The sequence below is a fragment of the Mauremys mutica genome, chromosome 3, assembly GCF_020497125.1.
Source record: "Mauremys mutica isolate MM-2020 ecotype Southern chromosome 3, ASM2049712v1, whole genome shotgun sequence".
In the NCBI taxonomy this organism is placed as follows: domain Eukaryota; kingdom Metazoa; phylum Chordata; order Testudines; family Geoemydidae; genus Mauremys; species Mauremys mutica.
This window is the reverse complement of record NC_059074.1, coordinates 203,108,510-203,167,860: the sequence shown is the minus strand read 5'-3', so window position 1 is coordinate 203,167,860 and position 59,351 is coordinate 203,108,510. Positions and strand designations below refer to the sequence as shown.

Here is a 59,351-nt window from a genome sequence, read left to right as displayed (position 1 = left end):
ACGGTAGGATATCGTCTGTCTGTGGCTTCAGCTGTTTTGTACCTGCCCTCGTTAGTTGATTTAATTACCACTTAAAGTGGGATTAGCCAAAGCACTCCTTATGGGAGTTAGACCAGTGCTTAGAGTTTATGAAACTCCATCCTCAAATGCTACTTTTCTTTGGACTTCCCTCATCTCCAGATATCCTAGAGAGAGGGAGATGCACGCTCTTCGCCTTGAGCCAGGAGGTACTGCTGGAGCATTTGCTACTGGTGGATTGGTATTTATGGGCAATGTATCTTCATGAGAAAATGGACTAATCACGTCACACTCTTAAAAGGCTGCCCCACTAAACTCTGAGCCAAACTCTGCCCTCACTCAGTCAGCCCCACTGATTTCACCCCAGGAGTTAAACCAGGCAGCCTTTGGAGAGTTGGGAAAACAGCACGGTAACTAACAGGGCCATTCAGTTCAACCGGGACGGAAAACACCACTAATCTTGCCCTTTACGGGCCTGATCCTGAAAAGTGCTGAGCACTCGCAACTCCTGCCAATGTCAGTGGGTGTTGCCAGGTGCTCAGCACCTTACCTGGGCCCAATTCGGAAAGACACTGAGCATGTTCTATAAGGTGCTGAATCAGACTCTGCCTTTTATTCTTCCTCAGTATCCTCCCCAGCCGTTGTCTGCATTTTGGATGGTCATCTCTCCAGGGAACAGACTGTGCCTTGCCACAGGTTAGTACAGTGCCTAGTGCAATGGAGACCTGATCTGACCAGTAATAAATAGCTATAGTCATACTGATGATGGCCCTATGGGTAGATTGTGTTGCCATCATCCTATTTTGAATCAAACATACATTGCAATCTGCTGTAAACTAGGGTGACCAGATGTCCCAATTTTATACGGACAGTCCCGATTTTTGAGTCTTTTTCTTATATAGGCTCCTATTACCTCCCACCCCCTGTCCTGATTTTTCACACTTGCTGTCTGGTCACCCTACTGTAAACAGGCTGTAAGCTCCGCTGTGTGTCAGTTTCATCCACTTACTTTCACACATCACCAGCCTCCGCTGTTTCTTTAACTTATTTATTTTCTCCTATCTCCAACTCTAGCAAGGCTTCTAGTGACAAGGCAAAGGGAATAGCCAGGATCTCAGTTTGGACATGTGTTTTGATCAGGCCATTTTGCACAGACTGTGTATGTGGTGGGGTTTTGAAATCTAAAACAGAACCCACCTCTGTCTCTCCCTTGATCTGAGTCAAAGCCTCTGATGGTCTGAGCTGGAATGTTAAGGATGAGGCCTGCATTCCTTAATGACACAGTGAGATAAGCAGAAGCTAGCAGGGAGCAATAGAAAGAGGAGATGGTACCAGGTTGTAAAGGCTCCGGAGATGAGTGTTTTCCCCACTAGGAAGGCAAAGAATTTTTAAAATGAGTCTAACAATGGAAGTATGCAAAAAAACCAGAGAATTTCATCAAAAGCCAATAAAAGAAGAAACATTTTCGGATAGGCTAATCAAACCCCAGAGTGAGCACAAGTTAATTCTTCTCCTACAAGGAATATAAAGGCAAGAACATGGTTATTTAGCCTGTGGTCTAAACAAGCCAGGAGTGTTTATGGTCTAAACAAGCCTATGGTCTGTGCACTGCATGCTATTTGCTGTACACATGTATTATAGGCCAGGGCTCCATTTGCAAATCAGTGATAAATCTCTTTCGTGGAATTCCTTGGAAGTTGGAGCAGGCCCCAGCTATGCAAGACATGTGTAATGTTTTACCCTGATCTGATTTTGCTTTGTGACATACAGAATAGGGTGGCAACAATGGACTATTATTTAGAGCCAGTGTATTAATTTCATAATGAATTTTGTTTTCATCTAGACAATACATCTGTCTCCATTCTGTCTCTGAACGCAAAATCTTATTTCCCTGGAGTTTCTCTTTAAATTCAGGGTAGAGACTTTGTAGGCACTTTTGGTGCTATGTAAATAACTCATCTAGCTAGATGGGTTTGATCCTGCAGCCATTACTCACTTGAGTAAACCAGCTGGTATCTGCAAGCAAAGGCTGACTTCAGTGGGGGGTTCTGCATGAGAAAGGCAAGCAGGCTGTGGCACACAGTAACTGAAATGCCAAGTCACACACAGGGCTGGTTCCTGGGATCTAGCAAAGCAGCAGGTGGCAATGCACAAGGTGGCTTTGAGCTGCAGTTAGCCCGATCCTGGGGCTGCTGATGAGGTGTGAGTTAAAGCAGGCCAAACTCATGCTAGCGGCCAATAGCTGTTACAACAGCTTAGAATACTTGGTCATGATCAGGGCACTGGAATGGGGGGCCAAGGGGCCATGCCCCCCAGTTTTTACTGGCCATAAGGATGAGTGACAGGGGGAGGGGTGGAGAGGAGCGAGCGGGGAGGCAGGGAAGAGGCAGAATGGGAGCAGGGCCTCCGGGGAAGGGGCAGTGAGAGGGTTGAGGATCAGGGAGAAGTAGTAGTTTGAGGATGGGGCTTCTGGGGAATGGGCGTCATGAGGGCGGGGGCTTGGGGAGAAGGGGCAGGGCCTTGGGGACAGCACCACAGTTCAGGTAACTGTGGGCCCCCCCCCACTTTTAGGGCACTTCCGCCACTCCTAGTCATGCTCCCTCGTGCTGCTTATGTGACAGATGCTCTATTTGACCCATGCACCTGGGACTGAACCAGGGCTAAAAGCATTAGCTTGAGCTGTAGCAGCTAAAGAGCCAAAACACTCCAGCAGGGGCTGGTCACAGCAGGGACCTTTAGCACACACAAACTTGCAGGAAGTAGAACTGAGGGGATTTTCACCTGGCTTTAGGGCAGATTTTTTCTGGCAAAGCGAATCTGTCCCTAGTGCACCTGAGAATCTCATACCCCGGGGAAAGCTCTGAGTGAGACACTGGAAACTTGTGAAGAACCTCTCCTGCCGTTTAATTTGCTTTTGATGCAAGGTGTCCCACAAGACAACATTGCAAGAGGGGAACAGAGAAGCAAGGAACCTTTTTGATGAAGACATGAAAGCACAAGCGTCACAGCTGTACATGCCAGCAGGGCAGCAATACGCTATTTCATGTTACGCGAGAATGCCAGGGGTCAGACTGAGAATTCACAAGCAACTGATCTGATTTAACCATGTATCAGGGCAGCAATGCCCCTTAGAAAGATCACCTGCTCTTCCATTTTCTAATTATGAAGTGAAAATGCTGGGCCTTGTCAATACTTGGACAGGACTTTGCGAGCTCCAAGGAAAGCAGAGAGGGCTGCATGTAGGATATCTGGTGACCTTCCTGCTTTGCAGCATAACTGCACCAATGCAAGTCCCTACTGTAGATGCACTAAGTTACTTGTACCAGTGCCACCTGCCACAGTTTTAAACCAAGGTAAGACCCTAGTAAGATCCCAGAATAGACAAGCCCTGAATCAGTCATGAACCAATGTCCCAGCATGGTGCTAGAGGGTGATGTACTGTTGGAAGTGCCAACGTTTGCACAATGGGGTGGGGAAGAAGGGAGTTCTGGAATACCTGTGGTCACTATAGTCCAGGGGTCGGCAACCTTTCAGAAGTGCTGTGCCGAGTCTTCATTTATTCACTTTAATTTAAGGTTTCGCGTGCCAGTCATACATTTTAATGTTTTTAGAAGGTCTCTTTCTATAAGTCTATAATATACAACTAAACTATTGTTGTATGTAAAGTAAATGTTTTTAAAGTGTTTAAGAAGCTTCATTTATAATTCAATTAAAATGCAGAGGCCCTTGACCAGTGGGCAGGACCCGGGCAGCGTTGAGTGCCACTGAAAATCAACTTGCGTGCCTCCTTCAGCACGCATGCTATGGGTTGCCTACGCATGCTATGGGTTGCCTACGCATGCTATAGTCTGTGGTGCCTTTGTAACACTAGGGGCAGCACATTGCCAATATTTTTCTCTGCACGCACCCAGCTGATTTGACAAGCAATCTTGTGTGTCCCCTGATAAACGGATCACAGAGGCGGTGGACAATATTCCATTCCGGGGGAATGAGACACAAGCTGGCAAAGACCCAGGAAGTAGAGAATCTTTAGCATGACCCTTCTAACTCACTTGGGAGTGATGTCAATGGGCCATACGGGGTACCATTCCAGCACACCTTGGGCGGGAGGATGGTTCGCACGCTGCTAGACTTTTGAGAGTTCACGACTATAAAAGGAAAAACAGGGGAGAGATGTCCTACGGGCTCCTGGATGAGTATACAGGGCCATCCTCCCTGTACTAGCAGGCCACCACTGTTTGAAGGGTAGCAAAGTATTATCATGAGCGTGAAACAATGAAAGTTAAAGATACCCGTGTGTTCGATACACAATCCCAGTGACAGCCTTCCTTGAATAAAAAAGTGTGTATTTATTTAAGGGCTGGAACAGCAAAAATGTTACAAGCCAGGCTAGAGTGGGAAACATTTCAAAATCTTACTGCACAAACATTCATATATTCACAGCATACTATGTGGTTCCCTCCTGCTGCCTGCAGCTCTAACACGCTGTGGGGTGTAAGCAGAACTCCCCATGGAATGAAGCAAAGGTAGAGATCTTCAAAATCAACAGCCTGACACAGCCTGCACCTCAGATCACAATATCAGTTCATGCTGTCTCCCTCTGATCAACACAGTGTCGCATAGTGGGTAGAGCGCTGGACAAGGACCGAAGCACCCACGGTTCTATTCCTGACTCTGCTACGGTCCTGCTGGGCAACCTTGGGCAAGTCACTTCACTTCCCCCGGCCTCAGTTTCCCCATCTGTAAAATGGGGATAATGACACTGCCCTCCTTTGTAAAGTGCTTTGAGATCAACTGCTGAAAAGAACTACCTACTTCTGTTGTTAGCAGCTCTCGTGCAGGCATTAAGTAGCATAGAAGGCCTTGTATGGTCCCTCTGCACCACAAGTGAATTTCACTAACAGAACACCATTGGGTCTGACTCGTCCCACAGAGAGCTAAAGAAAGGGGAGCAGCACTGCTAAAAGAGGAGGGAACACTCCTCTTCCTCTCCCTGGCTTGGGTTTGTAGTGCTCCTCTACAGCTCCCCCTCCTGTTTCAATCCACTTGACCCCTCATGCGCATACACCGGTATGCATCAGGAATAACTCCACTGCCGCCAGCTGAGAGAGACTGGAGTAAAACCAGACCCAGTGAGAGAAGAATCAGGCCCAACGACAGCCCAAACAAACACCATCTAGCAATGATTCTGTAGTGACAAATTCAACATCTCAGGATGCATGAAATCTTGGGGGTGTGGAAGTAACCGATGTACTGGGTGCCATAGTTCCATGCCATTTAACTTGGCAGCATTTTATGACTGTACCTGGATTACTCTGTCCAGTGATCGAGCACTTTGCTGACAGTTGAGCATTACAGGCCTGAGCCAAAGCCCACTGAAGTCAATGAGAGTCTTGCCATTAACTCCAGTGGACCTGTCTGTCCAGCGAAGAGGGATTTTGTTTTGCAGCTGTTGTGAAGAGTAGATCTTGAAACCCAAGGCCAAAGCATTCAGCATTACAGATTTTAGTATCAACGTTCCCACAGATAATTCAGGTTTCAAGTTAGAGAATGGCATGTAATCAATTCTGGGCAAAAATTAATGCTATGTTCGTAAAATACCGAGGAAGCACGTTTACAGGCCTTTGTAAAAAGTGTTAATAATGGAGAAATAGCAATTAAAACAAATTATTTTAACATCAAAATGAAAATATTCCCCAAAAGATTAATGCTTAGGTGCCAAGATTAATACCTGTGCTTAACTTTATGCACAGGAGTTGTGCCTTTGACTTCAATGTGACTTCATGCCTGCGACTAGTCCAACAATGGCAATACGTGTTCACAGGACTGGGTCCTTAACTGATAGTCGGGGCTTGATAGTTCCATGTGCAAGACAGATCACAGAGTACTGAAAGGACCATACTATGTACATGATAGGTAGTATTTTGTTCCAGTAATATAGATTTCAAATGTATATTTATGTAGCCTTAGCTCTATTAATCCTGAGATAATCTAGAAAATGGGAGATGAATGGCAGTTGCCCCAGTGTAACAGAGAACAGGATGTGTATCTCAATATCCTCAAATTCCTTGTTCAGGATGCTAAAATAGATCATCTAAGTTAAACAGGACAGAATAGGAAATGTCCATCAACAATCAAGATAAAGGGAACCTTTGGTGAAATCTTCACGTAGCATAAAAACAACCAAAGAAGTCTTATTTCCCTAATATTGATCAAGAGTCACCTTATTCCATCCCTCTGCCACAGGATAAGTACACTGGTCTGTGCTATTTCATCAGTCAACAGAAGTAACAGTGTAAGAGAGAGAACCTTATATATTGTCTGGTCCTGTTTGCCAGCAAGCAAACATGTTGCTTCACCTCATTCCCGTCCTCCAGTTAATTTATGGAACAGATCTTCATCCAGTGTTTCATTTTGGTCTTTGGAACGAGTTGACAGGAAGATGTAACCTCCAATGTATTCATGGACAATCTTGCAATCTGCACTCAGGCACGTGAAAGCAATGGACACGTTCTGATCAAACTCAATTGCAACCTAAAGAGAAAATGAACAGCAAAAAATCTTTAATGAAAATAAACAAGATCACCTCTGTACCAGTGATCACATGAATCTTTAGAATAGACTGAGCCCAATAAATACTGGCTGGACTATAAATACATAAATAAATAAATAGCTGGCATTGTTAATAACAGCGGTGTGGGAAAAGGATTTCTGAATCTGCAGTAAGCCTTTTTTCCCCACCTGTTCAGTTAGGGCCCTGTTGTGGTCAAATCTCCAGTGTTTTTACAGCCCAAACAATAAGCCATTTCACAGATCACTCTAAGGTAACTGGGGAAGTTCCCAGCTTCTAAATGTCTCAGTGGGAATGTTGCAAACAGTAGGAACGACCCTACTTTGAGTCTGTATACAAACAAGTTAAAGAACATTATTATTTAATTATTGTTCATGATGTCACGTGCTGAATCTAAGTGTGATTTGGGGGCTAGAACTCTAGTCGTACGAAGCCACAAATTCCAGCTGAACTGGCTTTTGGGCAATTCTGCCTCCTTGTGATCCTGGCCTAGCAGCTCCTCACCACGCCCTGGCACACAAGGGGCATTCTTGGGGGGTAGCTGGAGCATCTCACACTTCTGTTATCCCTGGCTTCTGGAAAGGCCCTAGGGGGAGCCAGGTGCAAGCTAGAGCGGGGGCTTTCAACCTCTCTCTCTCTCTCTCTCTGAGGCTCCCCCAACATGCCAAAAAAACTCTATGGCCCACCTGTGCCACAACAACTGTTTTTTCTGCATGTAAGTTGCTCAGGCATTGGCTTCAGCCCTGGGTGGCAGGCCTCAGGGCCCCAGGCTTGAGCCCCATGCGGTGGGGCTTCAGATTACTGCCCTGGACCAGCCCTGCTTAGCAGACCCCCTGAAACTTCCTCGCAGTCAGGGGCCCCAGAGAGAACCACTGAGATTATGTCTCACTAACTTATATCAGGGGTCAGGCTACTCTCTGGCCCCCGAATCTAGGATTCACAAAAGGCTTAAAGCCACCTTTGCCCTCCAATTACCAAATCCTACACTGAGCAAAGCTTGGCTGGACCAAGGAAGCTGAGAATCTCTGTGAAAATGACATTGTGGTGGCTCCATATTCACCCCTCTCTCAGTGACTTATGCATTGAAGTAGCAGAGCCTGAAGATTATTTCCATTTTAGCCCTGCAAACTCAGCCTGGGATCTGAGAGTCAAGCTGGGTTCTTTCTGCGTCTCACATCATTCCCAGAAATCAAGATTCTGCCTCTGGAGTGTAGAGAATGATGGGTCAGGAAGACTGTAATCCCAGCTGACTCTGCTATCACTTTACTGGTAAAGCATTAAAGACAAGTTGGAAGCAGATTCTGCTCTTGAGTTCACCTGTACCATCCCAATGAAATCAGGGGCAGAATTTAACTGACGGCCGAATTTGTCCCTTTTCTAGTGAATTACAATGAGCAGATCTGACTTAAAGGTACACAGGGAGCAGACATGTTTAGCAGGTGCCATTTTTGCATTTTTCTGACTTCGCTTTAAATTTCAGTCTCTGCCTGTTAAAAAACAGCATAATACCAATGTTGTATGCAGTGTCATTGTAGCCACGTCAGTCCCAGGATATTAAAAAGACAAAGTAGGTGAGGTAATCTCTTTTACTGGACCAACTTCTACTGGTGAGAATGTAGCCTGATCTATAGATTCTTGTATTAATTATATTGATTACTTAAGAATGTCCAGTTATCACTTTGAGGGTTGACAGGTTCTTGTCCCAAGATCAGGCCCAGTGTTATTAAAATTACTGTAGCGGTGGGAACCCCAATGTGCACAGTTCCAACACTCACACTATAAGAAAAACTTCTGTATTTACAATAATTTATTAATGCATTTAGCACAGTCACAAACACCCCAGTTCAGTAAGGTAGATAGAGATAATACAGAATGTCCATCTGCACATCCATGTACTCTTACCATCCCTTGTAGAACAACCTGAAATGTTAGCCATTATGTTCCTCATCACCATCACCTTCCTCCTCATCACCAGTGGGCACCATTCTGGCACCTCCCAAAGGCTACATCTCTCTCCTACTGTCTGCAGGCTGGGACAGAACTTGTATAATATAGTACGCTGATGCCACTATGTCGAACGCCTATTCAGTAGGGGTTCCTCCCCTTTTCCTTATTTGTGTTTCCTCACCCTATTAACGTTGAGGTGCCCTTCTCCTACAGGTTAGTATATCAATGATCTCAACTTATTATCATATATGTTAATTCCTTGCCATGGCATTCTTGTGGGCAGTCATCTGCAGATGTTAACTCATGTTCCTGTGGTTGACTGGCATCGTTATGAACAAAATTTCTCCATACACACTCTAGTCTCAGTTCCCCAAAATGTGAGGGTTCCCATTGGGCCATTTATCTGTGCCAAAGTTCACAGACCTCAAGCTTTATGCGAAGTGCTGAAGCTAATGGCGTACAGGGTACAGGTCTGTAGGTTCCTTGCATTACTGCTGAATATAATAAAGGCAAGCTAGCCCTAGGGGCTACGAGACAGACAAGCTTTCAAGCTTCAGAGAGCTCTGTGTGGCTCGAAAGCATGTCTCTCCCACCAACAGAAGTTGGTCCAATAAAAGAGATTCTCACCCATCTTGTCTTGCTAGTATAATACCAAGTCACAAAAATGGATTATTTAATAAGCTGTGACATCAGGCTAGTTTTTTGGGTTTAAAAATGATCTGATGAAAGCATCTTCAGGTGATTGAAATGTAGGAAATCGGACATGAAGAGCTGTTCTGATTTTACCTGACGTATTTCCCAGTTCACATTCCACTGCTTCATACTGGAGAATCTCCATGTTGTGATAGGATCCCCAGTGGCAGCATCAATCCTAATCAGCCTGTTATAGGAAATTCCCAGCAGATCATCTTTCTTGCTTCCTTTAAACCTGGGGGAGGAAAAAAGCAGATTCATTCTGCAGCACGTTTCCCTAGTGAGATATTTCACCTGTCCCTTATGCAAGTGTGGCAAAAAGGGGGAGGAGGCTTCTGCTACCTGGCCACAGGTCAGCCACAACGCAAGCACCCAGAGGCAGCCTGAGCAACACAGGAGGTTGGAGCAGTAACGTGCTTGAATCAAACCCGCTGATCACAACGTCCTGGAGCTTGGGAAAGTTTGGCTCCTTCTGATGCAGTGCGTAGCACAAGGCAAGAATATGGCCTGGTAAAATATGGCAGTGGCTATGAAAATCCAGCAGAAGAGTGTATCATGGGAATGTAGCTATTCAGCCACCAGCATTTTAGGGAAATAAAGGAGGATTGTATGAAAAACTCAGGAAAAAAAAGCTTATTTTAAGGGACATGTAAGAGTTCTGGCTTGTAAACACAGGCATGGCTGGCACATCTTTATTATTATTATTGTTACGATTTATCTTATGGTAGCACATTGGCACCCCAGTCATGGACCAGGACCCCATTGTGCTAAGTGTTACACAAACACACAACAAAAAGGTGATCCTTGCTCCAGAGAAGCTGATACAGGGACACAGCCCCTTTAAGCCTGGGGGCTGCTGGGAGTTGTAGTTTCCACACAAATCACATAATGGAGAGGGGGGTCCATTGACAAAGTGTCATGTGACACCTGCAGGAAATTATATAAAGGAATGCTCCTGCCTCACTCTGGAGGAGATGAGCATTTGAGGTAAGACCAAGGAAAGTCCTTCCATGGGAACTTGGCAAGAGGCCTAGGAAATAGCTAGGAAAAGCATTTCCTTCCCCCACCCCCCTGAAAGCGCCTCTTTGGCTGATGAAGGGTTTTGTGTTACTTTGATTCTATTTTGGAATCTTGTCTAAGATCACAAAGCTGGCCCTGCAGGAGAGGACTTGAACCAGATCAGAATTTTTGTGTTTGTGTGCGCGCGTGAGAGATATCAGATAACTGCCTATCAGTTTACAGGACATCATTGCACAAATATGTTATCTATGCTACAAAATCATGCATTTGTATCTCAGTTTAGGACCTTTTGCAGAATTATTGATGAAACATGGGACAAAGTGCATCCTAAATCATCTTTATACAGGACAGTAGGTAGCAAATAAGAGATGTGTCTTACAGGGTTTTTGGTTTTTTTTGCGCTCTATAAATTTTGCTGAACTTTTTGGGGAGAGCAATTGTGACTCAATGGTCTAAATTCTGCCCTCAGGTGCACCCGTATATTCCTACTGAAACCTTAGGAAGGCCCAGAGCAGTGTGAGATGGATGCTGCAAGGCAATAACTAAGAGCAGAATTGGACCCTATCTGTTCGGACCCAGCTTCCAGCTGACAACTGAGGGCAGGTCTACACTATGGGGCTAAGTCGACCTAAGTTATGCAACTCCAGCTATGTGAATAACGTAGCTGAAATCGACATAGCTTAGGTCGACTTATTGCTGTGTCTACACCACATTGAGTCAACGGGAGAAACTCTCCTGTCGATTTACCTTAGTCTTCTCATTCCGGTGGAGTACTGGAGTCGAGGGGAGAGTGATTGGCGGTCAATTTAGCAGGTCTTCACTAGACCCACTAAATCAACCCCCGATGGATCAATCGCCGCTCGCGGATCCCCTAGTAAGTGGAGACAAGCCCCGAGATATGGAGGAGCTGACAGTTTGCTCTTTGAATGCATATAGTACGTAATGAATTGCCAAAACAGGTGTGATGTTTAAAAGAAATGCAGTGTTGCATCTAGTGCTACTGGGAAAGAGCAGGCGCGATGAAATGCAATGCATGGTTGAGAACACGGAGAAAGAAATGGTGCTTTTTCATCTTTGAGTTTGTGTGAGTGATAAGTCTAGTTTATTCCTCCGGGCACCTTACTTCAGTCAAAATTCATCATGTTTTATACAATGCCAACACAATGGGGAGTAACGGGGCTCCTAAGTGCTATCACCTAATAGAAATATTATTACTATTTATTACTTGTATTACTGTAGAGCCTAGGAGCCCTGGTCCTAGGCCAGAACCCCATCGTGCTCGGTGCTGTACAAACCAAGAATAAAGCTGGTCCTAAAACAGCATGCAGGTTTCCAGAATTTAAAGTGTTCTTAAAAAAAAAAAAGAAGTGTAAGATCATGTTCTTAGAACTGATTCAAAGGAGTCTCTGAAAATCACTGACCAGGAAAACAGCAGGGCAGTCTGACATTATTACCTTACAATGTAGTATGTTAAGCCGAACTCGGGGAGGGACTGCCACGCCTGGATAAAGCGCAACTTGGCTTCCACTAGCGGCATCTGTGCCACGTTTTGATGGGCTTCCAGAATGCGGGCGGCCAACTGAGAGAGACAGGGAGAGAGGAGGATTTCAGCGTGTTGATAACTGCTGTGCAAAAATGTCCTTAGTATTTTATTTAAAGAAAACACTATCAGCTCCAGGGCCACATTCAGACACAAATGATTCAGGATGAAGTAGTCACTGTCCTAAATAAACAAGGTGCTGTATTCACTCAGGGACAAATCTTGACCTGTAGCCTTGTTCTGCTCAGCGCAGGTCAGGAGAGTCTGGGGCATAAAGATACCTGCCTGATCCTCATTCTCTGCTGTGCTGGGATCCAACATAAAGCAGAGCAACCTCAGGGCTGCTGTATTTTATGTTTGCTGCCCCCCTCTCCTAAGAAGCATTCTATAGCTGGAGACTTCTGGGATGTTAGGAGGCCCTGGCCACTCACTCCCCTGCTTTCTGGCCACATCCCCTGCACTGCAGGCCAGGTGTCGGGTGGTGTAGGAGCTCCTATGGTGGCTCTTTGCCATCCAAGGATTCCTCTAGGCATGCAGGAACCTTGTGAAGACCTAAGAGATTTATGACTGCTCTACCTTGCCTGATTGGTGCACAGCAGCTGGTGTACACCGGGGGAATCTGGCCCTCTGTCAACTGTTTGCCAACAAAGCAACAGCACAGAAAGAGCTTTTAGTTTCCAAGCTGCACATTCAGTACAATATGGCCCTCCGATCCCAGCTAGCCTGGAGCGACGGCTCATTCCATCACCCTGCGCTGCCTCAGGCTAGCGATTCTTTGGCTGGCTCGTTTCTGGTTCTCATCCTACATCCTTGTTTTGGCCCGGTGCACTTCCCTGTTTCTGTTCTGTGCTGGGTCCACCTGCGGCTGCTACCCCGACTTGCGGCCTGGTGACCGCAGGAGCTCGTGGCATGGAAACTGAATTGCCGTGCGCAGTGTCACTCCTGAGCAATCCTGCTGGAATGCTAAATATGCTGCCAAGGAGCCCTGCAGAGCGCTGGGGAAATGGACCCTGATCACCTGCAGATCAGGTTTAAAGCCAATGAGAGAAGCAGGCTCCTTTATGACACCAGGCTGTTGTTACACTTGGTACTCATTCATGCCCTTTGCAAGCTCTGGGGCTTCATTCGCACAATCTAGTGACAAGTACATCGGTGCACACAACGGTGCCCTTTGCTAGGGAGCAGCTTTACCACGCTGATTCCTGATCTAATGCCAGGGCTGGGCTCTGGAAGCCCATGAGGCCTGCAGCAGGGGGCCCCTCTGAGGCAGTGGCCCTATAAAGGAGAAAACCCTACGGTGAGGGCTGAGTTGCAGGTAGTTCTGCTATTTGGCTTTGGAGAGGAGCCTGTCCAAGACAGCCCATTCCTCCCAGAACGTATGATTTGTTACGCACAACAATTCGTTATTCGACAATTGTAACTTGATCAATTCAAACCCACTCAGTGACAAACTGGCACAACTCGGAGGGGGGAGGAGGCGAAGAGGAGGTAGAGCTGCCTGGCAAACTTTTTTTTAGTACTCTCAAAATTTTTGAGACTTCAAAATTTTTCCTATTTTGCAACAGGATGAAACTGAGCCCTTTTAAAATGAAAAATATGAGAGAGAGAGAGAGAGAGAGAGAGAGAGAGAGAGAGAGATCGATCAACCCTTCATCCTAGAATAGCCAAGAGGTTCAAGTCCCTGGGCTGACTCAGGCAAAGCACAGCCTTAAACCTGGGTCTCCCACATCCCACACGAGTGCCCTAACCACTGGGACTACTGGCTATTCTGGGAGGTGGTGTTTGCAAGTACATACATACATAACCTGACCTAAGAAACCTTCTCGCCAAAATAGACCCATTGCCTGTTTGAGAGAATTGGCTTTTTCCAACAAAAAACGGTTTAGACAAAAATTTCCCGACCAGCTCTGCTAGGGGGTGGGGCACCACAGGAGGGGGTTCTCCTCCTCTCCCAGGCTAGGGGGCTGCTGGAGGATCCTATCTACCTAAGGTACAGACAGCCCTGTCCCTCGTGCATCCTTCTGAGTGCCAGCCGCTGGTTTTGGAGACAGAGGGGTGGCTGCAGGGGGCTTCCTGCGAAAAAGCTAGTGTTGAGAGCCTGTCTCTGTGCTTGTTTTAAAGAGACAGGCCTCTCATTAAACACTGAGGAGAATTATTGTTGTAAGATATTCCTGGCTGTGGCAAGGAGCCCCTTGAGTAGTCTCCCAGCACCGTTCTGAGCCAGTCTGACCCTAGGCTCCACCCCACAATGTCATCTCTCCTTTCCCAGGGGCCAGCCTAACCTCAGTGACGCCAGCCGTACCTGTCTGGACTTGTATTTTTTGGCATATCGTGGTGAGACAAAGCGTTCCGGTTTCATGCCCACGCTCTCTGGATCGGAGACCGCCTGCGGAGACGTGGTCCGGTTCTTCATCTTCAGGAATGAAAGGATTTTGTGCACCTCTGGCCGGTAAGAGCTGTCTGCCATTGTTTTGCCTTTGGCAGCTAAGACACAAGCAGCCATCCAGCATGCGTATTGATTCTCCTGCAATAAAACCCCCAATTGTTTGCAATTACTGGCCAAATTCTTGCCATTTGTTGCTCACAAGCAGTTCATTATGATCATTCAACACCCAAAATTCAAGCTGTGCCGGTTAGTTAAGTTTGGACACATAGATCACATGCATCAATGCTGCTCTCTGATTGGGCTAGAGTCCTGGGAAGCTGATTCAGAGTTACACGATTACCATAGTGAGTTCCAAAGCTGCTTCCATGGAATATTCTTGGATGTTTATTTGAAATCAGCTGTTAACATTCCTGCTTGGTAGAACATTCACACAGGGCCTGACTTTGAGAAGTGCCTACCATCTGTAGTTCCCATTGACTTCAGTAGCAACTGTGGGTGCTCAGCATCTCTGACTCACGGACAAACAGAACAGAAGCAAATTCAATATTTTATCCAAGTGAATATTTGTGGGAAACCATTTGATACATTCTCCTGGCTCCAGCAGTGGCTACTGAGCCTACTGAATAAAATAAAATGCTTTGGAATAGAGAAGGGAGGATATTTTCCAGGGAATTTTTTTTTTTTTAAACCAGAATGAAAATTTTCACAGAGAATCTTCGTTTGGGTTGACATGTTTTAATAACAAAATTTCAATACAATAAAATTAAAGAAGTGTGTGTGTGTAAATCACTCTTACTTTTTGACTATCCTTCCCTCTGCTCGTTTTTCCAGTGGGAAAAAAGCAAGGAAATATATATGTCACTGAAAATTTAAGAACAAAACTTTTTAAACTTATTTTGAAATTTTTCACCACGCGCTTACTTGTTTCAAATGGCTCTACATGTGAATATATGAATGAACTCTGTTTTCTCGTTACTTTATCCCCTTTACCAGCCCACACCCCATTTGCCTGTTTTGTGGCATCATGTCTGACATCTACATTGTGAGATCTCTGGGGCATCTTTATTTATCTGTACAGGGTCTATCACAGGTGCTGTTCTGTGGACTTGCCTTCCCAGGAAGTGCCATAATAAATATCCAGAATAAGGAATGTGCTGTGTGTCTCATTACTCACATTATCGCATCTCAAATACACTTCATTCATCCCATCAGCAACAGGAATTAGTAATTTAATTCCAAATTTTCTCCCGGCGACATTTACATCTGGGACAACTTCACATCCTAAATGACAGAGGGACAAAAAGAAATGAAGGATACATGTATTTAGTTACTGAACCTCTGACGTTAACTATTATAGCTGTGGAAAAACTCTGTTTAATGGATGTTTTTGAGATCCGTGGGCAAGATTTTCAAACATTAGCCCAAAGCGCGGCACCTCAATGACTGGTCTAATTTGCAAAAGTGCTGAGCACCTGTAATGCTAAGAGCACAATGTTTAACTTGAATCACAGGAATATGACCAGTGAGGTAAAGAAGATGTCTGAAATTCTCGACATGGATCTTAGCAATAATTTAATATAGCATTATAATGGAGACATGTTTAGTGGAATAGGGTAAAATTTCCAAAAGCACCTAAGTGATTTAGGAGGCTAAGGCCCATTTTCAAAAGTGACTAGTTTTGAAAATGGGTCTTGGGCACTTTTTGGAATTATACCCCAAATCCTTTATTACCAGTTTACTTTTTTGCAAGGACAGGGGTGAGAATTTGCCTTAAACATACAGTATAAATATTTGGAAACAGAAGTGTCACAAACAGAGGGTCTGATCTTCATGGCTGTAAGTTCTCTCAACTTCCACTGAGCTCAGTGGCCCTCAGCACTTTGCAAGTCAGGCCAGATAGGCTAGGAACACTTCCTTTGGGGCTAATGCAGTTTGGCTGGGCTTCTTTCTACAGGTAAAGCCTGTATGATCAGGCCTCAAATAAGCCAATATCTGTAAACAGCCATATGATTAAGTGCTACCATATTGATCTTTTAGTATACAATTTATAGTGAGTTCTCGATTAATTTTTCCATACTATGAATGAAATGGAGTAAATATGGAAAAAGAAAAACAAATTCCTACCTTTTAGGTTTAGCTTCTCAATGGGTTCTCCATGCCCAGCTTCCTTGTTTTTAAAATAAGATACTGAAGTGTCTTTAAAGACAAACCAATACTGCTTGAAGGCTTTTAGGGTTAGCTTCTTGGGCCTACAAATAAAGAGGACGTGAATCAGTTTTATGGCTTACGTTACAACCTACAAATGGCTGGGCCATAGACTGCTCTCAGATACACCAGCATAGATCCAGAGTTGCTCCACCGAGGTCATTCATTTACTGACTTGAGAGGAGTTACTCATGACTTGCACCTGTGTAAGTGAGAGAAAGCTCAATCCCCATTGTCCAGAACAAACTCCAAGTTACCCTGAAGTCCAGGGATGTTTATACCCAGAATATTGATTAAGGGCCACCTTTAAGTTTTACATTAATAATCAGTATCAATCTCTTCTAGAAAGGCTAAATGAGGTTTTGTCTGATAAATACACTACTGCTAATACAACATATACATTAATTCTGAAGCTCCACTGTGGTTTCCAAGGCCTTGTCTTTATTACAAAAATTGCATCAGTTTGACTAAATTAATCTATACTTAGTCCCTGCCCCAGAGATCGTACAATCTATCTTGTTTAGTGTTTGTACAGCACCTAGCACAATGGGGTCCTGGTCCTTAAGTAGGGCTCCTAGGCACTAATAATAATAATAATAATAATAATAAATAATTTTAAATTCATCTAGTAAAACTGGTGTAAACCCCTCATCGACACACTTAAACCAGTTTGACTCTGGCTTTAATCAGTTTAATTTATTTCAGTACTTTACCAATGAAAGCTAAACCTCTTAAACCAGTTTAAATGCACCTTCCTTAGGGAGGAGTTGCAACTGTTTAATTAATTGAGTAACATTTTCTCCAGGACTATCCACAACTCAGTGTGATTCTCATCTTGTTTATACTGGTCTAAATCAGGAGTAACTCCCCTGATAAGACACTAGCAAGAGGAGGATCAAACCTAATATGTTTGAAGAGACATAATTACTATTTTAAGTTAAAAACATAATCTACTTAAAATACTGTTGACTTCAGTAGTGAAACCCTTCATGTCCAAATACTAAAAAGTCAGTATTGATCTTTAAGAATTACAGAACAGTACTGTCCATTTAGTACTGGAGCCAACTGGGAAATGAAAATTTTTCCATCTAGAAAATTTTGATTTTTTGTCAAAAATCCAAAAAACTTTTTGGCAATGGACAATATTTGGTTTTCACTTTTCTGATGGGGGAAAAAAACCCAAACCACAAAAACCAACAAACATTTCAGAGAAAAGCAGACACCAGCTGTGAAAACTTTTGTTTAGTCAAAAACCCAATTTTCCAAAAAAGAACAAGTGTGGACAGAAAAATTTTCAACTAGCCCTACTTATTACTCATTAAAAAAAAAAAAAAAAAAGAGATAGTCCAGCAGTTCTTGGGCCAGATGTGAGCGAACTACCCAATATTATCACCCATACGAATGCAAATATTGCAACGACACACACTGTGATTCAACATGATGCATGTGAATGCATCTGTCAGTGCAAACATGTTCAGGTTTGCAAAACAGTGTATTTGTCAGTGCAACAAAGCAAGTATTAGTAACAAAACACTACTAGCCTTTTAAAGGAATGTTTTACATCTAATCTGATTTTCATATATATCCTTTGAAATGCCTTTGGTTTACTGTGTGATTTATAACATTCTTAATGGTTAAAATAACCACTGAATGCTGTCTGAAGATAACCGCTTTGTAGGGGGGCGGAGGGGGAGAGGGAGAAACAAACAATCCATTACTAAAACTACGGCACTGATAGCACTTAAAAGGGTTGAGTTCGCTTTCATCTTAACGCACCTTGAAAGCGTCATGACTGTTGAACTGATTTCTTTACTGGAAATGACCAGGCAACTTTCATATGCAAATATGACAGCATATATTGCTAAATGGCTCAAATAAACCTGCAAATGAGGTCAGTGCAATATGATTTGTCCAGAGAATGAAACTGATAAATAATCCCACAATAGAAGGCTTTGTTTCTCTAAAATCTGGGTCCATTTTGAAACAAACGTTACAAACGTTGCAGTTGCTGTGATGTGATTCAGTACAACATCCTACTCATGATCATTTGTAATGTGATGATGGAATTGTACTTTTTGGACCGTCTCTTGTGCAGGCTACATGTTATTAGGCTTGGCAGAATTCAATTAATTTTTTTTTGATATTTTTATTTTCAAGCTTTTTCCCCAATTTTCACAGTTGTGGGGGCCTATAGGGGTTCAGACATTAATTATTTAATGACAATAGATGTTGAGATTTAAAAAGTTTAAGTTTTCTAATCATTAACACAAGTTGTCCACATCACATGTCAAAATATACAAAGTAAATAGCCTTAATTCAAACGCTAATAACTTCTCAAGTAGCATTTTTCCTACTTCGCCTATCTGCAAACTTTATTATCAATAGAAATAATTTTTCATCGGTTTGTGGGTGTATGGTGAAATCGACCTTTACCAATAAAAATCTAATCCTTTGAAAGCTAGATATTAGAGACCTGATTGACCACAGCATTACTCCAATTTCAAACTGGTGTAACTCCATTTGAAATCATTTAAATCGGGCCCCATGTTTGTGTTACTGTTTCTAACCAGCTGTAATGTTTCAGTATTTACTATTAAAAATATTAGAAAGAAATGCAAGATTTTGAGGAGGACTTTTCCCCTTAAGGTATACATTTTTGGAGGCAAGAAATAAAAAATTGGTTTCAAATTGGAAAAAAAACAAACAAAAATTGTGAAAAGTTTGATTTAGGAAAAAAAGGCATTTTTTTTTTGGTCAAATAAAGTTTTGATGGAGAATTTTCAGCGAACTCTTATGTAGAAAGGGCCAGATCTTCAGTATGTGTAAATCCGTGTAGCTCCCTTGACTGCAGTGGAGGTACACTGATGAGGTGTACACCAGAGGTACACCAGATGAGGATCTGGGGGAAAAAAATTAAGAAAAAGCAGCAAACAAAGGACATTGTGCCAAAGTGCCAGTTATGTAATTTGTTATATACACTTACCAGATATCTTCACTGCTCTCCTCAAAATCATTGTTAGTTAAAGATCACTTGGACAGCATTAAAAGGCAACAGAACTGAAGGAATCTTCACATGCATAGCTTTGTTGTTTAATCTTTTTGTATTTACTCACCTAAATAGCCTGAGATTATCTGCAAGTTTCGGTATGTCTGTAATGTCCTCCTAAGGATAATGAAGGATAAATTTTATTTCAACACACTTTCTAAAGGTCTGTCACACACCCTTCAGGTCCTGCTTTCTTACCCAAGTTCTCAGGATATAAAGCTAAGGTATTTGATTCAGTGACTTCATTGGGAGCAAGCTTGGGACCCCAAATGACATACCAAGATGTTATCCATTTTTCCACCTTCCAGCGTTACTTCCAGATTGGAAAGTGCAGCTTCCACTTCATCTACTTCAGATTCATGTGTGAAGTCTTGTGCCTCTGATGATAACGATAACTTGCTTAAGTGATACTGTAAATCAAATATAGAGAGTTGGATTGAAAGGTCTAGTTTATTTCAAACATACTGTAAGCAAAGACTGAAAAAAGAGTGCAATCAATTTTGTAGGGCGGGGTCCACCTGGTGTGGGCCTCCATAGTGAGGAATTAGGATGGAATTTCTATTGACTGTAAACAATAGGGTAGATAAAATAGGATTTCTAATGCAATTATTGCCAAAAAGCTTGTATAGCGATTGCCAATGGTGACATTCCACTCTTGGATAATTCTACATTCTGGCAGGGTGACCCCCTGGCCCAGCAAGCTTTTCTAAAAGATGTTCTGGTTCAAACAGGAATTATGCTGGGGAAGTTCTATGGCCAGTTGCGATGGGGTATCCACCCCCACACAAGGCCTGCAGGGCATAAGCGAGGCCCAATTACCCACCTACGCTACACCTGGAGGAGGACTAGGGAGCACCAGGGAGCGAGCAGGACTAATTAAAGAGGAAGCTCCACTGGACAGGAACAGGGGGAACCTATATAAAGCCACAGCTGAGAGCAGAAGAAGGTTGGGCCAGGGTGATGGAGGATTCCCTGACCCCAAGTGAAGTCACTCTAGAAACTGAAGCAGAATCTGTTAGAGAGGGAGGATGGATACACAGGGCTTGTCCACACTTACAGAGCTGCAGCATTTAGTGAAGACACTACCTACAGTAGGGAAAAATCTATACCCCTATCAGTGGCGGTACTGATATAAGTTTGTAGCGCAGGTCAGGGCAAAGTAGGGGGAAAAAAGAAAAGAAGCAGAAGCAGATATCAGCAAAAAAGCAAAGCTGAGGAAAGAAATAAACCAAAACCTTCTATTGGTAAGATCCCTAGCCAAAAATAAGAATAGATGATGTTAACCCTGTGAAAGTAGCTGCTTGGATTAAAACAAAAGCGTAGGGGATATTGTAAGAGTTAGGAAGCTGCGAGATGGTGATCTTCTAGTTGAATGTAAAAACAAAGAGCAAGCTGATAAACTGCTAAAAGCTAAAATGCTACGGGGAAGTTAAAATAAGTTCCAACTACCAAAGTATTTGACTGAACTAAAGAGGGCAATAGACGGAGTGCTGTTAGAGCTGACCAATGAGGAGATAACCAAAAGCACGGGAGAAGATAAAGTCTTAGTACGGAAGTGACTAATGAGTAAACGAGAAGAAAGCAAGCCATCCACAGCTGTACTGATTACATTCAAGGGAGCGACTCTACCTGGGAAAGTAACACTAGGGTTTCAGATATTGAGAACTAAGCCATATAACCCCCCTCTCTTCAGGTATTATAAGAGCCAATGGTATGGACCCGTAGTGGCTGTTTGTAAAGAGAAAACAAGATGTGGTAAATGTGGGGGAAAAGCATTCCTATGAAAACTGCAGAGAAGAGACAGAGGTCAACTGTAGTAACTGTGGTGGTAACCACAGACTGGCATATAGAGGGTGTATTGCGGCAAGCTAAAGAGATACAAAAGACAAAAACTGTATGGAGACTTTCAAAGCATCAGGTGGAGAAGAAAGAGACAAATCAGCACAGGAAAAGGGGAACTGCCGACATAGCCTTGTTCTATAAAGAATATGATAAACACCGCATAAGGAATAGGTGATGATCTACCAGTAATGAAAAAAGAAAGGTTTATTGCATTTGTGATAGAAGTGATGGACTATACATCACAAACTGGGGGGAGGGGAAGTCAGAAAAAATGATCACAAGGGCAATGAGAAATACTTGTATATTAGCAACTTGTCAATAGACCACATTCGTGCAATTTTGAATGACGTGCATGGTGAAATATGACTAGTATGGGGATCTCAATCATTTGTTGGAATGCACACAGCTTGATAGCACATGGTCAAGAAAATATCCTGGAAATGAAAGCTACACCTGATGTCATATGTACCCAGGGAACATGGCTGGTTGAAAAACTTGCCTTTAAAATTCCAGGGTATATTGCCGTTAGGCAAGACCGAAAACTAGGAAGGAGGAGGAGGAGGTGTTTTGTACTTTCATAAGGGAAAGATTAAACTGCACAGCAGTAGAGAATGAAGAAGCAAGCCTACAAGACTGTTGAGATCCCAATGCAGAAGAGTAATATTTCTTTAAGGATTTATAATATTTATAACTCATATCAAATTAGGAAGTTCAGAGCTACAAGAGATAGTGAAGAATGATAAAAAAAAACCCATATGTTATATGCAGTGACCTAAATAGTCATAATAAATTGTGGGGAAGACAGACAACTGGTAAACATGATGCATGCTTAGAAAAGTTCATTGATGAAAACAATCTAGTAGTTTTAAACAATGGCACCTCAACTAGATTTAATGCAACAGATAGTAGCTTTTCCTAATTAGATCTGGGAATTATAACAGGTATTGCAAGTAATTGCAACTGAGAAGTATATATGGAAGAAGGAATGGCGAGTGATCATTTCCCTATACTTATTACTTTTCAAGGGCAAAGTAAGGCGGAAGATAATGGAAAGTTACCCACCTGGAATTTTAAGAAAGCTAACTGGAAGCTATTTACAAGTAATTTGTGAATAATCATTGGGTGAGTGATGACAGAGAATTTCAGTAATAATGTAACAAAGGGATTAATAGCAGCAGCTACTGTAACCATACCTAGGATATTTAAATACCCCAAAATTAAAAAATAAAAATAAAATCACTTCCATGGTGGAATGAGAAATGCAAAATGGCAGTTAAAGAAAGGAACAAATCCTATAAAAAAAAAAGGCAAAAAATACAATGACTAGTGAAGAGCTAATGAAGCATAAAAGAAGTAAGGCAATAGCACAAAGAATTATAAAAACCAAAATCAAAGAAAGAGCTGGAGTAAGTACTGTGGGTGGATAAACTAAGATCCCAAAACATCAGAAATACACAGGCAAATTAGAAGAACGAATGGAATTCAGACTAAGGCTACGTCTACACGACATCATTTACAGCTGTGCCATTGCAGCACTTCTGGTGAAGATGCTTTAAGCCGACAAGAGAGCTCTCCCATGGGCTTAATAATTCCTGCCTCCGTGAAAGGCAGTAGCCACGTTGGCAGGAGCTCTCATATCCTGTCTGAGTAAAATTATGGAGAGAATGCTGAATGGAAGATTATAAAGCCATTGTTTTCCAAATAGGCATCCAAAGAAGGTGCAGAGCGTTTTGCAAAAGGAAGATGCATCACTGATCACATGGCACAATTAGAAACTGTAATACAAAATAGTATGAGGGACAAAGGTCTTTATTTTTGAGGAGAAGGACTATGCAGGTCAGAGTTGGGAAAGTTATGTCAAATATATATACTATTAAAAATGGTACACCACAGGGAAGCATTACTAGCCTGACCTTATCTCATATTATGATCTCCCAAAACAAGTAAATGCTGGGGTAGGTGTCACTCTATTCACCCTGCTCTGTGGAGAGGAGCAGGAATACTGAGGTGGCACAAAAGAGACTCAACAAAGCGTTGAGACACCTCTGGCTGAAGAAATGCATGGGGTTTCAAGTTCTCCATTGCTAAAACCAAAGGATTGTTTTTTAGAAAACAGTATCTGTATGGAGAACATATATAGTTAAAAGGTCCAAATTCTTAGGGGTAATATTCTTAGGGGAATACTAAAATTACTTTGGAAAAATCATATAAACAATGTTAAAGATAAATGTACAGGAAGGATTAACCTGGGTCCAAAGCTTGCTGAGTAACTGGGGGCGGATAAGAAAAACACTGCTGATGGTATACAGCGCCTTAATCGCACTAGTTATGGACTATGGCTGCCAAGCTTTTGGGTCAGCACCAAAATCAGATCTTAAAAAATTAGATTTAATGCAAGCCCAGGCACTACAAATGGTGTGTGGTACATTTATAACAACACCTCTACGTGCACTACAGATAGCTGCAAGTGAAGTGCCAGTTACGCTGTGAACGAAATTACTGGACCTAACTTTCTGGGCCAAAGTTAATGGGAACTGCCATGATGAAAATGCTCAACAAATTTATGAGGGTTGTTGGGAATTTGATAGGCAAACTATAACCTACCATGTTAGAACGCTACATACCGTTCAAGATGAAGTGTGGATGCAGGAATTGAAAGACAAGGAAAAGCTGAATGAAATCAAAACTTTCAGTCATGGAAAAATTAATTATGGATGGAATGTCACATCTCCAAACATGGATTTATATTTATTTTATAAATATAAGGGTAAAAAAAAAAAAAAAAAGAAACCCTCAGGGGGTAAAGTGGGATTTTGACAGGTAGTAAATAAAACAACTCTTGTCTAAAAACTCCTTCCAAACGAAGCCATTATTAAAAGGCTCCCCCATAGGCAGTTAATACTGAAGAAGAAATGCTTTCTGAAATGGAAAATAAATAGCTCTGATTTTAGAAACTGTTAATAAATGGTTACATAAGGCACGTGTGTTGCGTGTAAATAATGGACATTGTTTTAATCTGAGCATGAAACACTTTACAGAATCCAACAATCAATCTCTGGAAGAACTCTAAGGACAACTGGAAACAACTGCTCAAATCCAGGAATTAGCATGTGCTTTTCCCATTATGTTCCTGCCCTAGCTTGTGTCTACCCCTCTTGAGAAAACCGGTTTTTCAACTAGGATCAAGTACATGCCTGTAATGCAGCAAAGATCAACATTTCTTCCTCCGTGCAATCGATTTCTTCTAATAGGATGGCCCACCGGGCTTGTTCATATAGCTGGTTTATTCGCACCGCATCATACTGGAGGCAGAGAGATAAAATGCTGCATTAGTTCATGTAGGAACTCCTTGAGTGGAGGAGACAATGGATGAAATTCTAGCCCCATTGAAGTCAATGGCAAACTTCCCACTGACTTGACTGGGGCCAGGATTTCACCCCACGTGTTTTAATCAGACTAGAAAGCACATTGTTATTTATCTAAAATGCCTGAAAGGAAACAATTCATTCACCCCACCCAAAAAAAAAGGGGGCAAGATTTTCAGCTGGTATAAGCTGCAATTTACAATGGAACTGTCCTGATTTACACCAGCTAAGGATCTGGCCCCAATTAATTGATGTTTTTAAAAATAAAACAAAAGCAGAACTCGACTTACTGCAATCTTTGTGCAAGTCACTATTAGTGCCAATGCAAAGAACTAAGGCGCAAACTTACCAAAGCACTCAAGTAACTTGAGGAGCCTAAGTCGCAGTTTCAAAAGCAACCTAGGCACTTGAGAGTCCAAGTCCCATTAGAAGGCAATGAGACTGAGGTTCCCAGTGGAATTTCGGCACCTACATACCTTTAAAAATCTTACCCAAAGTGCCTTTTGAAAATGAGACTTAGGCTAAGTGCTTTTGCAAATGTTACCTCGATTAGTCTTGTTGCCCACGTTGAGAGAAATGCAGGAAATAAACAAGCTCTTTTGAAAGCCTGACCACTTCTTCTGGTGGTCTTTGGACCAGGCCCTTATAGTTAAGAAAATCTTAGAGCCATCTCTTAGCTGTGCCACCGTAAGGGCCCGGTTGGGGCCCGGTTGGGGCTACACTCCCTGCTCACAGAGCACTGCATGCAACCTGGTTGAGTTCAGTGTCCTTGATGGGTTGCTGCCTAGGGGCTGGAATCTTTCGTGACTTCTGAGAGGGAGGCTGGGGGGCAGGTCTCAGCTCTGGAGATCTGGAAAGGGGGAACAGAGAGGAACAGCCTACTGGGATGCAGAACCCCTCTGCCATGCAGTCAGGAAGGGAGGAGGAAACAGGACCTCAGCCACAACCCCATCAGAGATCAGGAATGTATTTGAAAGGAGAAAATCCTGGGGACACAGCTCTGGCCTCTCTCCCATTCTTCTGGCCTCTTTGGACCCAACCCAACTCCCAGTGGGGCCAATGGGAGCCTTTCCACTGATTTAAATGGGGCAGGAGCAGTATCAGGCCTTTTGATACAGGAGGGGACCAGGATGTGCAAACAGCCATTTGGGTATCAAATACTCAGCGAGGAGGGCGAACTCTTAGCTGAAAGATCCGCAAGGAGCAGAATTCACTGACTATGAGACTTCCGGGCAATGCTTTGTTGTGTTTTAGCTAGGAATTGCAAGAGGCTTGTGCTGCAGCTCCTGAACACGAAAGCTGGCCAAACAAAGAGAAAAGACAGAAACCAAGAGTTAAGAGACTCTTACCTTCGGATTCAGATCAAAGAAAGTGTAGTACTTAAAGCGTAAGAGAAGCTGATCGTCCTCCTGGACACTTTGTTCCATAAGTGATCGTGATGAATCCAGCCAGCTGGAGAAAAAAACAAAAAATAAATTCAGTTGTGCCAGGAAAACAATGTCAGATACAAAGCTACAGAGTAACTCTAATGAATGAATAGTTTTGGCTCCTACAAGCACAGGCAAATTCACATAACTGAAGCACACTGTATTTTTGCATGGGTGTCTAAAGTATTTAAACAAAAGAACACAAGAACTACCAGGCTGGGTCATAGAATATCAGGGTTGGAAGAGACCTCAGGAGGTCATCTAGTCCAACCCCCTGCTCAAACCCCACATCCACCCAATCCACTATGTTCTTTTCCAACAGTAGCTAGGACCAGTTGCTTCAGAAGAAGGTGTAAAAAAAACCCTGCAGTAGGCAGTTATGGGGTAACCTGCTCCCAGAGAAGTTTCCTCCTGACCCCTATTAGCGAGATGTTATTTAAGCCTTGAAGTATGAAGATTTCTATCCCTGCCAAACCTCTTGCCTGTCATTTTAGCATTTGCTATTAGAACTCCAGCTACTCTTGTCATCCACAGAAATGTCTAATCTCCTATTCAATCCTCCAAATTTAAAAAATCTCAGCTCATGTTCCAACACTTGAAATACAAAAAAAAAAAATGAGCCGTTACTGTTCGTGAAATGAATGCTGAGAAAATCTAGTGCCGTTATGTTGTGCTATACCATACAGAGAACACTGTGCAATAGCTTATTAACTTTAAGCACAGAAGTCAATGGGGCTACACTCATAAGTGCTTTGCTGACCAGCTCCCTAAATGTCTAAATGACAAAGTAAAGGCTGAAAGACAGGATCACTGTCAGCGTGCACTAGGTCAGCTTGTGGGATTACAAATCCTGATAGGCCCCATCTAACAAGAGCACTTTGGTGGTCATCCCATGCCAACGCAAGCACCAATATCATCATATGTCAGCAAAGACCTAGGAGGAGTCTTTGTTGTGCTGAAGAGCCAGCAGAGGGAGCACAACACAGTCATTTTTGTAAATCTTATTGAGTAGAATTTGTCTGTGGCCTGCAGTAGGTGCATTCCTGGGAGGACTTACTGATTTGCAATGATCAAGAGGAGGGGGTGGAGCCAGTTGGGTGCCAAAAAGCTAAAAAAAAAATGCAGTTTTCCTTTGTGGAAAGCGCTCGCAGGCTCAATGATTCCTCTGCCAGGTATTCAATTATGGCTGAAGTCTAGGCATGCATGCAGAGGATGTGGGTCTGTTACAGCCTCCACTTATACGGCAGCTGCCATCTTGGTCAATACACTAAGGATTGAACCTGGGTCCCCCAGAGCTGCAAATAGAAGTCTACAGTAGGGCTGATTGAAAAACTTCCATCAAAAGTGTTTTTCTGTTAAAGTCCAAGCTCTTGAGTGTGGCTCTTGAGCTCAAGCTGTAGCAGCTCATGCTTTTAGCTCTGGAGGTCCCCAGTTCAATCCCCACTGTGTCAGTGAAGATGGCAGCCATCACACATGCCCTCAGCGCTTTATTTAAGGAGAAGCCACCATTACTAGATAGAGGGCCAAATTCTCCTCTCAACTACACCACTGCGATCTTACACACTTCAGTGGATTTGCAGTGGTCTGATAAAGAAAAATTTAGTCTAGAGTCTTTTTATGTTACGTTGCTGATCACTTAAAACAAAATCACCGCCCAGAAAAATGTGGCATAAAGGCAAAAAGTAGAAAAGAGTCAACGAAGCATTTATGAGACGAGAACTAGATCAAAGGACCCTTTTAAAGAAACCCCACAACTAAATGCAAGAGTTAGGTTTTCAAATTCCGTGTTTCATCTCTGAAAAGGCTGGATTAGCGTCAATTCAGCTAAGCGAGCTTACGTGCCAAAGAGAAGCATCCTTACCCTGCATTAAGTTTGGCTTTGTCAGCTAAGGTCCGAGGCTGATACATTTCGGCCAGTGTTTCCGGAGAACAGTTGGGATGGCTGAAGGCAAGGATGCTGCAGTTCGGTGCGGTCAGAGGGCTGTCGCTGAACCAAGTCATAGTAGAAGGGACTGGTGTTCCATTGACAGGGTCATAAATGGGAGTCATAGTTTTACTGAATAAACCAGGACTTGCTGCAAGTTAAAAACAATAATGTATTATTAGAAGGGGAACCGGTAGCGACCGCTATCTTCAAGTTGCCTAACACTTTGTTATACAGGATTCTAACCCATTTCTTTGAGGAGCTCTCACACCTCCATTGTGCGAAGCAGGCCTTAGGTATGTGCCTGGGGAAATGCCCGCTGGGCAGAGAAGCGCCTTTTCTTTGTCCTATGAAATTCCACTCAGATTGGGCTGATATATAAAATGTTAAAAAAAAATCAGCAGTTCCATTCTTGCCCTTGCAGCATGTCAGAAATGACGGACCATTCCAAAGCCGTGCTCATGCTGCCAATGAAGCAGCAGTATATACTGTTTGCAGGGTTGGGGCCTTAGTCAGATACTCTTTTTGTGTGTGTGTGGGTCTTTCAGGAGCACCGGGACAGAAAAACTATTTAAAAAAAAATAGTGATATAAAACCACAAACGCTGGCATGGAAACTCAAAGGCTGGGATAGGACCTGAAACTACTTTCAAATCATTTTTAAAAATCTGGCTAGATTTCATGTCAACAGCATCCCTTTAACTTCTGCTTCCCTGTACACCTCTGTGCCTCCTCCTGTTTTAACTGCACAACATGAAGACCTGTTTCCCCTTCCTCGGCCTCAAAATATTTCTCTTTAAAAGAAAAAAAAATCAGCTGAATAAAGTCCATCTGGGTTTTCGTTACCTGGTGATCCTGCAATCACTGGAGAGTTGTACAGGTTTAAAATGTCTTCTATGACTGGTTCTTTGTTATTCTTGTCTTTTTTCTTTTTCTTTTTCAAAGTATCTTCCGACTGTTTCAACAGAGAGAGTTCTTCCGACCGTCTAATATCTACAATGATAAGTGCTGAAGTTAAGGCTATGGAATCTTACAAGATAATGGCCAATAAAAACCTCACACGGCAATGGCACTTGGTACTCCTCCATATTCAGGGCTGTATCCTACACCACAGCTCCATGGAAGCACCCACAATCCAGCTGCAAGTAATCATCCATTGCTAATTGCTGCTTGGGAGAAATCCATCATTGGCATACCAGGGTTGCTGTGGCTCAGGACTGTAGTATGTTGACAGGGCTGTGCAGGGAAGCAGGATGGATGTCCTGGTCTGAGCAGTGCTACAAGTGTCTCGAGCACTAAAATTCACTTCTTAATAGTTTAGAAATAAAGGCAATGGGCCTGATTAATTCTCACCTCATTTATGCTAATGTACTCTGGGAGTAACTCCACCCACCCTGCAGGGCTACACGGTGGTAAGGCCGGTGTGAAAGCAGAACGGGGCTCAAACTCTTCTGCGCACAGCGTGAAATGGGTTGGTGGCTTCAGCCACCGAAAGCCACCCTCAGAACTCTCACTAATCAGCAACCACGTGGGTCACAGGAGAAGCTCCTGATAATGTTATGGATCAGGGATCTGTAAGGGCGGAGACCTAGCCTGTTAGCCAACCTGCACTGGATACTGAACGTAAAAGTCTGTGCTCTCTTCAGAAAGGTCCAGGCCTGTGGTCTGGGGCTGAGGTTATAGAGTTACCCCACCAAACCTCCAGTATAGCACAGGCCACCAACACCACCCAGCCACCCCCACACCAAGCCCAACAATCGGAATGAGACCAAAGGATTACAGCCCTCGGCAGACTAAACTATTGTTCTCTGCTGCAGCACCATGGAGGGACAGCGATGCAACAGTGCCTGGGACCCTGGTAGTGGCAGGGACGTCATTAAGGGAGCTATGCCCTCTTTGAACGGGGTAGGCGTTTTGCATGAATAGGGGCTGCAGACACCGAGCCAACAGGAAGCTCTGAAACACAGCTGCCATCAGAGATGAAGAGTCACTTACTGAGGGTTTTGCAGATGTCACTGACAGCCTTGAACACCACCGAAGAGAAGCTGACCTTCAGCCGCACGGTTTTCATGTTCGGCAAGCAGAGGCGCAGCATCTTGTGCTGCAGGGTAAAGAGCAGCTTGGCATCTGCCTGCACCCCACACTTATCCAGCGTCCAGTGGGTCTTCAGAAGCCAGCACTTCTTCTGCTCCCACCAGAGAGCGTAGTCTGACCAATCCCGTGATAAGTCTAGGGCAATATCGAACAAAGGAATGCAAAGTGTGCGATCAGTAACAAACTATAAAGCAGATCCACTCAAAAGCCTTGTTTTGAAACACGGAGCTACAGATCAGACGAACAACGAGAATGTTATTAATATTTGTACTACGGTAACAACTAGAAACCCTAGATCAAGGCCCCAGTATGCTAGACACTGCACAAACACCCAGAGAGAGACAGTCCCTGGTTCAAGTTCCTCAAAGAGAAAAAGGGAATTAAACAGAGATCTACCATCTCCTAGGTGAGTGTCCTAACCATCGGGACATTCTAGTGTAGGGCTCCCTCAATCTCGCCTATTGCTGCTGTTCCTCTTGAATTTAATAATTAAATATTAATTGGGCCAGAGAGCATGAGGATGATTCTGCAGCCTAGTACACCTGAGAGGTGACAGATCCCTGTTCCAATCCCTTCTCTCACTCACGGTGGAGGAGGGTCTTGAACTAGGGGTCTCCCACATCCTGGGATAAGCACCCAATCCACTGCAGCTCGAGAGGGAAGTCCCACCCCAGCTGTTTTGTGTGAACTCACCAGAGGGACCTGAGCTGGGAGGCAGGCTCAGAACCCACCTACTGGATTGGGCCCCTGCACGTGACTTGGGAGCTGCACACCCCTTCCCAAGTTTGTAACTGCTCCGGGGCATAAGCAGGAGACAGGTCTCTGAATGCCTCTCTCGAGGCAGTAGTGTGCACGCTCAGGAAGGAGAAGGGCACTCAGAGAGAAGCTGTAGTGCACCTGCCCAGATGGAAAAACCTGCGATGCCAAGTGAGGTTAGCTACTACAGTAGGAGTTGGCAACCTATGGCACGCGCTCCGAAGGCAGCACGCAAGCTGATTTTCAGTGGCACTCACACTATGGTGCTAACCACAGCTGTATACAGGGTTAGGTGGCAGCCGAGCAGGAAGTTTGTGGATTGCAGTGGTGCCTGTGAAGGAGAACAAGGGGAAAGATGGAACTCGGGCACTGAAAAATGCAGTGACTTGCCCAAGGCGGCTACAGCAGAGCTAGGAGTTGAATCCACATCTTCTAAGCTTTATCCCACCCTGTGCCCATTTTAGCTATTTGGATTATAATCTCTTCAAGGCAGAGACCATCTCTCACTATGTGTTTGTACAGCACCTTGCACAGTGGGGCCCTGACCTTGGTTTGGACCTTTAGGAACTACCATATGATTAAAAATATAAACAACTAGAGCAAATCGGTAGCTGTATGATTTGACAGATGTTCCTTTAATCCAGAATTCTCTATATTATCGCAAGAACACACTTCTTACAAAGAGCTTCTAAATAATGAACAACCTGAGCATCATTTCACCCAGCACCTAATGAAAATTAACCAGAAATTTAAAACGTCGTTGGATGGATTATCTTTTAAATGCAGGAGCTGCTAGAAAGAGACAAAGTCGTGTGTTTTGCAGCACAGCTTAGTGACAGTGCTAATCCACTGCTGGAAGAACAGTTTCCTTGGTAAAATTATTAATTGATGGAAAATTTTGGACCAGCTCTGAAGTGCTTTTGATGGAAAGTGTCTATTTCATCAAAATGGAATTGTCTGTGGGAAATGTCAAGTTTTAATTTTTTCTCCTCAGTTTTCATTGAAAAACTAACAAACTGCCTCCCCCAGCATCCCAAACACAGAAATGTTTCAGTTTCTGCCAACCTGACATTTTTTCTGTTGCTCAGGGGGGAAATTTTAGGTTTACTGAAAAATTTTGCCCAACTGGTTGAAATTTTTCAGGTTTTGGTTCTCAAAAGCCAAACATTTTCTGTTGCCAAACCTGAAAAACAACCACCAGTTTTTGCTTTTTTGATGAAAACATGGGAAATGGTGGATTCTCCATCTCTTGATGTCTTCAAACAAAGACAGGCTGCCTTTCTGGAAGATACGCTGTAACCAAATCGGGGATCCTTTTGGCCTTAAACTAAGAAGCAGCTCTCATTTTAAAACAAAAAATTGTTCAATATATTTTTAAAGCAATTTCATTTGTTTCCAGAAAGTTGCAACATCGAAAGAGAACAGACACAGTTTATGTAGGATCTGGTGGCCGTGTTGCTGACCATCTAGTTCACTTGGTACTGTAGATTTCTTTTTGTTAAGCATCACAAGTAAAAGTCCATGCAGCTGTTTGGCTAAAGGGGTGGAGTGCAAGGGATTAAGGGAATGGACTTTGTGACCTTATTATTTTCCTTTGAGTTCTGAAATTACCCCAGCTTCAACAGCTCCAGGCTGAATAGGATGTAGTCACTCTTTAAGCTCTTACAAATGAATCCAGTGAACTCTTTTCTACAACAACTTGGAAAAGAAACAAGTCACTCAGAGGCACGTTTGATGGTGAAATACCAGGGCCTTCTTGTGTGTGAATTCTTTGGCATCCTTATGTCGGCTGCATGCCAGAAGAACTGGCCTCTCAGTTTGGATGACACTGGTTTACACTACAAAATTACTTCGATGTAACTATGTCGCTCCAGCTTCTCCTGCCAACCTAGCTACCGCCTCTCATGGAGGTGGAGTTATTAACCAAGGGGAGAGGTCTCTCCCAGCAGCTTAGAGCGTCTTCACCATAAGCGCTAGAGTGGTGCAGTTGCGCCGCTGTAAATTTGTAGTGTAAACCTGCCCTGAATTACAATTCACAGTCACAAAAGAGGTACAGACAGTTAGTCATGATAGGCCATGGCATGGCCTGAGCAAGCTGACCAAAGAAGATGGCAGCACTTCTGTTGTGTACAGAAGCAAGACGAGAAGTCAAAGATATGAATAGTGGGGTCCAGATAACACCTCTTCTGCACCAAGTGTTCAACTCTGTAGCGGTTCCAAGTCTGAGGAATGCATACCTGAATAAGGGTATGTCTACACTACCCGCCGGATCGGTGGGTAGCAATCGCTTTATCGGAGATTGACACATCATGTCTCATCTAGACGTGATATATCGATCCCTGAACGCGCTCCCGTCGACTCTGGACCTCCACCAGGGTGAGTGGTAGTAGCGGAGTTGACAGGGGGAGCCACAGCCGTTGATCCCGCGCCGTGAGGACGGGAGGTAAGTCAAAATAAGATACGTTGACTTCAGCTACGCTATTCCTGTAGCTGAAGTTGCGTATCTTACATCAACCCCGCCCCCTAGTGTAGACCAGGCCTAATATAGGCAGACCCTGCTCAGCAGTCAGCAAGAAAGTAACCAAAGATTGCTAGATTTGAAGAGAGAGAATCATGCTTGTGGAGAGTGTGGTGGAGGAAATATCTGTATTATGTGAAATCTAGAGACAATGACATTTATAGTCAATATTTTTTCAGGTATAGTTGTATCTGGAAGTTCCTTCTTGGCCTGTATGGATCCAACTGCAAGATCAGGGCCCTGGGATAATTATTTCGGGATGCAGCTTATGTTAGTGGCTGGGACACTGGATTGTGACTCAGGAAATCTGGGTTCTATTCTTGTCTCTGCCACTGAACTGCTGTGGGACTGAGGGCAAGTTACTTCACCTTGCTCCATCTTTGTTTCCTCTCAAACCTTTCCTCTGCCTTGTCTATTGAGCCAAGGAAGGGGAGGGAGGGAAAATCTATACATGTAATTTCAATAACAGCATGCAAATTAACTCTCTCTCTCTACTCACTGATTTGTTCTACTAATTTGAGCATCACTCCACCAATATGTAGATCTCCCGAGACCCGAAGTGTAAATTCCTTTTGCTCTTCTTCATACTGATGATCGACTGTGACAATGAGCTCCCAAGAATTGGATCCATATTCTTTTGAGGAAGTCATCTCAGCAACCTCTACTGTGAGGTCTACAGAGTAAAAGAAAGTATAAATCAACAGATGTTCAAAATACAATGCATTTAAACAAAAATAATAATCAAGAAATGGACTTAAGGGCCTGATGTGGGCAACAGCTCAGACAGAGAAATACCGGAAACTTAACGCAGAGGTGTGGCATAGGTTTCTTCCAGAATCTGCTCCCACTGGATTAGCCACAAAGTCAGGAGATATTTCTTCAGAACAGGGGAACTTGAACCAGCGAAAGAGCAGAGACAGCTCTGTTCAAGCAAGCTTCCCACTTCCTGAAGCAAACCTGCTTTACAGACGCTATGGCGGAGGCTGTGAAGTTTTGTCACTCTGTCTATGTAAACTCATGAATTCCATTTGATTTTATGCACTCTTGTTTATGACTGTGACCGTCACTGTGGATTATAGCTTCCATTTTATGGTAGAAAATGCACCACATCTGAAAATCTGAAACAGGGCCATCAGCAACTGTATAGTCTTACCCAGATAGCTCCAGAGGGGTGCCAGGCAGAGCCACTAGCTTTTAGCAACCCTCTGCCACACAAAGTGGGGGGAGGGGGAGAATAGAAAATTCCCCAACATGAGAGGAGAAGCAGGAAGAGGTGTCCGACCCTGCTTTTCAAAGGACAGGCTCTCTAGCAAAGGGACAAAGACCATCACCGGAACAAGCAGACTGAGAAGATGTAGGGGGCAAGATGGACCTGGTCCCCTATGACCAAACCCTAAAGGACTCTCAGGAGTGGTGAGGACTCTGAAGGAGGGAACTGCGTTCAGCTGTGCATTGTTTTTTTTCCATAGGTCTGTAAATCTCTTGTGCCGTCTATGAGTAAGGTGCATGTGTGTTTAAGAAGTTCTTGGCAAAGCCTGAGTGAGTACCTTGCATTATCTGCCATGTGTCACCGAACGGTTAAACTACACACTGGAGCACCCACGAAGGTAGAGCTCTGTGGAGTGTGCACATAGGACTTGGGGCAGGTTCAGAACTGGTTTGGGGACCTAGGGCAGCTGGATGTTGGGTCCCACCATCCCACAGAAAGGTGTCAGACAGGATGTGCCCAAGAGGTAAGGACTAGAGATAGCGTCTGGACACTGCTCAGATTCCGTGAGTTTGGGAGCACATGGGATCCAAAGACTGGGTCCAGGACAGCAGATTGGTGACCGCCTGCTAGTGGAGACCCTGGCAGGCCTGCAACAGAGACAAACCATTTCTTTGCCTACTTCACAGCCAAAATGTAAGATTTTTAAAAAAATGTCTTTGTATCCCATTTGGTCAGATTCAGGATAGGATTTCTGGCACTGGAACGCCAGCATTTCCCTCCTACTGCATTTGCCACAGTCACCTTTAAGCCAAGGTGACCTGTTAGACCAAAGTCCAAGAAAAGGATGCCTAGGGGCAACCTTGTCAATAGCAGAGGAAAATTAGTCTTATGATTCATCGATTTTAGTCCTGCTTCAGGATGGGTGTGTGTGTGTGGACTAGATGACCTTTCAAGGCCCCTTACAACCCTATACTTCTATGATTAGCTCATCTAGTCTCACCCTCAGTAGAACACAGGCAAGAGAACTTCAAAGAAAGCATTTATGTCCTGAGGCATAGCAAGCTGGAGAACACGGGCAACGATCCTACAACCTCTCACATGACATTCCACAAGATTGCCATTCTCCTGACAGACTGTGCTTTCTCCCTCAGCTTCCCACTCAGGTGTCATTAGTTTCTGAGGGTGAACCATCCAAATAGGCCCCCTCGCAAGGGAGAGCGAAACTGAGGGAAGCAATGGTCCATCAATGAGGTGGGTAGGGATTTGATTACTCACCCCCATCCCAAACACAAGGTCCAAACTGGGACTCACTGCAAGTTAAACCAACAGCCTCCTCGGTTAGCGTCTTGGTAGCCACAAAATCCTGGACCCCATTCAGAGGATGTGTCATCCATATGGATGTTAAAGTCACTGATCATGAACAGGATCCCCAGTACCTAGATACTCTTCCTCCTTCTCTTCAGTTTGGGTTACAGTAAAACCTATGGTTGCGTTTAAAGCTAGGATGGCATATTAAGGCCCCAATCCTGAAGTTATATTCATGTGGATGGAACCTTGTATCTGGGTTGAGAGCCCCGGGCTTTCACAGAGCTCCCTGTGGGCCCAAAGATCCCCCTACACCGATCCAAGCACAGCTTGGCACCAAGACGGCCAGGGGCTGCTCTGTAATAATTTAAGAATGCTGTCCGTGAGCTGGTTATTGGGATGTTCACTGTATGACTACACTGGGTGAAACAGGAAGGCTAAAGAATGACTTGAGATGATACCTCAGTGCTCACATGGGGGTTGTTACAAGGCAGTGGGGAGTGGCCTGACCTCCTGTTGAGCCTTCCAAAGGCAGTTTGGTCAGCAGGGACCCAAAGCCCACAGACTGAGAGAACAAAGAATTCTACAAACGATTTTCTCTCTCAAGACAGGGAGACCGTTGTTGCTGAGAAGCTGGTCAGACTCAGACACATACAGACACCTGTGGGGTGGCGTGAAGAAGTTAGACCATCCCTAGGAAGGCCTATATCCATGTCAAAACCTTCTCCTCCACCTCTTATGTTGTGCTTTATTATTACTGTTAAAATCAAACAATGCTTTGGTTTAAGGCGGCCATCTGGACACTCTGTTCACAGAGCCTGGAAGGGAAGAACCACAGGTGCTGAACTCAGCTGGGAAAGCATGGTTGATATACAGAGTATTACAGCCACAGGCCTGGTCTAAGAGTAGGAGAATCCCATGATTTCACCCTGTAGATTATTATTATTATTTCACAGTTACAGAGCTAGTTACCGCTAGCTCTGTAGCTGTGACAGGCGCCTTATTTGATTTATTTCTCTAAAGCCTCTCTTCAATATTTCCCTTTCAAGCCAGAGGTTTTGTTTGTGATAATAAAAACAAACAGTAATAGATAATCTAGCAGCGAAAGGCCTAATGGGTACCAGTGGCTGGAAGTTAAAACCATACAAATTCAAAGAAGAAATAAGGTAGACTTTCTTTTAACACTGAGGGTGATTAACCACTGGAGCAAGCTACCAACAGAAATGGTGGATTTTCCATCTCTTGACATCTTTAAATCAAGACTAGATGCCTGGCTGGAAGATATAACTTAGTCACACACAAATACTGGGCTCAATGCAGGCATAACTGGGTGAAATTTTACAGGTCAGACTAGATGATAATGGTGCCTTCTGGGCTTATATATGAATGAAGGTATTACATTTATTAAATCAGTGGTTCTAAATAGTATCATAGCAACAAAATAATAGAAATCATTTAATTGCTGGGAAACACATTACGGTTACCTTCTTTAGAAAACACACACTTGCACAGATAATAAATCCTAGCCCTTACTGCTCCAAACGTTACATCCTTTAATTAATTTTAGAGTAAACAAACCGGCATGAGGCCCAACCCTTCTTCAACTGAAGCCTATGGGAATTTTGTTTAATTTCCTACTAGTTGAAAGGGGCTTTTCCTTAAATGATCACACCAGTGCAAAAACCAAACAAACAGAAACCAATAAAATAAAAATATTAACAACAATATGAACTCTATTTACCATAGGTATTTCTTAAGAACCAATGGCCTTGGCATTTAAGAATGGATACCAAAATTTATAGCACCTATTTAAAAACCATGATATTTGGGTTAGGAAATCAAGACTCTCAAATGCAAGTTTTAAAACATCATGTAAAACTCTTAGGAACCAGCTTGCTGAACCCACTGAAGTCAATACCAAAACTTCTACTGGCTTTCAGGACTGCAGGATCTGGCCCCAATTTCTTCAACAGCAAACACTTGTGGGCTACCCAAGAGTGACAATGAAGACAGGACAATTTCTTGATTGAAAGGCTACCAGCAGTTAAAGTCAGAAAATCTGGTTGCCCCACATTCCTCCTCCAATCCCTCCCTCCAACTCAATCATTTCAGCGTGCACTTGGAACCGCTGTTTGCTCTAAAGCGGGTTTTTACATGCAGAAGTCTTTAGAAGCCAGGTGGAAATCAAGAAAGCTCCCTGGCCGAGGACCTGGCCTCAGGTATCCAGATCTCATTCTCCAAAGGACTCATTAAGGCCATTAGGCTTTTAAAAAAAAAAACACACCCTACAATTAATACGTTTCCTCACAACAAACTGCCACTTGCCCCAGGTTACAGCTACCACACAAAGCAACCTGGTCTCTCCCACCAACATAGCAGGAGCTGCCCAGAGACCTGCCAGCAGAGTAGGGCTTTAAGGAAGAATCATCCTCCCCTTTCAATCCCTCCTGCCAGAGGAAGCCGGGGAAGCAAAGCAGGGGCGGGGGGCGCTGCCCACGGGAGAAAGGGTCGTTCCCACCCACCAGCGCTCCCGCTCCCACTCACGTGCCTTGGCCAAGGGCAGCTCTCGCCTCCCAGACCCGCGGCTGCTCCCTCCACCAGCACCTGGCGCCTAAGAACCGCGAGGGGGAGGCGCCCTCCTCCCGGCCCGGCCCGGCCCTGCCCTGCGCCGCGGCGGGGCCCCGGGGGGGCCGCGGGGAACCAGGGCGCGGCCTTAGCGCTGCTCCTGCAGCCGGCCCGGCCCCGCTCCCGCGGGCATCCCGCCCCGTCTGGCAGCGGGGCGCGGGCAGGTCGGGGCGAGCCAGGCGGAGCGTGCAAACCGCACAGGGGCGGCTCTGCTCGCCCCCCCTCCCCCAATACAACACAAGCCCCTGGTGGCACTGTAAAAATGATCTATCCGTGGTGCTGCCCTCAGAACTGAGCACCTCCCAGGCGTGACTATTTATCCTCACAGCCCCCCCCCCCGTGGGCAGGGCTAGCATCCCCCTTGGACAGCTGGGGAAACTGAGGCACAGGGACGCCTCACTCATTGGGATCAACAGCAGCGTGAGGCACCTCAATACCGTTGAGGAGCTGGAGCTAAGTGACTTGCCCAAGGTCACCTGGGAAGACTGTAGCAGGGCACTTTTCCAAAGTAGCTTTTTGCCTCTTGGAGTCTCCAACTCCTGCACCTTTCTCAGGGCTCTGGCAAAATCCAGGTCGGTCCCACTGGTGCTTATTGACAGGCCTTGCACACTCAGGTTCTTGTGCATTAGTTCAGATAAGATGGAACCACAAACATGTGCAGGAGGTCAGACTTTCTGGAGCCTTGGCAATGTTTGCTTAGGATGTCAACAGCAGCCACAGACAAAGTATAATTGTCAATCCCCAGCTCCTGCTCCCGGGGCAGATGTAACAGAGGATGGGGATTTCTAGCCACTCCTGAAAGACTGGGAAAGAATCAGACTGTTGTCACCAGCTGCTGCGGCGGGTCACCACACCCTAATGACCAGGTAGTTCCCAGCTTCTGCTGCAAGTTGCCATGGCTGGCGTGACCTTCCTCCCCTGCCAGCAGCCCATGGAGGGACAAGGCGGACAGCAGCCCAGAAGTGAAAGAACAAGTAAGTAGGAAGGGGCCTCCTGGCCCATCGTTTCTTTCTAGCCCTGCCACCTTCTATTTATAAGGCCAGAAGATTCCTCAATATGTACTAGTCCCCCTTTGTCCTGGTGTCACCACCACATTTACCTGCGGTAATTTCCCCTGATGGGCAGAGAGACTCTTCTTATAAATTAGGGAGATTTTTACCTGAAGGAGAAGCCTCCTCCCTATACGGGACCTTAACAAGCACTCAAATTGTGGTAGGCCTGGCCTCAGCCCCCCTCCTTTAGGCATGAAAATTCAAGTGGCATCAAGCCAAATAAACATGAACTGTCACATGACATTGAGTGCCCCCATGTGCTTTCACCTGACACCCTGCATGCCCCCACCAGCAATATTAACAGGGGTGGACAGTACTGCAAACATGGTCCCTCCTATGTAAAACCCTCTTGCCCCACAGGCTTCTCCCTGGAGAACACAGGGATACAAATGTTTCATGCAGATATATGAGGCTTTGGTCCTAGAACTCAGACACTCAAGAGAATCAGTTCCTGGCTGTCTTAACGCTACAGCAGGTGGCTTTCTGGAAAACTGAGGCTATGCAGAGTCATTGGAATAGTTGACTTACAACCCTGGCTCCTGCCAGATGCTCTAGAAAAGAATACAGGTCACAGGGCAAGGTGAAGCAGTCCTTGAAGTGAAGGAGGAGACTATACCTCTTTGCAAGCGGTAGCTAGAACAAGCGCAGGATGGTGAGGCGAGGTTAGGGGTTGTCCCTCAGTTGGCTCAGAGCTATCTGCTGACTTCCCACCAAGCCTGGCTGGACTGGTGACTGGCTCTTTCAATTGGGGAGCAAATGGCTGCCTACAACTTTGATCAAATGAGGGCAGTGGGCATGGCCCAGAATGGGTAATCTATGGAGTTATGCCAGAATAACAGGAACAGCTGTGTCCTATTCAGAGTCTTGGCAACTCCTCCAAATGCCACAACATAAGTGAAATCGTCAGTTATCTACTTCTGATGAGAGCATTACAACCCAATCCCCATCCTTTTTCTAGCCACGGAGAATCGGGGATAAGCAGAGCAGGGCCCCAGCTGAAACATAACTAAGTTCCTACAGGAAATTTATCTTCAAAGCATTTACCATCCTCAACAGTTCTTATGCTTTGCATACGGAGGGCAGCCTTTTTCTTTTCCCAGCTTCTATCATTACCAGTTCCTTGATTCATGGATTCCAAGACCAGAAAGGACGAGTGTGATCATCTAGTCTGTTGTATAATACAGGCCATAGACCTTCCCCCAAACAATTCCTAGAGCATATCTTTTAGAAAAAAAGATGATTTTCCATCAAGATTCAATCAGGTTAATTACTCACTTAAAAATGTACCTTATTTCTAGACTGAATTTGTCTAGCTTCCACTACCAGCCACTGAATTGTGTTATGTCGTCTCTGCAACAGCGAAGAGTCCATTATTAAATGTTTGTTCCCTATGTTGGTACTTTGGATTAGTCTGTCACCCCTTCATCTTCTCTTTCTTAAGATAAATAAATTGAGCTCTTGGAGTTTATCACCTAAGCCAGGGATGGGCAAACTATGGCCCGCGGGCCGGATCCGGCCCTTCAGGGCTTTGGATCCGGCCCACGGGATTACCCCTGGTGGTGCTGCAGGCCCGGCGCTGCTCTCAGAAGCAGCCCCCGGGCCGGGAGGCAAAGGGCTCCATGTGCGCACGCAGAGCCCTCTGCCCCCCGCCCCCCCCGCCCAGGGGCCGCAGCACTTCCTGGAGTGGCGTGGGGACAGGGCGGGCATGCAGGGAGCCTGCCCTGGCCCTGGTGTGCGCCACTGCCACCCCGGAGCCACTTTAGGTAAGCGGCACCGGGCTGGAGCTCAAACCCCTCCTGCCCCCCGCCCCCCAACTTCCTGCCCTAAGCCCTCTGCCTGTACCTCGCACCCCTCCTGCACCCAACTCCCTGCCCTGAGCCCCTTTCTGCACTCCTGTGCTTTCCAACCACCTGCCCTGAGCTCCCTGCTGCACCCTGCACCCCATGCACCCCAACTCCCTGCCCTGAGCCCCATCCTGCACTCCGTACCCCTCCTGTACCCCAACCCCCTTCCCTGAGCCCCCTCTTACACTCTGCACCCCTTCTCTGCCCCAATCCCTTGTCCTGAGCCCCTTCCTCCACATCCCGCACTCCACCCGCCCTGCCCCGGCCCTGCATACAATTTCCTCACCCAGATGTGGCCCTCGCCCCAAAAAGTTTGCCCACCCCTGACCTAAGCCATCTAATTCTTTAATTATTCTCATGGGTCTTCTCTGACCCTCTCCAATTTATCAACATCCTTCTTGAATGAAGGACACCAGAACTGGACACAGTATTCCAGCAATGGTTGCACCAGTGCCAGACACAGTGGTTAAATAACCTCTACTCCTACTCAAATTTCCCCTGTTTATGCATCATAGGTCACATTAGCCCTTTTGGCCACAGCATCACACCGGGAGCTGATTATCCATCCTGACCCCCAAATCTTTCAGTTACTGCTGCCCAGGATAGAGTCCCCCACCGTGTAAGTCTGGCCTGAGTGTACACAATCTTTGTTTACATACATTTAGTCATATTAAAATGCTGTGATGTGCTCTCAGGGTCTGTCTCCAGAATCAGGGGAGTACTAATATTGGCTTTAGGGAAGAAGAAAATTCACTTATCTTTTCTTGGGCAATTTTTCTGATCAGGGTCCTGAACAGAGAAAATTGAAGTAAACGCACCGAATGATCAAGATACTCCAGGAGCTGAAATTCAGAACAGACACATGGTGCCAGGGATGTCTGTCATTGGCCTGGGCTGAGGATGAATACTGTCAGATACAAAGTCTCAGCTCAGGAGAAGGTGACCATAGTGGAAAACAAGTGGCAGCCCAGAGACAAAAAATAACTTCTTATGGGAGCCTATTGGGAATGTTGATCTCATCCAGACTTGTGTGAATGAGCCGGAGTTCATATGATATCTATCCAGTAATTCCTATTATACGTCAGGCTGTTTAAGATGCTCATGACTGTAAGTGCCAATCTCCAGGCAGACTATTAAGAAACAGGACACAAACCCCAAACTGATTGGGTGGATTATACGTAGATTTCACCAACCAAGTAATCAAGTGTAACTCCTCAAGCACTGAAACAACCTTAACATGGAGTCAGGCAGTCCTCGTGGGAACTCCAATATATCCTGCCACCTAGGCAAGCCTGCCTTTGTGAGAGATGGTCCCTTCCAAAAAAATCACAACATTCAGGTTACTCCCAGTCCCAAAGGACCAGTCACTTACCCACGTCAATTGTACCTTAGATCTCTCATCAAAGACAATGCCTGTAGCCCGTTCTGTAATAAACTGATTACAGATTTATTAACCAAGAGAAAGAAATAAGTTATTTACAAGGTTAAAGCAGGTAAACACACACACGAATGAGTTACGGTCTTAGGTCCCAAAAGGTAATAGAAACTGCTGCGATATTCAAGCTGTCTATGACCTCTAGAGCTAAGCAAAGCAGCTTATGGCTCCCTTGCTTGTGCTTAGAATGATTGCCCTCTCCACCTTCCAAGCAGCAGGGTGATAAAGTTCCTTCTGGTCAGGGATTTTTATTCCCTTCCCCTAGAGTTCAAACTGATGGATCAAATGTCAGCACCTGTCTCCTCTTCATGGGTGTGTGTGGAGGGGCAAACAACAGAGCCGGTGTTCTTTGATGTTTCACAATGGCTCATTTGGTTTCAAAGGGCCTTATTGTGTGCAGGACCAGCACTCCACACTCATTATTGCTTCTTTCCTGTTGGGCGAGTTACACAGTTACAGAGATTTACAATGCAAACTCTCAGTGGATACAGATGTTCTAAGTGAAATCAGTGCATGCAGCATCCTACAAGCATTTCATCAACACTAAACACATTCTTATCAACTTAACATCTATTATAACAATATTAACACACAGGTGAGCCAGACTGGTTTCCAGCTGTGCATTTGTCCGTGTGCAGTGAGGCCTAGGGCCTTGGCTTGAGCTGGCACCTGGTCTGCCAGAGTCACAGAACATTCTCCACTCCCTCAACTGTGGAATGCAGAGGATCAGATTATTTAAGGGATCGTCCCAATTCAACCCAGGAAGTGGATACTAGAAAGAGAGCGAGTGAGCTTAGCGTCCACCAGCTAGAATGCAATGATTTATGGGGGTCTCGGAGCACTGCTCCTTCCACGGGTAACAGACCTGGGGGAAACCCAGGTTCCTGGTCCTGCTCCAAATTAAGGAAAGCAGGGATGTGAAGCGTGGTCTCATATTCCAGCTGATTGCTCTAGGCTCTTCTCTCTCCCCTGAATGTCTGAAAAGCAACGGTGGTTTCGTTTCACGCTGGAACGAAACCAAATGGCAAAACCTTGAACTTTTTCATGAAACAATTCTTGTTGTCTGGAGGGCTGGCCACATAACAGCAGCTTTGGGAGAGACTGTGAGACCTGGGCAATGGGGTTTGCAAAAAATGTGCAAAGGGAATGTACAAAATGGGGAATGCTCCATGCAGAGACTGCATGAGATGTCCTTCTCTTGTTAAATCCTTTGTATTGTTAGCAGAAATCAGTGGGCTGGGCTCCAAAAATTAGTTGGCACCTTGGTAGCTCACAAGCTGCATAGTGGAACAGTGGTTACTTTGATGTGCTCAGTATGCCCCTGTAATATCTTGAATAAGCTCATGTCATGCAGCTGGCAATGACCGGTATTTGCTATGGTGAAGATAATGGTATTGGAATCCTATCTGACATTAGCAGAGGCCCATTGTTGTAAATGTGTTCCTACAGCTGATAGCCTGATGGGCTGGAGGGATGGAAGAAGTGGGAAAAAAGAAAAAAGAATTTACCTTTTTGTAGTGGATTTTGATGCTTCCCTTTTCCACAGCTGCATCATCTGCCACCTACAAGGGGTTCCTCTGATCCTGTCTTTGTGGGAAAGGAGTGGCTGCGTCAGCTGGTTAGTTTGAGACACAACGTGACCCTTAGTAACTTAGTTCTGATGATACTGCTGCCCTCCTTGCACTGAGCTACGGCTCCCTGACTTTGTGATGGGACTCCCTGACTTTAATGGTAGGCAGGTGACTGCCCCATTATCTTGAGGGAAGGATGATGTGTGTGCTGTATTGGGGCTGCTGAGGATTATGCCCCTGCTAGTCCCTTTTGTGGAGGAGGTTATCACCAAGGCTGGAGAGGAATTTCCTAGGCTAGGGCTGGGTCGTTATAACAAAGAATAATGGGACGTAGTGAGGAAAAGGAATATGTGGAAGAGTATCCCGAGTCTGAGCTCCATCAGGCTGTGGAATAGTCTTCCAAGGAGGGAGGCCTTAACCCCCACCCATCTCTTGGGACTTTAGAACTAGATTTGAAATCCATCAAAGGTAAGAGTTTCACATAATCACAGGGATGATCCTCAAAATCTTTGGCATCTCTAATGCCTATGAAATTCTTTGTAAATTCCCAGATGCAATATCAGAGTAGGAGTTCCCCTTCACTGATGGTGCTCAAGTCCAACCTCTGCAAAGTGCTGCTGACATTCCAGGGCACCACCCATTCCCACTAAATAATAGTTTCTTCCCTCTTCTGCGGATGATATTAATACTGAAGAGCCATTGCTCCCACCACGGAGGGAAAGGGTTATCTCCTCTGAGGCTGCATTGCAAATTTATGGCCAAACGTGGCATTTCCCCTGGGACGCCATGCTCCGCTTCTCCTCGCAGCAGACACTGCTGCTCTGTGCTCCACCCAGGAGTGACCAAACGTGTGAGAATTCAGAGACAAGCCATCACCCCTTGTGTCCTCGAGTCCTTCTGACCCCGAACCCAGCGGCTTTTCTGTTCTCTCTGGGTGGCCCAGGGACATTAGGGCCTTTGCTGCCTCTGGATGAGCAGGTGGGGATATTGGGCAAGCCCGTCTCTAATGCTTTGTCTACACGTAGTGACATGTAACGTACAGGCGCTACTCACGTAGCTACGCGCCACAGTGCAAGGCTCTGGCGTGGGGCAGGCAGCGGGGACAGGCTTCGGCAGCAGGGAGGCAGTGGTTCACTACGTGCAGTGTAGTCATGGGAGGCCTTGCTTGGGTGTGTCGAGAGCCTTGTGGGGCTCACTTGTGTATACACCCTAGGATTCAGGCATGTAGGGCACTCTACTTGCTTAAGCTGTATCCTCATTGTCTCCATTGCTATTGAAATACCCATGCTAGCTGGGGGTGCAGTGTCTGTATTCCACATGCCACCATAAGCATAGCTGTACCTTAAGGGTATGTCTGCACGGCCAGTGAAGGTCTGATTGTAGCATGGGTAGGCCATGGATTTGCAATACAGCCTCAGAAGAGATAACAGGTAATAGGTGACAATAGTCATGTAGACATGGTGGCACAGGCTTCAGCAGGGGCTAGCAACCGGAGTACAAGACTTCCAGGGACTTTGGGTACATATTCTGGTTGCTAGCCCAATGCCACGACTGCTATTGTTACCTGTGCTAGCTAGATTAAAACGAACACGGGGATGCCTACCCATGCTCCAGTCAGACCTTTACTTTGTTTGCAGGGTAGACATACCCCCAGAGGCAAGTTCCCTGCAGAACATCCTTTGTACCTCATTTCTAGTTGCATGTGTTGTTCCTTTTCCAGAAGCAGCGAGACAATCAGACAAGGGCCTGGGAGAGAACAGAGAGAAAGGTTCCTTGTCTTTCTAAAGTCTAATTTGCAGGGAAAGCCTCTCTGGGGAAAATCAACAAAGAACCTGTTCTGTATGCCAGTGACTGAACTTGTCAACCCTCGAACGCTGTCCAGTTGTGTCTGGCTCCTGAGCTAGAAGTGTTGGGGGTGTGTGGGGGCAGTGTGGGAACCTCCCGGTCAGCCCTCTGATAAGGTCTACTGCATGTGGTCCTGACGTATCACCTCCACATGATTAAGGAGTGTAGTTTATGGTGTGTGATTCGGGGTCCCGTGTTCCAATCCACTGCTAGGGTGGGGAACCACAGCTGGGAGAGGGTAAAGGAGAACTCCTGAGAGCCGCAGTGGAAACATGTAGTGCCCCACCTGAATGGCAGCAAACTAGGCTCGAGAGCGTTGCCCGAAGGCCTCCTACCCGGATCTAGTCTCTGAGATGCCACAGCCACAGTGACGGTTTCTCCAGTTTCACCATTCCACTCGCTGAGTTCTCCTTGATGGCCCCGCCTATGCATGCAGATTCAGGCTACTGTACAAGTAACAGAAAGAGAAGTTCCCACGCACTCCCTCTATCTATTTCCCTGTGGGTCTATACACTACATTCCTACAGGCCATCTGGGCTGTTTGATACACCTGTTTTATGCGTGTGTGATGGTCCACACCCCTAGGGTAAGGGCAGCACGGGCTATCTGTCACAGTTCGTAAAGCAGCCCTTTGGTGTAGGGCTGCGTGGCCTAGTGGCCAGAGTCTAAAGGTAATAGGTAATAATTGGAGATATACCAATCTCCTAGAACTTGAAGGGACCTCGAAAGGTCATTGAGTCCAGCCCCCTGCCTTCACTAGCAGGACCAATTTTTGCCCCAGATCCCTAAGTGGCCCCTTCAAAGATTGAACTCACAACCCTGGGTTTAGCAGGCCAATGCTCAAACCACTGAGCTATCCCTGCCCCCACGAGTCTATGGCGTTGGGGTTTGACAGCTCCACTAGGGGGGCTCAGGCCCACCCAACTCCACCAGGCCCCAACCCAGGGCCTTAACAGTGGCATAGCAGCTTGCCACTGACTCAGCAGGGGGGTCCTAGCAAAGCACTCTGAGTTTCCCTGGGAGGCAGGTACTACTCTGCCACCCTCCCTGGGTCACTTCCTACCAGAGTCTGTGTTGGGGTTTCCCCATGAGATGTCGGGTCCTCTGTGTTCATCAGGTCCAGTCATCTCCAGGGTCTCCTCCAGTCGCCGTGGTGCAGGTGGGCCATGAACAGCCAGAGGTGTGAATCCCCAGTTGTAGTTGCCGTTGCTGTGCAGGGAAGTTTAGGCTTGTGGAGTTTAGGCCATGCTCAGCCTGAGCCTACTCAGAGGTGATGTTTGTGAGCTCAGACTTGCAGTCCTGTTCTTCTGTCCTCCTTCATTTGGCAGGGCGGAAGAGAGGAGTGAGGAGATCCACAGAGCTCCAAGTAAATTGCAGGAAAGTCCCTCTCCCCTGGCTTCCCCAATCTATACATATTCTAAATGAGCCTCACTTGATGTGACCTCATGCCTGAGTCGGACCTGACATTCCCTCTACAGTTTGATTCCTCCTGTTCCTTAAGTGTCCTGTGGAGATGGTTATAGTGACAGATCAGGCTGCTATTCAGAGATGGGCACAATTAATGCAACATATCTCTGGAATTGTCCATCCCTTGCTCTGCGTAGTGGGGACTCCACAGTGCTCAGTTCCCCCACTTGTTAGGCTATTGGGGAACTCGGAACTGCACTGGAAATTCTGGAATGTGCATATTTAGTATAATATATACCGCCCATATCCATAAATATACAGTGCTTAAAATGCAGAAAAGCCTCTTAACCATAGGCATAAAGCTCTCACTTTATCATGCCTAAGTCGCATGGAAAATCAATGGAATTTAAGCTTTAAAAAATATGTATCCAGTTATTTAGCAGCCTAAGTATCCGAAAGATAAAATTCCATCCCCCGTGCTTTTTTTATATAGAGTTTCAGCCCCTGCCTGTTCAGAGTCTTAAAGCCTTTTTAATTATGATTAATTATATTGATTTAAGATCCAAGACATATTGAAGGGGGGATAATTTAGGTGCAGACATAAGACAGTTCCCCCACAAGAAAGAAAGCGATGCGTGTGCAAATTTTGTGCATAGAAAAGACTTCAGGAGTCAGAGCTGAGTGCTGGGCAATCCTGCCAACAATCGATGATCCTGTGTGATTCACGCCTGTGAACATGTCACCCCTCAAGGCCTGGATTCTTCGAGCAGGATTTCAAAACCCTGCCTTTCCTTTATAGCCGGCTCTCATGCTTGAAAAGCAGACTGAGGAAGTGGTAGCATGACCAATGTGAAATCTGAGACACTTAAAAAGCATTCTAGAAAACCCCTGGAGTGTGAGTAACAAGGAGAAGTGAGCAGAGGGGGACTCATTACTCAGAATAGAGTCAGGGCAATAACGCATGGGTGTGCATCACAATATGTATTTTCCCCAGACGTCTGATGTAATGACTTTAACCTTTGTCATGTTGTTTTTGACTTGAGTTCTGAAGGTCTGCACAGTATCAGTTGCAGCCAGAATCATTTGTCATATCTGAGGATTAGCTAATCCATTATTACCTACCACTCAGTCTTCCTCCTTGATTCAGTACAGCAGTGGCGCGCGCACACACACACACACACACACACACACACACACACACACAGAGCAGGTTGGAGTGTCTTGCAAGCTTGATAAAAATAATGAATGGGCCAGTTGTGAAAGATGTGAGGCAGTGACGGTGAGATTAGGTAGTGCTAAGGATTGGTTTTTAATCTCAGTCCACTGAAGTCAATGGTAAAGGGGGGGGCAGTTGGACCGATGCAGGACGCTTTTGCAAATCCCACCTTTAAATCCGTAGGTAGGCACCTAAGCAGAAGTAGCCTCTTCTTCAAAGATGCTGGTCACCCAGAGCTTCCTAGCAGAAGTCATGGGTGCCCAGCACCTTTAAAAACACTGGTCACTTTTATTTAGGTGCCTAAATGTGGACATAGGTGCTTAACTTAGGAGCCTGAGTTTGAGAACATTGGCCAATAATAATAAATTAACCGAAATACTATGCTTTTCTATAGCGCTGTGCATTTTGATGCTCAAAGCAATTTTTATCAAGTAGGAAATTGTTCTTGTTCTCACTTTGCAAATGGAGAAACTGAGTCAGAGGGACTTTGTCCCTGGTTGCATAGATTGCCAGTGACAGGGCCAAAAATAGAACCCCAGTGTCCTGAAAATTAGTCCATTGCTTTAATCACTAGACATGCTCCCTAATGCAGCACGTTTTGTGTTACACACATCAAACACTTCATGTAATGTCTTTTGTTGCTAATGTTCCCTCAATACAACTATTTCCCATTTAACAATAGGAGGGCATCTGTGATCTAAAGGATTGTGCATGGGATTGTGAATCCTGGGTTCTGTTCCCAACTCTGCCACTGATCGGGCAAATCACTTAACTCTGTGCCTCAGTATCCCCATCTGTAAGCTGCTTGTGATAAATGAAGTGGGGGCGGGTAGCCACCCAGCCAGCCAGTAGCTATAAAATCCTTCTTAGTAGGTGTTCTTTAATTGCTCTATCTGTAAATGGTTAAAAAGTCTCATTGTTATGCATAGGTAAAAGGAAGTGAGTGGGCACCTGGCCAAAAGAGCCAATGGGAAGGCTAGAACTTTTTAAAATTTAAAAAAGACCCCTCCCCTTTTGTCTGTCTGTTGTTGTTCTCTAGGGGGAGAGGCAGATGAGGCAGGAGCTATGCTGTAAGAAGCTTGGGCCGGTATGAAAAAATCATCAGTATCATACCTAGAAACTACTCATTTAAAACCCCAGATATGTAAGTAGATCAGGAAATGTCTAGGAAGACACGATTAGGTTTATCCCTTTTATTTCGTTATGGCTTGTGGATTCCTCTGTGCTAACCCCAGGTGCTTTTGTTTTGCTTGTAACCTTTAAGCTGGAAAGCTATTCTTGGTGCTTAATCCTTGTAGTTGGTCTTTTAAAATCTAGCACTAGCCTGAGTTCCCAGAGGTATTTTCTTTCTTTTTTTTTAATTAATAAAATTTACCTTTTTTAAGAACAGGATTGGATTTTTGTGTCCTAAGAGGTTTGTGCACATGTTGTTTAATTAGCTGGTGGCAACAGCTGATTTCCTTTGTTTTTTTTTCTCAGTTCTTCCCCAGGGGCTGGGGGTGGTGATGAAAGGGCTTGAGGGTACCCCACAGGAAGGAATTCCCAAATGCACCTTCCTGGGCTCAAAGGGGTTTCTGCACTTGGGTGGTGGCAGCATCTACCCATCCAAGGTCAGAGAAAAGCTGTAACCTTGGGAGTTTAATAGCAGTCTGGAGTGGCCAGTATTAATTTTTAGAATCCTTGCAGGCCCCCACCTTCTGCACTCAAAGTGCCAGAGTGGGGAATTATCCTTGACACTGCTAATGGTATACTTCCATCGTTGTATCCTGCTATGAGATATAAGGATGAGCAACACTACATGCTGTTTTGTGACACGCCAATACGTCTGTATTAGGGATGCAGTTATTGGGCATCTCCACCTGATGCTGATTTATTGTAGTGCTGTACTGTGTAATCAGAGAAATGCGAGGTGAAGAAATCCCACGGGGTAACCTACGACCTGATCCCATTGAAGTCAAAGCGAGTTGGTCTGGGTCCAGATCAACCAATGGCTTTATCCCGTCTAGTCTTAAATGTCTCAGGCGATGAGGATCCCACTGTTTCCCTTGGGAGACTATTCCACAAGCTAAAAGAGCTCATGGTTGTGCAGCTTTCTGAGATAGGCCAAATTCAGTGCTTAATACTATGCTGATGGGAACCTGGGAGAAATCGGAGGTAGATAGATCCTCCTTTTCTTGATTATTTTTATCCCTTTGCTCCTATTAATATTGCCCATAATAAGTCCTATTCCCTGCTGAACCCCACTTTCAAGTATGGATAGAGGATATCTAAAAATAGTGTTTTTGTTTATTTTGTATTATAGTAGCACCTAGAGAACCCACCTGAGAGTAAGGCCCCTCCGTGCTAGGCACTGCAGGGACACAGAATAAAAGACACTCCCTGCCCCCTCAAAGAGTTTACAGTGTAAATAGGCACCACAGAGAGAGTGAGAGGGGAAATGACTTTCTGAAGGTTACACAGCAGGTTGGTGGTAACACCAGGAATAGAACCCAGCTCTTTAGAATCCCAGTACAATATTCTAGCTACTAGACCATACTGCCTCTCAGAGCAGAGTTGTGCAGTAGTTATGTACTAGAGACAGCTATGAAATGAAACTTCATAGAAATCTTTATGGATCCTGTGGATCCAGATTTTTAATACATTTTCTTTTAATATTATTTTTCCAGATCGATGTGATATCTACTGCTGACACAGGTCAGCATTGAAGCTTTAAAGTTCAGCCATTTTGGAGTCACCCAGAGTCAAAAGAAGTCCTGGTAACTTGTTCTTTGAATGGGAGGTGTACACTTCCTCTAACACAGCGTTTCTGAAACTGGGGTCCTGGGCTCCACGAGGGTACTCCAGGGGGTCCGTGGGCCCTGCTAATCAACTCCTCCCTCTTCTTCCTTCAACTCCCCACCTCCCTCCCTGCGCCTTCTGCATGCTGGGGAACAGCTGTTCAGCAGCATGCAGGAGGCACTGGGAGGGAGAGGAGCGGGGACGGGTCGGGGGGTAGACGGGGACGGGTGGGCAGAATCATGTATGGGGCTGCTAGCTCCACTGATCAACTCCTCCCCGCCCCTCCCAGTGTCTCCTGCATGCCAGGGAACAGCTGTTCAGCAGCATGCAGGAGGCACTGGGAGGGCAGGGGATGGGGCGTGCTCAGGGAAGGGTGTGCAAAGAGGTGGGGAAGAGGAGGGGCAGAGGAGAAACGAGGGTGGAGTGGGGGCTGGGTGGGGCTCTTGGGGGTCCCAGAAAATTTTAAAATCAAAATGGAGGTCCTTGGGTTGCTGAAGTTTGAAAACCGCTGCTCTAATACCTCTAACTCAGTGAGTGGATCCTTCCTCAAAAGTGTGTTAAATCATCTCTGAGTTGAGATCAAGTGTGGAAATGAAGGATAATGCATGAGAAAAGTGATGGACTATTTACAATCTTAGGCCCTCAATCTTGCAAAGACCTGTGCTGGTGCTTATACGTGTTCACATGAATAAGCCTGTTGGCTTCAATGGGACTACTCATATGTGTAAAGTTAAGTACACCTGCATAAGCCTTTGCAGGATCTGGGTCTAACCCAGAAACCCGTCGATAACAGCTTCCAGCCGGTGGCATTCTCAGGGTCACCATGCTCATAGATTTGCAACAATTGGACTGAGGCAAAATCCATCCCTTGGTTAACTCCACTGATGTCAATGGAGTTATTGTCAGGGCTGAATTTAGCCCCAGGTGATGTTTTTGGTGTTGAGGTACAGTGCAAAGAGCGACATCATCAGTAAGGCCAATAAGAAGAATTGTCTTTTTCTTAAGAGTGTTAAAACATAAATTGTTCCCGGTCCACTTTTGGAGATTTTTATTTTTTTTAATTAAATTCAAAATTAAGGGCCAGATCCTGTAACTGGATCTGTGTGCACTTGAGTCAGATCTCTGGGCAGCTCCGTTTACAGGAGCTGGCCCTTCCTATTACATTTCCACTGTGAAAGGGATCCCTTTCCCCAGCGGTGAGCGAATTTCAGCACTGGGTAGAGTGCACCAGCTATTTAAGAGAGCACAGGACCAGTGCATTGCTAACTGTGCTGGGCAGGAAGTGAAGGAGATGACTGAACTGAAACAGCATGGGTGAATTTTAGGCAGGGAGAATGTGAATATTCAGGCTATGCTGATTCAAACCAGCTAAGGATCTACAGTGACAGAAGAACCCCTTTCAGCGGTGTAGTAAGTGCGGCAGCTGTAGCGTAGACACATTTATAATGTAGACAAACCCTCAGTCTGGTTCTCTCTCTGTTCAAACTGCTTTATTCCACTCAGTGGGAGCATCTATCCTGGTCTATCCAGGAGAATGGCTGTTCTATTGTCTGGACAGTTAGACCCACCCAGTCTCAATAGGTTGTAACTAGAGCTGCTTTTTTGTGGAAAATTGTGTTGAAAACAAAAAAAAATCATCTCATTTCCCAGGGAAAAGTTAGCTCTCCAGTGAAAAACCAACCCCCCGAGTATTTCAACTCTGAAATGCTGCTGTGATGCCTTATGCTCCCATTCCTCTCTATTGGTCAGGCTCCCTGGTCAGACTGCATCTCCCATGATATACTCTGGTCTCCCCTCATGATTGTTGAGGGGATGTGGCTGCATTATCAGAGTCCTTGGCCATGGCACATCATGGGATATGTGGTCCAGCTGGGGAGCTTGGCCCATAGAGGAGAATTGGGACAGCAGGAAACCAAACTGCAACTCCCATGAGGCACCAGCCTGTGATATCCTAATTATATTATTTTGATTTTCGGCCAAAACCCAACATCTTTTTGGTTTAGGGATATCTGTTTTTGTCAACAAAAAACTGAAAATTTCCACATAAAGCAGATACTTTGAACGACCCTTTTAACAAAATCAAACCCTCAATTTTCTGTCAACTGCTTAGATGGAACAATGATGTTTGGTCAGCCCTAGTTGTTATCACAAGCCTAATGACTGTCTTCCCCTTGTAGGTGAGGGTGTTGAAACTGTCTGACCTCCTCTGTAAATCAAACATAGTTTTAGAAGGCAAACACCTAAATCTCATTTTGGATACAGATCAAAATATGCAATTAATACAGACACTCATGGTTGTGTATTGTCACAGTAGCGAATGTCTTTTTTAAGTGCATGTTAATCTTATTTTTAGCCCTACAATTGTTTTAAGGGACTTCTTAGAAGCAAATAAATAACAGTTGGGTAACAAAAGGGTGAGAAGATACAAAAGCAGCAAAGAGTCCTGTGGCACCTTATAGAGTAACAGACGTATTGGAGCATGAGCTTTCGTGGGTACATCCGACTGCTTTTACAGATCCAGACTAACACGGCTACTCCTCTGATACAAGATACAAAAGCTATTACTGTGTGAACATTTCCAAAGCAACAGAAATGTAATCTGCTTACCAGGCTATGACCAGTAGATGCTGCTATAGTCACATTCTCCAAACTTTTATGCCACCCTTTGTGGCTTGTCAAATTTTAGCTCAGCGTGCAGATTTATTGCTATTTTATGACTTCTTGAAAGCCCTGCTTTTCTGTCCTGCTTTCCCACCTCTTCTCACTGTATACTATGAGCCCTTTTAACACCAGATAGAAACCTGGTGGCATCTCAGGGATCCCCTGAGAGTCAACCAAGTCATTACGCTTCCCTCCAAAAAGCGATGGATGTGTCCAACTGCTCCCCAGGGAATGAGAGTTCTGAGACTATTGGCAGGTGCAGGTGCCTTCCTATGGTTGGCGTGGCCTATTGCAGTACTTAAAAAGAATAAATCTCCCATTGCATCTCAAGAAGATACCAAGTGCCACCTTGTGGATGAAACAGGTGGCACTTAATAAATGAGAGACATGCCCTGCTTCCTTAAACACCTTGAAGCCCCTATTTAGAATCATAGAAATGTCAGGCTAGAAGGGACCTTGAAAGGTCATCAAGTCCAGCCCCCTGCACTGTGGTGGGACCAAGTAAACCTAGACCATCCTGACAGGTGTCTGTCCATCCTGTTCTTAAAATCCTCCAACAATGGATTCCACAACCCTCCCTTAGCAGCCTATCCCAGAGCTTAACTACCCTTATAATTAGAAAAATTGTCCTAATATCTAACCTACATCTCCCTGGCTGCTGATTAAGCACATTACTTGTTGTCCTATCTTGAGTGGACACAGAGAACAATTGATCACAGTCCTCTTCACAACAGCTCTTAACATATTTGAAGACTATTATCAGGTCCCCTCAGTCTTCTTTTCTCAAGACTAAACATGCCCAGTTAGAACATAAGAACAGCTGAGTCAGACCAAAGGTCCATCTAGCCCAGTATCCATCTTCCAACAGTGGCCAATGCCAGATGCTTCAGAGGGAATGAACAGAACAGGTAATTGTCAAGTGATCCATCCCCTGTCACCCATTCCCAGCTTGAGGCAAACAGTTTTTTAACCTTTCCTCATAGATCAGGTTTTCTAAATGTTCTATGACTTTTCTTGCTCTCCTCTGGACTCTCTCCACCTTGTCCACATCTTTCCTAAAGTGCAGCATCTGGAATTGGACACAGTACCCCAGCTGAGGCCTCACCAATACCCAGTAGAGTGGGACAATCACCTCCTGCGTCTTACGTAGAAAAACTCTTGTGAACACCCCCAGACTATTAGTCTTTTTCAGAGCTGCATCGCACTGTTGGCTTATAGTCAATTTGTGACCCACTATAACCCCCAGATCCTTTTCAGCAGTATTACTGCCTAGATAGTTACGCCCCATTTTGTAGCTATGCATTTGAGTTTTCCCCCTTCCTAAGTGTAGTACTTTGCACTTATCGTTATTGAATTTCATCTCGTTGATTTCAGACCAAATCGCCAATTTGGTGTTCTTGATAGAGACCTCGGGACTATTGGTAAAGGCTGGGTGAAAGTTTCCCATTAAAACTCTTCTGCCACAGATCAGGACCCCATTGCTTGGTGCTGTACAAATGCAGAGCAGAGACAGTTCCCTGCCCCAAAGAGCTTACAATTTATATACAAGACAAGAGATGACAGATACAGGCAGATGAGGGAGTCCAAGGACATAGTGAGACAATATTGGCCAACATGACTGGCAGTGGTGTCAGCACTCCAGCAATCTAGCTGTTGTCCATAGTTGAAGCAGAACAACATCCCAGTGTTGACAAAGTTATACCTGTTACAGAGGCACGTGTATCGCTGTAGCTTATTCTTAGAAAGGTGAGCACCTTTACCCCAGTATAACTGCATCCAACTAGGGCTTGTACTGCTTTAACAGTGTCAGCTTCTAAACTGATATAAACATAGCAACACAAACCTGGGCTTTGATAAGTCCTAATACCGGCACTTCCAACCCCAAGTGTCCAAAAATCACGGCAGCCCCCCCAAATCAAGAGATTATCTTAAAATCATGAGATTTGTATGCTATAAACAACTATGTACTTATAGACTATAAAGACAAAAAATGAATGGGGATGCTTTTTATATCCCTCTGGTTTCTGAGCCTTTAGAATATACTTGGGTCATGTTTTCAGTCTCTCTCCTGCAACCATAATGGCTAGAACAGGGGTAGGCAAGCTATGGCACGCGTGCCGAAGGCGGGACACGAGCTGATTTTCAGTGACACTTACACTGTCTGGATCCTGGCCACCAGTTTGGGGGACTCTGCATTTTAATCTAATTTTAAATGAAGCTTCTTAAGTATTTTAAAAACCTTATTTACTTTACATACAACAACAGTTTAGTTATATATTATAGACTTATAGAAAGAGACCTTCTAAAAATGTTTAAATGTATTACTGGCATGCAAAACCTTAAATCAGAGTGACTAAATGAAGACTCTGCACAGCACTTCTGAAAGGTTGCCGACCCCTGGGCTAGAAACTGACTTTAAAAAAACTGAAAGCTGTGATTCCCATGTAAAATCACTAAATATCCAGAGCTGTCTACAGTGTAATGCTCTCCCAGGTGTGATGGCTCTTCAGGTGTTTTGGGAAAACTGGAACCAAGCTGGGGTTTTCTCGTCCCTCTGTGGCAGAGCACAACGGTGCATTTCTCCAAAGGAAAAAAAATGAGCTGAGACTCTTTTTTGTGTGTGTGCGTGATTGAACCTAAGAGTCTTTTGTCTCCTTTTGTGGGCTCTTCTAAACTGATTACCCTATTGTGACTGTTTCTGTAATTTAATTATCTCTGCACTCAAGGAGGACAATTTAATTAGTCTCTCCTTTGCTGGATGAAGTGTATTAGATTTTCTACATGAAACCTTATGGCTTTTGTTTCTTTTCTTTGTGTGTGTGTGGTGGGGGGGCTGTTTTTGTTCAGCACAGCTGGGCTTTCTATTGCGTAACCTATAGCTGGCTTTATAGCTCTTCCTTTTTATTAGCTGGACAAAATTGCCCCTAGGGATTTACAAATGTAGGTCAGTGGTATGAAAACACAAGTCCCACTCATGCATTAAAGTTTGCTCCTAAACGACCGATCAGCATAACTTTCAATCTCTTTGGCATATCCCACTGCACTTTTCCTTTGAAGTCAAGACGCTGAGTGTGTGTGCAGTGTAATTGTCAGGCTTTCCAGGGAAACGTGGGCTTGAGAGGTTGCTTTTGGAAATAAGCTTGTGTTTTGTTTTGTTTTTTTATCACAGGAAAGGGTTTTTCTTTCGGAAAGCTCCTGAGCCTAGCCTTGGGCTACAGTAGCAGCAGAACTAAGTAGGGCTGGGTCTGGTCAGTGTTTGGATTGGAGACAACCAATCCTTATGAATCAGCAGCTGACACACATCCCTCCGGGTGCAAATGCCACAGTGGGCTGAGAGGAGGCACAGCACTGCTGGCTGAATCATTGAAACCAAAGCATTGACCTTTTACCGGTCGTTAAAGATCACACAGTACTTTCCGTTCGAGGAGCTGTTCCGATTGACTTCTCACTCCAGCACCTGCGACTCTGCCTCTCGAGCCCCTGCCCCTACCAGCCGTTCCAATTGCACAGTTATCCTCTGCTGGCCTCCTAGAACGATGGCATAATGTGTCCGGGACACTCAGCAGCCCAGAGGAGATCCGAAGGGCCGAACTAGAGGGCCAGAGCCCCAGGTGCTGTAAGCTGCAGTAGCTCCACTGATCTATGCCACCATGAGCTGAGGATTTGTTCTCCCTTCACAGGAGAAATCCACCAAAAGGGATCAGGAAACTGAGTTTCAAGTTGGGGAGTTTCGTTCTACTTGTTCCAATCAGCAAGTGAGGCTCCTATTCCCTTCCCTGCAATGGGCCATGAGGCCCATTCTAGCTGCGGATGTCTGTGTAGATCATGGGACAGCAGTGTCTGGTATTTCCACAGATCTTCCTGGCTCACCCTCTTTCCTTGCTGGAACCCCTGTGTGTCTCCTGCATATTCTTTGTGTCTGATTCCCCATCTCTGTGCCTAGCGAGCTGTGCATTAGGGATGTTGTGGCCAGGGATGTCAGGACCGCAGCAGCTCAGATGCATTGGGAAGTACCTGGTGTTGGAGCCTGGCTTATGCACAGCTGCTTAGCTGCCCCACGCTAGCCTCAGGCCGGTGACGGTCCTGTTGTGTTGTCCTGGCCCAACATGGGAGACAGCTGCTTTGTGTGCAGTGTGGTTTGTGACTTGGAGGCCGTTCCCAGCTTTAGGGGTTGTGGGTCAGTGCAGAGGTGCTGTGTAGAAGTGGACATACCCTTCAGGACGCTAGCCATGCTTGTTTATTCATTTACTTTTCAGACTGACCTGTGTTGTGATTTACCCAGACTTTGGACTCTCAGATGCTCCTGGAGATGTTCTCTCCAGTAAGATTCCTCCTTTGTGTTTCACCTTGAGCTCTTTCACTTAGCACAAGACGCCTGATACAGCATTATATTTCCTGCCAAATCTGACACTCGACTGTGATAGACACCCCCCCAGGTGCCATGGGAAATTGCAGTTCATAGGGCAGGTGTGACATTGTGGGGTGCAATCTAGACCAGTGAGGGGCTGTCAGCCCTGCCCTGCAACCTGGGGTGCCTCACAAGGCTTTTCTGCTGTAGCTCCCAACCTGGGCTCCTCACAAACAGCCTGCAAGCATGCAGCTCACACCCTGAGTGTCTGTGTGTAGTTACAGCCCTGGTCCAGCAGCTCTGACCCCAACAGCCTGTCAGCACCCACCAATCACCTCCTGGCATCTACCGCCCTTGGTTATCACTGGCAGGGTGACCCCAAAACACTCCTAGTCCTGGATTCCCCCCTGTCCCCCAAATGTGTATTTAGCACCGTCCAGACCTTTCCTGGACACTCCAGATATATTAGCTGCATTGCTCCTTTAAGGGAATCGAATTACAACAGTTTGCCACTTTAAATGGAATTACGCACACAGTTCACAACACTGGATTAGTTTTTAATGAAAGAATAAAACAAGTTTATTGAACTACTAAGAGTTTTAATGAGTACAAGTACGAGTCATGAGACATAAAAGTCAGGAATGGTCACAAGAGAAATAAAGATAAAACACTGCCTAGTAGTAAACGTCACCAACCAGACTTG

General features: G+C 45.1%; 1 protein-coding gene across 8 annotated transcripts; it reads right to left on the bottom strand.

Moving 5' to 3' along the window:
* Positions 1–4,354: 4,354 nt before the first annotated feature.
* Positions 4,355–43,006, bottom strand: FERMT1 (FERM domain containing kindlin 1). 8 transcript variants are annotated; one of them, XM_045009819.1, is made up of 15 exons: positions 42,893–43,006; positions 33,851–34,024; positions 29,979–30,212; positions 28,830–28,976; positions 27,922–28,135; positions 25,983–26,085; positions 24,463–24,570; positions 19,705–19,836; positions 19,494–19,543; positions 16,300–16,424; positions 15,350–15,456; positions 14,092–14,313; positions 11,704–11,828; positions 9,323–9,464; positions 4,355–6,552 (listed from the first exon to the last, which is right to left on the bottom strand). In XM_045009819.1, the coding sequence occupies exons 2-15, from the start codon at positions 33,999–34,001 to the stop codon at positions 6,379–6,381; spliced, it is 2,034 nt and encodes a 677-aa protein (XP_044865754.1). In that variant the 5' UTR covers positions 34,002–34,024; positions 42,893–43,006; the 3' UTR covers positions 4,355–6,378. The 8 variants fall into 8 exon arrangements, with proteins under 8 accessions (XP_044865754.1, XP_044865752.1, XP_044865751.1 ...); XM_045009817.1 differs by lacking the exon at positions 42,893–43,006 and adding an exon at positions 40,160–40,269; XM_045009816.1 differs by lacking the exon at positions 42,893–43,006 and adding an exon at positions 38,415–38,541.
* Between the last annotated feature and the right edge of the window lie 16,345 nt (positions 43,007–59,351).

Excerpts from the sequence above, each read along its gene's own strand:
- FERMT1 (XM_045009819.1), bottom strand. The coding sequence starts at position 34,001 with ATGACTTCCTCAAAAGAATATGGATCCAATTCTTGGGAGCTCATTGTC. Across the intron at positions 28,136-28,829 it reads AGTGATTGCAGGATCACCAG|CAAGTCCTGGTTTATTCAGT; the intron begins GTAACGAAAACC and ends TTTAACTTGCAG. Across the intron at positions 15,457-16,299 it reads TGAGAAGCTAAACCTAAAAG|GATGTGAAGTTGTCCCAGAT; the intron begins GTAGGAATTTGT and ends TCTGTCATTTAG.